At 49.9% G+C, this 71,470-nt stretch overlaps 1 protein-coding gene across 1 annotated transcript; it reads right to left on the bottom strand.

Annotated features, from left to right (window-relative positions):
- Positions 1 to 35,452: 35,452 nt before the first annotated feature.
- LOC100285657 (Putative rRNA large subunit pseudouridine synthase SVR1, chloroplastic) lies at positions 35,453 to 41,705 on the bottom strand. The gene is made up of 10 exons (NM_001158548.2): positions 41,156 to 41,705; positions 39,998 to 40,077; positions 39,671 to 39,771; positions 39,303 to 39,372; positions 39,127 to 39,220; positions 38,838 to 38,886; positions 38,367 to 38,517; positions 36,970 to 37,026; positions 36,510 to 36,565; positions 35,453 to 36,005 (listed from the first exon to the last, which is right to left on the bottom strand). The coding sequence occupies exons 1-10, from the start codon at positions 41,655 to 41,657 to the stop codon at positions 35,945 to 35,947; spliced, it is 1,221 nt and encodes a 406-aa protein (NP_001152020.2). The 5' UTR covers positions 41,658 to 41,705; the 3' UTR covers positions 35,453 to 35,944.
- Between the last annotated feature and the right edge of the window lie 29,765 nt (positions 41,706 to 71,470).

Below are 71,470 nucleotides of genomic sequence, written 5' to 3'. Positions count from 1 at the left end.
TAGCTCTTGCCTACCAACGCTTGCTTGGTTTTTTAGATTTTCTAAGCTTCGGCTTTAAGAGCACATTTTCATCATTTCCAAAGAGATGTCTCAAGATAATAAAGTTGTTGCTGAGACGAAGCTGAGCGAGGAGGAGAAGCTTTCTGAGGAGAAGACTGCTGGTTTTATTGAATCAATAGCAAAGACAAATACAGAAAAGATTACTAGGGAGATTTTAGAAGGCTTATCTGAAGACACCGGTGACAGCGACAGTTATGATGTGGAAAGTGGGGGCGAAGACTCCAAAGATCGACCCTGGCGACCGAGTCATGCAGTTTTTGGAAAATCAACTATTAAACAGAGTCATCTTGATAATATGAGGGGAAGATATTTTCAAGATATGTCTATTGTGAGGGTTGACAACGGAGACAGGATTGCCCTTGTTCCCGAAGAGAATGAAATCGTGATCTTCCGAAGCTTTTTCAAAGCTGGGCTTTGGTTCCCCTTAAGCAGATTTGTGGTTGAAGTTTTAAAGATATACCCGATTTTCCTTCACCAAATTACTCCCGAAGCAATCATAAGAATGGGAATCTTCGTCTGGGCTGTGAGGAGTCAGGGCTTGGAGCCAAGTGCAAAAAGTTTCTGCAGTATGCACGAACTTTTATATGAGACAAAGCCCTGGGGTAAAGAGAAGTATCATAACAATTTTGGTTGCTATAGCTTCGTTGCTCGTTCTGGCTCAAGCTGCCTAGTGCTAACTTTTCGGAAGAGATGGCCCGGGGACTGGATGAAAGAATGGTTCTATGTGAAAAATGATTTAAAGGCATGAGAAGACATTAAAGAGATCATCATGCGCCCCATCTGGCAGCGTTTCGGCCTCCGAAAACCGAAGGTAGAGATTGATGAGGCAGCCGAAGGATGCCGAAGGGCCTTCGACACGGTTTGCGCTTTCATCGGGACAAGGGATCTAATCTAGGAGCATATAGCCTTCAGAGTATGGCCACTTGTAGAGAAGTGGGAAATGCCGAAGGAGACTGTCACTAAGACTGGCGAAGGAGAGCTGGTTTGACTGAAATACACCTTCAGATATGGAGATAAATTTGATGAGCCAAATGATGACTGGCTGAAATGTATCGAAGCTACAAGTGATGAACTGCTTGGGCCGTACTCCAAAGCGGAAGATAATGCGTTATCTGCGGCCTTCGGGAGCCGGAAAAAGAAGTGGCTAAATAGAGTTTTTGATGCTATTGGATTTATGTATCCTGACTACCGCTACCCGCCAAGGGGGCAGAAGAGAAAGAGTGCAACTTCTAGGAAGGATGTTACTTCAGCTGCTCCGAGTGAGCCCGCGCCGAAGAGGAGAAAGGTGAAGGTTCTTACTCACCAGCCGCGCTATATTGAACCGGCCACAGTGCCCGAATTTGGCGGTGAGACCTCTTCGGCTACTGAAGCCAAAGAACCTGCGCTTACGCATAAGATTGAAGAGCCGGCTGCAATGCCGAAGGCATCATCGGCCAAATTAGCTGAGTCGAAGGCCGATAATATTGAAGAGACAGAGGTCGAAAGAACAAATATATTAGAAGTTATAAGCCCTTCGGCAGAAGTGACAGTGTTGAAGGCACAAAAAGATCTTACAGCGACCCCGAAGAGGAAAAGGATGGTCAACGTACTAGATGTGCTGGAGACGATAAAGACTTCAAGCTCTACTCCAGGAAAAACTGCCGAAGCTTCAAAAATGCAGACTGAGACAAAACTAACCAAAGCCGAAGCTGCAAAGAGCCAGGCCGAGACCGAAGCTGGGCCTTCAGAGCCCGCCAAGGAGAAATCCTTGGAAACCAGAGAAAAGGAAACGGAAAATGAAGCTACAAAACAAATTCTGCCTGAAAAAACTGTCACTTCTACTCCCGAAGCATCTTCCGAAGTACTTGATTATATTGTACGACACGCTTCGGGAAAAATATTATCCGAAGAAGAGATTTTTGAAGCTAAACACTATGCCCGAGAACTGAAGTATCCGAAAGGGGCCTTAGTGTTCAATGGCACAAACGAAGATGACTTCTTATACTGCCTCCCAGACAACAAAGAATTATCTGTCTGCCGGGAGATCGCTAGAAGTATGGGGTTCCCGAAGCTTGAAGCTGGCCTCTGCGCTATGACGAAGGACGATCTTGCAGATAGCCTCGCATACAACAGTGTGAAGGTACGGAAATTGTATATTTGGAAGTTTATAAATTTTGAATTATTCTTTTGCTCTTATACTAATTCTTTTCATATAGGATTTAATACTTAGCAACGCCTTGAGAGCGCAAAAGAACGCCGAAGACGAGAGCTACACTATTGCTTTCAACAACCTTCGAACAGAGGTTATTAAGCTGAGGAACGAAGCTTTGGAAAAAGATAAAATTTTGCTTACATTGGTGGATAAAGTAAAGAAGGATGAAGCTAACTTTAAAACCCAATCTGAAGCCCAAAAATTGAGATTAAAGACCTTTAGAAGCAACAGGCTGAAGCTAAAGAGAAGTGCGCAGTTGCAGAAGCTAAACGAGGAATTAGCGAACAATGGACAAATCATTTAGAGAAGAACGTTGAAGAACTTCGCACATCCAAGGAAAGATGCTTTGAAAAATCTATGGATTGCGTGAAGAAAATAAAAACTAGCTTCACCAACGTTGGCGCATATTCAAGCGAGAACAACTTCATAAGAGGCGATCCTGAGGGCCCAATTGAATGGATCAGCAGCGAAGCCGAAGCTTTTGAGGAAGTTCTGAGTGGCCATGGGGACGTCTGCGCCTTTTCTGGCGTGAGGGGAGTTGCAACTATTTTGGAGAAAGCAGGGTGCGAACATGTTAAAACTTTGGCCCAAGCCGAAGCTGCTTTCTCCATTGATGATACAAAGGATCCCTTGGCCGAGGCAAGCTTAATAGGCGGAAAAATTTTCACTGACATTTGGGAGAATGGCGGTCGAGGGATGGCTCACGAAATAATAAAAAAAAGTGAAAAAGATACTCACAACACTAGAGAAGCGACAAAAACAGCTCAAAAGGTTGCGGAGCTTGAGAGACGAATAGGTATTACTTAACGATTTTTACTTTTGATGTTTACATTTGCGACTTCGAAATAATTTACGTTTTCTACCGCAGCTGAACTATCTCCTCCCCCAGAGCCCTTCGAGCCACTGGCCGAAGCAGAGGCAAAAGAATCATCAGAAATTATTAGCATGGCTGAAACCATTATGGACGAAGTCGTTACTCAACTGCTGACCGAATCTGCAGACAAAGTTTTAAAAGAAGAAGAATAGATATTGTAAAAATATTGCCAGAATATTAATGTAACATTTGCTGGACTATGCTTGTAATATTTGGTACTCATGAGTTCTTAATGTAATGTGTAAATGGCTTTGTAATCCATTTCTTTGCGATGCATGAAATTTTTATTGTACATACCGTTTTTGAGCCTTCGGCGAAAAAACACCTTCCCTTCTTTTAATGCTTCGTAAAGAAGAGTTTTTATGCTTCGTGAAAAATCCTCCAATCGTCGCAGAAACATTAATGCTTCGTCAGTAATAGACTTTCTTCCTTGATATCAGAGTGCTTTATAAAAAATGCTCCAAGCGTCGCCATAACACTGATACTTCGTCAATAATAGATTTTTTCCTCCACTTTAGAGCTGATAAAGTTGTATCTCTTCAAAACTTATTTTGTGCCTTAGCACAATTTCACTTTTTCGAAGCATTCTCCGAAGATCAACATTATATCCCCTTCTTGTGCCATTGATGCAATATGATGTATGATGTTATGTTATGCGAAATGATGTGATGATGTTATGCTATGCGAAAATGATACTTTGTGTCGAAGACACACACCCACATCCCCATATTGGAATACACAATCTCTTTGCTGTATATTTTTCGGCTTCACCGTTTATTTTTCGGTGTATCAGCGCTGACTTTTCGCTGTAAGTTCTGCATTCCCTTAGAAACGTCTTTTGAACTTCTTCGCCTTCTATTTCGGCGGTATTCGCGTTGACTTTTTGCGCTTCGCCTTATATTTCGGTGGTATTTGGCTCTGCATTCCCTTTGGAACGACTTTTGAGCAGAAAACTTACATTGCGCTCCCTTAGGAACGACTTTTTGTAGCTTCGGCAAACTTACGCTGCGTTTCGTAGAATGACTTCGGCAAACTTACGCTGCATTCCGTAGGACGACTTTTTGTAGCTTCAGAGATACTTGTGACTCTTAAGAATGACTTTTTGTGCTTCGGCAACTTTTTGGACTCCGTAAGTCTGTGGAGAAGATATATTTTCACTATGGCAAAAACAAAATTATTACAAGGAATTGAAAACGACAAGAAAACTAGGTTTTCAACAATTGTTCCTTAGTAAGAAAGAAAATGACAATGAATGTAAAAACTGATTCAGGGGTAGGATATCTCTTAGTAGATATGCTTTGACTCTGGCACAGTACTGTTGACTGTGCGAGCTTCGGACTCCTCCTTGAAGTCTCTCTGCTGATGGGTCTGTTGACTCCCTTCTGGCTGTTGGCCGCGTGAATATGTAGGTTGTAGTGGTGGCGGAGGTGGAGGCTGTGGCCAGGATGCCTGTGGCTGACTAGCCGAAGCAACAGACGCTGCAGGATGGTTACCCACATACTCTGGTATGTAGGGTGAGTGATATGAAGCAGTATGCATGACCTGCTTCGGCTGGTTCTGCTGAGCTGCAGCTTCTGCTATTTCCTTCTGTTTCTGAATGGTGACATGGCACATCCTTGTAGTATGGCCCTTGTCCTCACCATAGAATAAGCAATAAATTTTCCTAGGTTGAGCCCCAAACCTTCCTCCAAAGCCCCTGGCGCCTCTGCCCCTTGGAGCCGGCAGCCGAAGATAGCTTTGTTGCTGCCCCGAAGCTTGCGAGGAATATTGTGGCCTCTGTCATCATTCTGGGTGGAGTGGATTGATCTGACGTGCCTTAGATGGATTCTCCCTCCGAAGCCCCTGGTCATCTCAGAGAACCTATAGGCTTCCTCCCTTCTTTGACGAAAGTCATTATCAGCGCGAATGTATTCATCCATCTTTTGAAGCAGCTTCTCCAAAGTCTGTGGAGGCTTTCTAGCAAAATACTGGGCAGTAGGTCCTGGACGAAGCCCCTTGATCATGGCCTCATTGACAATTTCATTGGGCACTGTAGGTGCTTGTGCTCTCAGACGCAAGAACCTTCGGACGTATGCCTGGAGATACTCCTCGTGATCTTGCGTGCATTGAAACAGAGCCTAAGCTGTGACTGGCTTTGTCTCGAAGCCCTGGAAGCTTGTCACCAGCATGTCTTTGAGCTTCTGCCATGAAGTGATAGTTCCTGGCCGAAGAGAAGAATACCATGTCTGGGCCACATTCTTAACTGCCATGACGAAAGATTTGGCCATGACAGCTGCATTGCCTCCATATGAAGATATGGTTGCTTCATAACTCATCAAAAACTGCTTTGGGTCTGAATGCCCATCATACATTGGAAGCTGAGGTGGCTTGTATGATGGGGGCCACGGGATGGCCTGTAGTTCTGCTACCAGGGGAGAAGCATCATCAAAAGTAAAGGTATCATGATTAAAATCATCATACCATCCATCGCCGTTGAACAAACCCTCTTGATGAAGCTCCATGTGCTGGAGCCTTCGGTCTTGCTCGTCTTGAGCAAGGTGACGTACTTCTTCAGTGGCTTCGTCAATCTGCCTTTGTAGGTCAGCTAGTCGAGCCATCTTCTCCTTCTTCTTTTGCACTTGCTGATGAAGCATCTCCATATTTCTGATTTCTTGGTCCAACTCATCCTCTTGGGGTGTTGGACTGGTGGCCTTCCTCTTCTGGCTTTGGGCCTCTCGAAGAGAAAGGGTCTCCTGATTTGGGTCCAGCGCCTGTAGAGCGGCAGCCCCTGTCGCTGAAGCTTTCTTCGGTGGCATGACGAAGGTCAATGCTTGCCGAAGGTGGTCGAAAAGGATTCAGCGAAGGTGGGTGCCAATGTTGAGGACTTGTTCTCAAATGCTATGAGTTAAGAACAAGGCAACAAAAAATATTAAACGTTAAAGTCCTTCGTCCTTCGAACCATTATTTCCCTTGGGATATTGTCGGCGTTTCGGACCCACGAGGTTCGTCAGCCAACCAATGAATTTGTTGCTGCGTGCCCCTGCCAAGATGGGTTGATGCAAGATGAAACACAAGAGGGAAACATGGCTTATGTTATCTCGCACCGGGGTGCTCGTAGTAGGGGTTACAAGCGTCGCGCGTGGGAGCGAGAGCGAGCGCGAGAGGGAGAGAGAGAGAGTCCCTGCGTGTCTCTATCTCAACGTGCCCCTACGCCCACCTTCATGTTTGTCTACGACATCTCCTGTGTGGCAACGTGTGTCAGCGACGTGCCTTAGGAAGGCCCTGGACATCCCCTTTTATAGATACAAGGAGATGCCCAGCTGTACAATGGGGTGTAGCTGCGAGCTAACGTGGCTGTTGGAGAAGTTCCTTGAGCCCTGTAGAAGCACAGCTGTCGGCGTGGCATGGATCCTGCTGACGTTGTCTTGCTTCTGTAGGAGCTTGAGAGCAATCCAATGTCATGGGCGCACGTGGGGAACCATCATTACCTGTTACCGCAGTAACCTTAGATGGGACACCGGTCTTGTTCCTTCATAGCCTGAGGCAGCTAGCTAGGAGTAGGGTAATGATGTATCCCCTGTAGCGTAGTCGGTCCGAGGCCTAGGTCGGGCGAGGCGGAGACTTCTCCTGAGGCCGAGGCTGGGCTCGGGCGAGGTTGTGTCTCTTCCCGAGGCCGAGGCCTGGGGTCGGGCGAGGCAGAGATCTTCTTCCGAGGCTGAGGCTGGGCTCGGGCGAGGATGTGACTCCTCCCGAGGCCGAGGCCTGAGGTCGGGCGAGGCGGAGCTCCCTGTTGCGCCTGTGGCTAGACTCGTGGGAGATCGTGACTCAGTTTTACCCTAGTGGTTGGCACAGTAGCTGGAGTGGGGCGAACAGAGCTGTTTTCCTGTCAGATCGGTCAGTAAAGGGGCGAAGTGACTGCGGTCACTTCGACCTTGCCGACTGAGGCACGCGTGTCAGGATAAGGTGTCAGGCGATCCCCGCATTAAATGCGCATGCGATACGGTCGGCTGATAAGGCGATTTGGACAAGGTCGCTGCATGACCAAGTCTGCCCAAGCTGGGCCTTGGGTGAGCCGAGGGTGCGTCTGCTGACTAAGGGGACCCTCGGGCAAGACGTGAATCCGTCCGGGACTACTGTTCCCACCCGAGGCTAGGCTCGGATGAGGTTGCGTCCCTCGGCAGACGAGGCCCTGACTTGAACCACGCTTTATCAGTCGTGTATGGTTTGTTCTGAAGATGTTTTTCGGTCGTGTTTAGGAGTATTGGGGGTACCCCTAATTACGGTACCCAACAGTAGCCCCCGAGCCTCAAAGGGAGTGCAGGCACTCGCTTAGAGGTTCTGCCGGATTTTTGCAAGGGGACCGGCCCTTCTCGGTTGTATTTTGTTCCGGTAGGTGCGCGCGAGCGCACCCGCCGGGTGTAGCCCCCGAGGCCTCGGAGGAGTGGTTTGACTCCTCTGAGGTCTTAATTTTTTGCGATGCCTCGGTCGGCCTTGTTGTTCCCTCATGCGGCCTGGCCGTAGCCCGGGTGCACGGTCAGTGAAAGTCGCCTAGAGGGGGGGGGGGTGAATAGGGCGAAACTGAAATTCTCAAAAATAATCACAACTACAAGCCGGGTTAGCGTTAGAAATATAATTGAGTCCGCGAGAGAGGGAGCAAAACAAATCGCAAGCAAATGAGTGTGACACGCGGATTTGTTTTACCGAGGTTCGGTTCTTGCAAACCTACTCCCCGTTGAGGAGGCCACAAAGGCCGGGTCTCTTTCAACCCTTCCCTCTCTCAAACGGTCCCTCGGACCGAGTGAGCTTCTCTTCTCAAATCACTTGGGAATCAAACTTCCCGCAAGGACCACCACACAATTGGTGTCTCTTGCCTCAATTACAAGTGAGTGTTTGATCACAAGAAAGAATGCGAAAGAAAAGAAGCGATCCAAGCGCAAGAGCTCAAATGAACACTACAAATCACTCTCTCTAGTCACTAGGGCTTTGAATGAAGTTGGGAGAGGATTTGATCTCTTTTGGTGTGCCTTGCAATAAAAGCTAGCTCTTGTAAGGTGGTTGGAAGGTGAAAACTTGGATGCAATGAATGGTGGGGTGGTTGGGGTATTTATAGCCCCAACCACCAAAAGTGGTCGTTGGGAGGCTGTCTGCTCGATGGCGCACCGGACAGTCCGGTGCACACCGGACAGTCCGGTGCCCCCTGCCACGTCATCACTGCCGTTGGATTCTGACCGTTGGAGCTTCTGACTTGTGGGCCCGCCTGGGTGTCCGGTGCACACCGGACAGGTACTGTTTGCTGTCCGGTGTGCCAGTATGGGCGCGCCTGACTTCTGCGCGCGCAGAGCACGCATTAAATGCGCGGCAGAGAGTCGTTGGCGCGGAGATAGCCGTTGCACTGGAGTCGCACCGGACAGTCCGGTGCACACCGGACAGTCCGGTGAATTATAGCGGACTATCCGTTGGAGTTTCCCGAAGCTGGTGAGTTCCTGAGGCCGCTTCTCCATGGCGCACCGGACACTGTCCGGTGTACACCGGACAGTCCGGTGAATTATAGCGCGAGTGCCTCTGGAAATTCCCGAAGGTGGCGAGTTTGAGTCTGAGTCCCCCTGGTGCACTGGACATGTCCGGTGGTGCACCGGACAGTCCGGTGCGCCAGACCAGGGGTGCCTTCGGTTGCCCCTTTGCTCCTTTGTTGAATCCAAAACTTGGTCTTTTTATCGGCTGAGTGTGAACCTTTTACACCTGTATAATCTATACACTTTGGCAAACTAGTCAGTCCAATTATTTGTGTTGGGCAATTCAACCACCAAAATTATTTAGGAACTAGGTGTAAGCCTAATTCCCTTTCAATCTCCCCCTTTTTGGTGATTGATGCCAACACAAACCAAAGCAAGTATAGAGATGCATAATTGAACTAGTTTGTACAATGTAAGTGCAATGGTCGCTTGGAATTGAGCCAATATAAATACTTACTAGATATGCATGGATTGTTTCTTTCTTATATAACATTTTGGACCACGCTTGCACCACATGTTTTGCAAATTCTTTTGTAAATCTTTTTCAAAGTTCTTTTGCAAATAGTCAAGGGTAAATGAGTAAGATTTTGCAAAGCATTTTCAAGATTTGAAATTTTCTCCCCCTGTTTCAAATGCTTTTCCTTTGACTTAACAAAACTCCCCCTAAAGGAGATCCACCTCTTAGTGTTCAAGAGGGTTTTGATATACATTTTTGAAAAACTAATTTTCTTCTCCTTTTGAACAAATAAGATACCAATTGATAAATACTCTTGGAAAGCACTAAGTTTTTTGAAATTGGTGGTGGTGCGGTCCTTTTGCTTTGGGCTCTTACTTTCTCCCCCTTTGGCATTAATCGCCAAAAACGGAATCATTAGAGCCCTCGAAGTGCTATCTTCCCCTTTGGTCATAAATAAATGAGTTAAGATTATACCAAAGGCGAAGTCCGGTCCTTTAGCTTTGGGCTCTTATTCTCTCCCAAAGACGAAGTCCTTTTCTTTGATGCTCATTTCTCCCCAAAGAATAGAGAGTTGCTTGGAGTGATGGCGAAGCATGAGTTACGGAGTGGAAGCCTTTGTCTTCGCCGAAGACTCCAATTCCCTTTCAATATACCTATGACTTGGTTTGAAATACTCTTGAAAACACATTAGTCATAGCATATACAAAAGAGATATGATCAAAGGTATACTTGTGTGCTATGTGTGCAAACTAGCAAAAGAAATTTCTAGAATCAAGAATATTGAGCTCATGCCTAAGTTTGGTAAAAGTTTGTTCATCAAGTGGCTTGGTAAAGATATCGGCTAATTGATCTTTAGTGTTAATGTATGAAATCTCGATATCCCCCTTTTGTTGGTGATCCCTAAGAAAATGATACCGAATGGCTATGTGTTTAGTGCGGCTATGCTCGACAGGATTGTCGGCCATTTTGATTGCACTCTCATTATCACATAGCAAAGGAACTTTGGTTAATTTGTAACCGTAGTCCCGCAGGGTTTGCCTCATCCAAAGTAATTGCGCGCAACAATGTCCTGCGGCAATGTACTCGGCTTCGGCGGTTGAAAGAGCGACCGAATTTTGCTTCTTTGAAGCCCAAGACACCAAGGATCTTCCCAAGAACTGGCAAGTCCCCGATGTGCTCTTTCTGTTGATTTTGCACCCTGCCCAATCGGCATCCGAATAACCAATCAAATCAAATGTGGATCCCCGAGGGTACCAAAGCCCAAACTTAGGTGTATAAGCCAAATATCTCAAGATTCGTTTTACGGCCGTAAGGTGTGATTCCTTAGGGTCGGATTGGAATCTTGCACACATGCAAACGGAAAGCATAATGTCCGGTCGAGATGCACATAAATAAAGCAATGAACCAATCATCGACCGGTATACCTTTTGATCCACGGACTTACCTCCCGTGTCGAGGTCGAGATGCCCATTGGTTCCCATGGGTGTCTTGATGGGCTTGGCATCCTTCATCCCAAACTTGTTTAGAATGTCTTGAGTGTACTTCGTTTGGCTAATGAAGGTGCCCTCTTGGAGTTGCTTTACTTGGAATCCTAAGAAATACTTCAACTCCCCCATCATAGACATCTCGAATTTCTGTGTCATGATCCTACTAAATTCCTCACAAGTAGATTCGTTAGTAGACCCAAATATGATATCATCAACATAAATTTGGCATACAAACAAATCATTGTCAAGAGTTTTAGTGAAGAGTGTAGGATCGGCCTTGCCGACTTTGAAGCCATTAGCAATAAGGAAATCTCTAAGGCATTCATACCATGCTCTTGGGGCTTGCTTGAGCCCATAAAGCGCCTTAGAGAGCTTATAGACATGGTTAGGATACTCACTGTCTTCAAAGCCGGGAGGTTGCTCAACATAGACCTCTTCCTTGATTGGTCCATTGAGGAAAGCACTTTTCACGTCCATTTGATAAAGCTTAAAGCCATGGTAAGTAGCATAGGCTAATAATATGCGAACTGACTCAAGCCTAGCTACGGGTGCATAGGTTTCACCGAAATCCAAACCTTCGACTTGGGAGTATCCTTTGGCCACAAGTCGAGCTTTGTTCCTTGTCACCACACCATGCTCATCTTGCTTGTTGCGGAAGACCCATTTGGTTCCTACAACATTTTGGTTAGGACGTGGAACTAAGTGCCATACCTCGTTCCTTGTGAAATTGTTGAGCTCCTCTTGCATCGCCACCACCCAATCCGAATCTTGTAGTGCTTCCTCCACCCTGTGTGGCTCAATAGAGGAAACAAACGAGTCATGTTCACAAAAATGTGCAACACGAGATCGAGTGGTTACCCCCTTATGAATGTCGCCGAGAATGGTGTCGACGGGGTGATCTCGTTGGATTGCTTGGTGGACTCTTGGGTGTGGCGGCCTTGGTTCTTCCTCATCCTCCTTTTCTTGATTATTTGCATCTCCCCCTTGATCATTGCCATCATCTTGAGGTGGCTCATCTTCTTGATTTTGCCCTTCATCAACTTGAGTCTCATCCTCATTTTGAGTTGGTGGAGATGCTTGCGTGGTGGAGGATGGTTGATCTTGTGCACTTGGAGGCTCTTCGGATTCCTTAGGACACACATCCCCAATGGACATGTTCCTTAGCGCTATGCATGGAGCCTCTTCATTACCTATCTCATCAAGATCAACTTGCTCTACTTGAGAGCCGTTAGTTTCATCAAACACAACGTCACATGAGACTTCAACTAGTCCAGTGGACTTGTTAAAGACCCTATATGCCCTTGTGTTTGAGTCATAACCAAGTAAAAAGCCTTCTACAGTTTTAGGAGCAAATTTAGATTTTCTACCTCTTTTAACAAGAATAAAGCATTTGCTACCAAAAACTCTAAAGTATGAAATGTTGGGCTTTTTACCGGTTAGGAGTTCATAGGATGTCTTCTTGAGGATTCGATGAAGATATAACCGGTTGATGGCGTAGCAGGCGATGTTGACCGCCTCGGCCCAAAACCGATCCAAAGTCTTGTACTCATCAAGCATGGTCCTTGCCATGTCCAAAAGAGTTCGATTCTTCCTCTCCACTACACCATTTTGTTGAGGGGTGTAGGGAGAAGAGAACTCATGCTTGATTCCCTCCTCCTCAAGGAAGCCTTCAATTTGAGAGTTCTTGAACTCCGTCCCATTGTCGCTTCTAATTTTCTTGATTCTTAAGCCGAACTCATTTTGAGCCCGTCTCAAGAATCCCTTTAAGGTTTCTTGGGTATGAGATTTTTCCTGCAAAAAGAACACCCAAGTGAAGCGAGAATAATCATCCACAATAACTAGACAGTACTTACTCCCGCCGATGCTTATGTAAGCAATCGGGCCGAATAGATCCATGTGGAGTAGCTCAAGCGGCCTGTCGGTCGTCATGATGTTCTTGTGTGGATGATGAGCTCCAACTTGCTTCCCTGCCTGGCACGCGCTACAAATCCTGTCTTTCTTAAAATGAACATTTGTTAATCCTAAAATGTGTTCTCCCTTTAGAAGCTTATGAAGATTCTTCATTCCAACATGGGCTAGTCGGCGGTGCCAGAGCCAACCCATGTTAGTCTTAGCAATTAAGCAAGTGTCGAGTTCAGCTCTATCAAAATCTACTAAGTATAGCTGACCCTCTAACAGTCCCTTAAAAGCTATTGAATCATCACTTCTTCTAAAGACAGTGATACCTACATCAGTAAAGAGACAGTTGTAGCCCATTTGACATAACTGGGAAACAGAAAGCAAGTTGTAGTCTAAAGAATCAACAAGAAAAACATTGGAAATAGAATGGTCAGGAGATATAGCAATTTTACCAAGTCCTTTGACCAAACCTTGATTTCCATCCCCGAATGTGATAGCTCGTTGGGGATCTTGGTTTTTCTCATATGACGAGAACATCCTTTTCTCCCCGGTCATGTGGTTTGTGCACCCGCTGTCGAGTATCCAACTTGAGCCCCCGGATGCATAAACCTACAAAACAAATTTAGTTCTCGACTTTAGGTACCCAAACTGTTTTGGGTCCTTTGGCATTAGAAACAAGAACTTTTGGTACCCAAACACAAGTCTTGGAGCCCTTGTGTTTGCCCCCAACAAACTTGGCAACTACCTTGCCGGATTTGTTAGTCAAAACATAAGATGCATCAAAGGTCTTAAATGAAATGCTATGTTCATTTGATGCATTAGGAGTTTTCTTTTTAGGCAACTTGGCACGGGTTGGTTGCCTAGAGCTAGATGTCTCACCCTTATACATAAAAGCATGATTAGGGCCAGAGTGAGATTTCCTAGAATGAATTCTCCTAATTTTGTTCTCGGGATAACCGGCAGGGTACAAAATGTAACCTTCGTTATCCTGAGGCATGGGAGCCTTGCCCTTAACAAAGTTAGACAAATTTTTAGGAGGGGCATTAAGTTTGACATTGTCTCCCCTTTGGAAGCCAATGCCATCCTTAATGCCTGGGCGTCTCCCATTATAAAGCATGCTACGAGCAAATTTAAATTTCTCATTTTCTAAGTTGTGCTCGGCAATTTTAGCATCTAGTTGAGCTATATGATCATTTTGTTGCTTAATTAGAATCATGTGATCATGAATAGCATCAACATCAATATCTCTACATCTAGTACAAATAGTAACATGCTCAATGGTAGATGTAGAGGGTTTGCAAGAATTAAGTTCAACGATCTTAGCATGTAATATATCAATTTTATCTCTAAGATCGGAAATAGTGATATTGCAAACATCAAAATCTTTAGCCTTAGCAATCAAATTATTATTTTCTACTCTAAGGCTAGCAAGAGAAATATTCAATTCTTCAATCCTAGCAAGCAAATCATCATTATTTTCTTTAGGATTGGAAGTTGAAACAATGCAAATATGAGAATCAACCTTAGCATTTAAACTAGCATTTTCATTCCTAAGGTTGTCAATCATCTCACGGCAAGTGCTTAGCTCACTAGATAATTTTTCACATTTTTCTACTTCTAGAGCATAAGCCTTTTTAACCTTAACATGTTTCTTGTTTTCTTTAATTAGACAATCCTCTTGGGAGTCCAAAAGGTCATCCTTTTCATGAATAGCACTAATCAATTCATTTAATTTTTCTTTTTGCTCCATGTTAAGATTTGCAAAGAGAACACGTAAATTATCCTCCTCATTACTAACATTATCATCACTAGAAGATTCATATTTAGTGGAGGAGTTAGATTTAACCTTCTTCCGTTTGCCGTCCTTTGCCATGAGGCACTTGTGGCCGACGTTGGGGAAGAGAAGTCCCTTGGTGACGGCGATGTTGGTGGCGTCCTCGTCGTCGGAGGAGTCGCTTGAGCTTTCGTCGGAATCCCACTCCCGACAAACATGGGCATCACCGCCCTTCTTCTTGTAGTACTTCTTTTTCTCCTTTCTTCTCCCCTTCTTGTCGTCGCCTCGGTCACTGTCACTTGATATAGGACATTTAGCAATAAAATGACCGGGCTTACCACATTTGTAGCAAACCTTTTTGGAGCGGGGCTTGTAGTCTTTCCCCCTCCTTTGTTTGAGGATTTGGCGGAAGCTCTTGATGACGAGCGCCATTTCCTCATTGTCGAGCTTGGAGGCGTCTATAGGTTGTCGACTCGGTGTAGCCTCCTCCTTCTTCTCCTCCGTCGCCTTGAATGCGACGGGTTGAGCTTCGAATGTGGATGGATCATCAAGCTCGTTGATCTTCCTCGAGCCTTCGATCATGCACTCAAAACTTACAAAATTCCCGATAACTTCCTCGGGGGTCATTTTAGTATATCTAGGATTACCACGGATCAATTGAACTTGAGTAGGGTTAAGGAAAATAAGAGATCTTAGAATAACCTTAACCATCTCGTGGTCATCCCACTTTACGCTCCCGAGGTTGCGCACTTGATTCACCAAGGTCTTGAGCCGGTTGTACATGTGTTGTGGCCCCTCCCCTTTGCGAAGCCGGAACCGACCGAGCTCCCCCTCGATCGTTTCCCGCTTGGTGATCTTAGTGAGCTCGTCTCCCTCGTGCGCGGTTTTGAGCACATCCCAAATCTCCTTGGCGCTCTTCAACCCTTGTACTTTGTTATACTCCTCTCTACTTAGAGTGGCGAGGAGTATTGTTGTTGCTTGAGAGTTGAAGTGCTCGATTTGGGCCACCTCATCCTCATCATAGTTCTCCTCCCCTACCGACGGTACCTGTGCACCAAACTCAACAACATCCCATATACCTTTGTGGAGCGAGGTTAGATGAAATCGCATTAAATCGCTCCACCTAGCGTAATCTTCACCATCAAAAGTTGGTGGTTTGCCTAATGGGACGGAAAGTAAAGGTGTATGTTTGGAAATGCGAGGGTAGCGTAGGGGGATCTTACTATACTTCTTGCGCTCTTGGCGCTTAGAAGTGACGGAGGGCGCATCGGAGTCGGAGGTCGATGTTGATGAAGTGTCGGTCTCGTAGTAGACCACTTTCCTCATCCTCTTGTGCTTGTCCCCACTCCGACGCGGCTTGTGGGAAGAAGATTTTTCCTTCTTCTCTTTGTGGTGAGAAGAAGATTTCTTCTCCTTCCCTTTGTTGGAGGAGATCTTCTTCTTCTCCTTCCTCTTGGTGCGGGACTCTTCCGATGAAGTGCTCCCGTGGCTTGTAGTGGGCTTTTCGCCGGTCTCCATCTCCTTCTTGGCGTGATCTCCCGACATCACTTCGAGCGGTTAGGCTCTAATGAAGCACCGGGCTTTGATACCAATTGAAAGTCGCCTAGAGGGGGGGGGGTGAATAGGGCGAAACTGAAATTCTCAAAAATAATCACAACTACAAGCCGGGTTAGCGTTAGAAATATAATTGAGTCCGCGAGAGAGGGAGCAAAACAAATCGCAAGCAAATGAGTGTGACACACAGATTTGTTTTACCGAGGTTCGGTTCTTGCAAACCTACTCCCCGTTGAGGAGGCCACAAAGGCCGGGTCTCTTTCAACCCTTCCCTCTCTCAAACGGTCCCTCGGACCGAGTGAGCTTCTCTTCTCAAATCACTTGGGAATCAAACTTCCCGCAAGGACCACCACACAATTGGTGTCTCTTGCCTCAATTACAAGTGAGTGTTTGATCACAAGAAAGAATGCGAAAGAAAAGAAGCGATCCAAGCGCAAGAGCTCAAATGAACACTACAAATCACTCTCTCTAGTCACTAGGGCTTTGAATGAAGTTGGGAGAGGATTTGATCTCTTTTGGTGTGCCTTGCAATAAAAGCTAGCTCTTGTAAGGTGGTTGGAAGGTGAAAACTTGGATGCAATGAATGGTGGGGTGGTTGGGGTATTTATAGCCCCAACCACCAAAAGTGGCCGTTGGGAGGCTGTCTGCTCGATGGCGCACCGGACAGTCCGGTGCCCCCTGCCACGTCATCACTGCCGTTGGATTCTGACCGTTGGAGCTTCTGACTTGTGGGCCCGCCTGGGTGTCCGGTGCACACCGGACAGGTACTGTTTGCTGTCCGGTGTGCCAGTATGGGCGCGCCTGACTTCTGCGCGCGCAGAGCACGCATTAAATGCGCGGCAGAGAGCCGTTGGCGTGGAGATAGCCGTTGCACTGGAGTCGCACCGGACAGTCCGGTGCACACCGGACAGTCCGGTGAATTATAGCGGACTATCCGTTGGAGTTTCCCGAAGCTGGCGAGTTCCTGAGGCCGCTTCTCCATGGCGCACCGGACACTATCCGGTGTACACCGGACAGTCCGGTGAATTATAGCGCGAGTGCCTCTGGAAATTCCCGAAGGTGGCGAGTTTGAGTCTGAGTCCCCCTGGTGCACCGGACATGTCCGGTGGTGCACCGGACAGTCCGGTGCGCCAGACCAGGGGTGCCTTTGGTTGCCCCTTTGCTCCTTTGTTGAATCCAAAACTTGGTCTTTTTATCGGCTGAGTGTGAACCTTTTACACCTGTATAATCTATACACTTGGGCAAACTAGTCAGTCCAATTATTTGTGTTGGGCAATTCAACCACCAAAATTATTTAGGAACTAGGTGTAAGCCTAATTCCCTTTCAGTCAGGCTTAGAGTTTTCACGCTGGTTTGTTGACGTGGTGAACAGTTCGGCCGTAGCCTGGTGCGAGAGCAACCCCCGAGCCTTTGCACGGAGCGAGAGGGCGATCAAAGACTGTCTCGACTTTTATTGTACGCCCCTTCGTCGCCTTTCCGCAACGAGGAAGGGGGGGGGGGGAAAGCGCCATGTTACCCTCGGAGGGCACCGAACATGGTGTTTCCGGTGAGTTGCTAGCGGGTGATCCGAGTGGACGCCCGAGCCTCGTTCGATAAGGGTCGGCTAGTGGCCCAGAGGCGCACTCCAAAAGTACCTACAGGTGATTTGCCGGACCCGGACCCATTTGATAGGGTCCGAGGGCTTGATGCCTCCCTCCGGTGGGATTCTGTTACAAAATCGCTCCTGCTGGTCTCGGAAATGTCCTAGGGTACCTCGGGAGCGCAGCTCGAGCCTCGGCCATGTAACAGACGTACCCAGGGTCATCCCTGACTCTGCGTGCTCTGGGCGGCTGTCGAACCCTTCCGAGGGGCCAGCCTTCGAACCCCTGATCAGTAAAGGGCACGAAGCCCGGGTACTCTGGGGGCGGTCGCCGAACCCCGGAGGGCGCAACCTTTGAACCCCTGATCAGTAGGAGGGCTCGGGGCCCATTTCATTCGCTGGAAAGGGTCCTTTTTTGAGATACTCCCTTTCCCGATCCCTGTGGCAAGAGAGAGAGAGAGAGGGAAAGAAAAAGGACATGAATTTAAATGAGGTGGCACCTCTTTTTTGACGCGGTCATTATGACGGAGACGAGACGACACCCGCTTCTCCTGCCGGAGATGTCGCTTGCCCTACCAAGGAGTTAATGCGACGGGACGGGCGATTCACGGGGCATCTGTTGCGCGTGCGCGAGCCATTCGAGGAACGGAACATGGGCGCGTCGTCTTTACTCCGTGGGAGGGGGCTCCCCTGCCGTTTCAGGAGAGGATGCGAGCCTGTAGGTGATTGGACCGCTGCTTCCGCCCGTCTACTGCTGCAATTACTGTCGGTCCGCCTCTGGTCATATCGACCGTCGCGCCTCTCCCCGTGGCTGACTGACCCGTGATCGTTGCACTCAATTGGCACTGTTGGGTCACGCGCAGGGCTGCCTCGAGTCGCGGCACTAGTTCCGCAGTCGAGAAGACGTAGCATTGGCACGAGTGGCGGTGCGGTTTCCTTGCACGCAGTAACCGTTGCGCCGGTTACATGACATGTGGGCCCGGGCCTCCATGCTGGTCCGCCGGATGCGACAGGGCCGAAAAGGTGCACAACCGCGGTGCGGTTACATGCTTCCTGTGCGGTGGTCCGCCCTTTCGACCGCTGGTTTCGGCATGGATGGGGGAATGCTTATAACCGCGGGGCGGTTACATGCTTCATGTGCGGCGATTTGGCTTCTTCCATTTTGGGTCAGCCCGCATGACGTGTGGGACCCAGCCCCCGTGTCGGAGGGTGAGAACCCTAGGACACATCGGTGGAGACTCTGCCCGTGACGCTTGGGAGTGCGAGTGAGGAGATCTGCCTTTAAAAAGGGGTCGATCCCCCGGGCAGTAGCCATGCCTTCACACTCCTCGCATTCGTCGTGCCCTTCCACCTTTCGAGCCCTCAGATGGGGTGCACCTACGTTGCCTTCTTTTTGCTGCTGTTTGAGGAGCGTGACCCCGTGGGGGTTGGCGCTCTTCAGTCACCGCTCGGCTTCAAGGATTTTCATCAGGCAGCCCAGCTGCAGTCCCCCGTCGGCGGTCACCCAGGATGATGACTGTAGGCCTCGTGGTGGGGAAAAGCGAGCCGGGCCGTGGCCTCCCCCTACCCTTAGCTTCAAGGATGTTCATCATCCGTGCTGGGGAGGAGGGTGCACCGAGCTGGGGTCAGCCTTGGCGTGGGCAGTGACCCGCTCCTTCCCTCAATGATCGGGGGAGAAGGGCGCTCGCCGTCCGCGACGCTGGCAGCTGCCGCGTGTCCGGCTCCCCGCCCTGAGCGGCTCTGGCGCTGTACCGCTGGGGCGGAGCACGGCTGCCCGTTCGCCACTCGGGTATCGGTCGCGCCGTGCGCGGGCCGGCCACGTCCAGGTCCTCCTTGCGCTGTCGGCTGCACCGGGGGGTCGCACAACACGTCGTACGCCGTGAGGGCGGTACTCGTGTTCTGGGACGGTCCCGTTCTTGTTCTTGTAGCGAGAACAGGAGTGAGGACCTACCGGTGTGCTTTGGGGCGTCCGTCGCTCGCTGGTGCGGTGTTGGTGAACAGGTGGCCGCTGTCGTAGGTGCTGAGGTGGTGGTCGCCATAGGTGAGCTACCTCTGCCGAAGCGGTTGCCTCCGCCGACGAGACCGTCTGTGCCACCTGCGCTCCAGGCCTCCGGCTCTTTGGCTTTAACGGCTGGTTCTCGTCCCCCATGAGGGGACGTGAACGAGGGCCTTCCAGCGGTAGCGTTTGCCCTGAGGCCATCGCTGCTGCTGTCTAGTCACCTGAGACGGAGGTCGTTGTCGCGCTGCTGGTGCAGTGGTCACCAGCGAGCCACCTGGAGTTTGTTGTCCCGCAGGCCCTCTGGTGTGGAGGTTATTCATTCCTGCGGGAATGGAACCAGAGTCCCGTTTGTAATGGTACCCTCTCGAGAGCAAGATGTAATAGCTTTAAGTACTAAGACATCTGCCGTAGGTCGGGACACCCGCCGAGGGCGCTGCCGACGTCTGAGTCTAGGTACCATTGTTATCCCAAGTACGTGTGTTTGTTCTTTGTGGCTGCTGAGGCCTGAACATTTGGGTATAAAGCTGTGTTTCTTTCCTCTTGTTTCAAGCATTATGACTTGTTCGGTAGCAGAATCCCTTGTCCGAGCGTGAGTCACTTTTCACGGAAGGTGACGAGTGAGGTATCCGTATCCCGGAGGCGTAGGAGTCCCTCGGCTCAGTCGGCCTTGCCGCTTACGTGGTCTCCCGTCATTTTTAGGATTCCGTTATCGACGCAGTCGAAAGGCTCGAAAGTCGTTTTGGTGGAAAACTTTTCCGAGGAAAGTTTTGACGCAGAGGGGGCTTCCCTCTTCTAGACCCGAGGCGACCGCTCGGGCCGGGACCCTTGCGGAGGGTCTAGCCGTGGTCGTCGGGTCTGCCCGGTCTGCCCGAGGCATGGCCTCATAGCAGTGTGCCCGTGCCGAGGGTATGTTTTGCCCGCTCTGTGACTTTCTTTTTGTCTCCATTCTTCTTCTTGCGTCTGAAGAATGTTGTCCTGCTGTCTGCAGGGTTTGAGACGGCTCTTGACAAGTCCGTTAAGAACTGCAAGGCGCTTGCCGAGGCAGCTGAGCAGAAGGAGGCCGAGCGTGTGGCCATGTCCGAGGCTATCTCGGCTTTCTGCCAGGCCTTTGGCCTCGACGGCGTCCCCTCGGGTAGCTCCCCCCAGAGTCATCTACGGGCCTTGGGCGGCCATGTGCGCAACAGACTCCGCGAGGTGCTGCACCATGGCGTCAGGCGGGCCTTCGCCGTGCTCGCTTCCCACTACGATGTGGATCTGGAGCGGGTTAGCGAGGGGTACTACTTACCCGACGATGAGGAGGCTGCCTTAGCCGAGGTCCAGAGGCTTGACGCGGCTGTCGAGGGTCCAAGTGCGGCGCTGGCTTCCTCCTTCGATGTGGAGGTCCTTCCGCCCGTGTCGCCGCCTAGGGCTGGGCCAGATTCTGACGAGGGTGGAAACGACGCCGAGGGTGCCGCTCCTTCCCCTGCCGCTGTCTGAGCCTGCAAGAACAGTTTGCTTTGAAGTATGCGTATGTTTTTTTGCGGCCGCTGAGGCCTAAACATTTTAACGCCGGATTATAAAGTCGCGTTTTCTTTCCTCTCGTTTCGTGTGTTAGGACTTGTTCGGTAGCAGAATCCCTCGTCCGAGCGTGAGTCACTTTTCGCGGAAGGTGATGAGTGAGGTATCCGTATTCCGGAGGCGTAGGAGTCCCTTGGCTCGGTCGGCCTTGCCGCTTACGTGGTCCCTCGTCGTTTTTAGGATTCTGTTATCAACACAGTCGAAACGGCACGAAAGTCATTCTGGCAGAAAAGTTTTCGAGCGTTAGGACTTGTTTGGTAGCAGAATCGCTTATCCGAGCGTGAGTTACTTTTCGCGGAAGGTGATGAGTGAGGTATCCGTATCCCGGAGGCGTAGGAGTCCCTCGGCTCGATCGGCCTTGCCGTTCAAGGTCTCTCTCGCTCGTTTTTAGGATTCTGTTATCGAAGCAATCGAAAAGCGCGAAAGACGTTCTGGCAAAAGACTTTTTCGAGGAAAATTTTGACGTAGAGTGGGTTCCCCCCTTCTAGCCCCCGAGGGAGGGTCGGGCTTTGCCGAGGCAAGGATGATCCTTCCTTGATGGTTAGACTTTTTTATGTAAAGAAAGCAAGGTACATAAACGACTTGAAACATTTTAAGGGTAAAAGCAACGTAGCTGTTGGATGTTCCAAGCGTTGTTGTAGACCTCGCCTTGATCGTTGGTCAGCTTGTATGTTCCGGGCTTCAAAATCTTGGCGATGATGAAGGGCCCTTCCCAGGGAGGAGTAAGCTTGTGGCGCCCTCGCGCGTCTTGTCGCAGCCGAAGTACCAAGTCTCCCACTTGGAAGCCTCGGGGCCGAACCCTTCGGGCGTGGTAGCGTCACAGGGACTGCTGATACCGCGTCGAGTGTAGTAAGGCCACGTCCCGAGCCTCTTCCAGCTGGTCCAACAAGTCTTCTCGGTTGGTCTGGTTGCTTTGGTCATCGTAAGCCTTTGTCCTCGGGGAACCGTATTCTAAGTCAGTGGGTAGGATGGCCTCGGCCCCATAGACTAGAAAGAACGGCGAGAAACCCGTGGCCCGGCTCGGCGTCGTCCTCAGGCTCCAAACCACCGAGGGTAGCTCTTTTATCCATCGCTTGCCGAACTTATTGAGGTCGTTGTAGATCCTCGACTTTAGTCCCTGCAAAATCATACCGTTGGCGCGCTCCACCTGCCCATTTGTCATTGGGTGAGCTACAGCGGCCCAGTCCACACGGATGTGGTGGTCTTCACAGAAGTCCAGGAACTTCTTCCCAGTGAACTGCGTGCCATTGTCAGTGATGATGGAGTTCGGGACCACAAAGCGATGGATAATGTTTGTGAAGAGCGCCACCACCTGCTTGGACCCGATGCTGGTTAGGGGTCGGACCTCGATCCACTTGGAGAATTTGTCGATGGCGACCAGCAGGTGCTTGAAGCCCCCCGGGTGCCTTCTGCAAGGGTCCGACGAGGTCTAGACCCCATACGACAAACGACCAAGTGATGGGTATTGTTTGCAGGGTCTGAGCGGACAGGTGCGTCTGTCTCGCGTAGAATTGACACCCTCGGCAGGAGCGTACAATCCTAGTGGCGTTGGCCACCACGGTCGGCCAGTAGAAACCTTGTCGGAAAGTGTTTCCGACGAGGGTCCGAGGTGCTGCATGGTGACCGCAAGCCCCCGAGTGTATTTCCAGTAACAACTCTTGTCCTTGGGCGACGGATATGCATCGTTGAATAATGCCTGAGGGGCTGCGGTGGTACAGCTCTTTTTCATCACCCAGTAAAACGAACGACTTGGCGCGTCGAGCCAGTCGCCAAGATTCGACCTTATCGAGGGGTAGCTCTCCACGGAGGAGATATTGCAGGTACGGGGTCTGCCAGTTTTGGTTTGGCGCAACCCCATTCCGCTCTCCCTCGATGCGCAAGGCCTCACCCTCGGCGGCCGAGGGTACCTTGGGCTGGGCCGAGGTCTCATCGGGCTCGGGCGCGTCGTCGAGTTTCACGGATGGTTGATATATGTCCCTAGAGAAGACGTCCGGGGGAACTGTTGTTTGCCCCGAGGCTATTTTAGCCAGCTCGTCCGTGGTTTCGTTGTACCGTCGAGCAATATGGTTGAGTTCTAGCCCGTGGAACTTATCCTCCAAGCGCCGAACTTCGTCGCAGTAGGCCTCTATTTTTTTTATCGTGACAGTGGGAGTTCTTCATGACTTGGTCAATGACAAGCTACGAGTCGCCTCGAGCGTCGAGGCGCCGAACCCCTAGCTCGACGGCGATGCGCAACCCGTTAACCAAAGCCTCGTACTCGGCCACGTTGTTTGACGCCGGAAAATGGAGGCGCAGCACGTAGCGCACATGTTTCCCGAGGGGTGAGATGAAGAGCAGGCCACCACCTGCTCCTGTTTTCATCAGCGACTCATCGAAGTACATGGTCCAAAGTTCGGCCTGGATTGGAGCTGTCGGCAATTGGGTGTCGACCCATTCAGCCATGAAGTCCGCCAAGACTTGGGATTTTATGGCCTTCCGAGAGGCAAATGAAATTGTTTCGCCCATGAGTTCCACTGCCCATTTTGCTATCCTACCTGAGGCCTCTCGACACTGGATGATCTCTCCCAGGGGGAAGGATGACACCACAGTCACCGGATGAGACTCGAAGTAGTGTCACAACTTTCACCGCGTCAGAATTACTGCATACAGTAGCTTCTGGATTTGTGGGTAGCGGATCTTGGTCTCGGATAGCACCTCACTGATGAAGTAGACCGGCCTCTGGACGAGAAGTGCATGCCCCTCTTCTCGTCTCTCGACTACGATCACGACGCTGACCACCTAAGTGGTTGCGGCTACGTAGATCAAGAGGGCTTCTCTCGTAGCGGGGGGCACCAAGATGGGCGCGTTTGTAAGGAGTGCCTTTAAGTTTCCGAGGGTTTCCTTAGCCTCGGGGGTCCAAGTGAAGCGCTCGGCTTTCCTTAAGAGGCGGTATAAGGGTAAACCTTTCTCGCCGAGGCGCGAGATGAAGCGGCTCAGAGCCGCAAAGCATCGCATGACCCTTTGTACTCCTTTCAAATCCTTGATGGGTCCCATGTTGGTGATGGCTGTGATTTTCTCCGGGTTGGCCTCGATGCCTCTTTCAGAGACGATGAACCCCAGGAGCATGCCTCGGGGGACTCCGAAGACACACTTCTTGGGATTGAGTTTTATGCCTTTTGCGCGCAGGCACCCGAAAGTCACTTCGAGGTCGGAGAGGAGGTCGGAGGCTTTCCTGGTCTTGACAACGATGTCATTGACGTAAGCCTCGACCGTTCTGCCGATGTGTTCTTCGAACACGTGGTTCATGCACCTTTGGTAGGTGGCACCTGCATTCCTCAAGCCAAATGGCATAGTAGTATAACAATACATGCCAAAAGGTCCGATGAAAGAAGTCGCGAGCTGGTCGGATTCTTTCATCTTGATTTGGTGATAACTTGAATAGGCGTCGAGGAATGACAGGGTTTCGCACCCAGCAATGGAGTCCACAATTTGATCGATGCGAGGCAGAGGGTAGGGAACCTTCGGACATGCTTTGTTCAGACTAGTGTAGTCTACGCACATCCTCCATTTCCCACCTTTTTTCTTCACAAGCACAGGGTTAGCTAACCATTCGGGATGAAATACCTCTTTGATGAACCCTGCAGCCATCAGCTTGTGGACCTCCTCGCATATGGCCCTGCGCTTCTCTTCATTAAAGCGGCGCAGGTGCTGCTTCACGGGTCAGGCACCGGCTCGGATATCCAGCGAGTGCTCGGCGACATCCCTCGGTATGCCTGGCATGTCCGAGGGACTCCACGCAAAAATTTCGGCATTTGCGCGGAGAAAGTCGACGAGCACTGCTTCCTATTTGGGGTCAAGCTCAGAGCCGATCCTGACTTGCTTGCAGGCGTCGTTGCTAGGGTCGAGGGCGATGGTCTTAACCGCCTCAGCTGGTTCGAAGTTGCCGGCGTGGCGCTTTGCGTCAGGTGCCTCTTTTGAGAGGCATTCCAGGTCGGAGATGAGGGCCTCGGACTCGGCGATGGCCTCAGCGTACTCCACGCATTCCACGTCGCACTCGTAAGCGTGGCGGTACGTGGATCCAACGGTGATGATTCCGTTGGGGCCCGGCATCTTGAGCTTGAGGTACATGTAGTTGGGGACGGCCATGAACTTGGCGTAGCACGGTCTCCCCAGCATCGTGTGATAGGTTCCTCGGAACCCGACCACCTCGAACGTGAGGGTTTCCCTGCGGAAGTTGGAGGGAGTTCCGAAGCAGATGGGAAAATCAAGTTGCCCTAGGGGCAGGACGCGCTTACCGGGGACGATCCCGTGAAAGGGTGCTGCACCGGCCCGGATCATGGACAGATCTATCCCCAAGAGCCCTAGGGTCTCGGCGTAGATGATGTTGAGGCTGCTGCCTCCGTCCATGAGGACCTTGGTGAGCCTAACGTTGCCGATGACGGGGTCGACGACGAGCGGGTACCTTCCTGGGCTCGGCACATAGTCGAGGTGGTCGGCTTGGTCGAAGGTGATGGGCTTGTCGGACCAGTCTAGGTAGACTGGCGCCGCTACCTTCACCGAGCAGACCTTCCGGCGCTCCTGCTTGCGGTGCCGAGCCGAGGCGTTCACCGCCTGTCCGCCGTAGATCATGAAGCAGTCGTGGATCTGTGGGAACTCGTCATCCGTGTCGCCCCCCTTCTTGTTGTTGCCTTGGTCCTTGCCACCTTCTGCCGAGGGTCCCACCTTGATGAAGTAACGCCAGAGCATGTCGCACTCCTCAAGGGTGTGCTTGACGGGACCCCTGTGATAGGGGCACGACTCCTTGAGCATCTTGTCAAACGTGCTGACTCCTCCGGGAGGCTTCCGAGGATTCATGTGCTCAGCAGCAGCGACGAGATCCGCGTCAACGACGTCGCGCTTTGCTTGCACCTTCTTCTTGGCCTTCTTTTTCGAGCCACGCTGGACGGATGCCTCGGGGGGCGTCTTCCTTCTGTCTTCCTTGAGGCTGCTTGTCCTTCCGAAAGATGGCTTCGACCGCCTCCTGACCAGAGGCGAACTTGGTGGTGATGTCCATCAATTCGCTCGCCTTGGTGGGAGTCTTGCGCCCTAGTTTGCTCACCAGGTCCCGGCACGTGGTACCGGCGAGGAATGCCCCGATGACGTCCGAGTCGGTGATGTTGGGCAGCTCGGTGCGCTGCTTCAAAAACCACCGGATGTACTCTCGCAGGGATTCCCCGGTTTGCTGGCGGCAGCTTCGGAGATCGCATGAGTTTCCAGGGCGCACGTACGTGCCTTGGATGTTTCCCGCGAAGGCCTTGACCAGGTCATCCCAGTCGGAGATCTGCGCAGGAGGTAGATGCTCCAGCCATGCTCGGGCAGCGTCGGAGAGGAAAAGGGGGAGGTTGCAGATGATGAGGTTGTCGTCATCCGTCCCTCCCAGCTGGCAGGCCAGCCGGTAATCCGCAAGCCACAACTCCGGCCTTGTCTCCCCTGAGTACTTGGTGATGGTAGTCGGGGCTCGGAACCGGGCCGGGAACGGCGCCCGTCGTATGGCCCGGCTGAAGACCATCGGACCCGGCGGTTCGGGCGAGGGGCTCTGGTCCTCCTCACTGTCGTAGCGTCCTCCGTGCCTGGGGTGGTAGCCTCGGCGCACCTTCTCGTCGAGGCGGTCTCGACGGTCGCGGCGGTGGTGTTCGTCGCCGAGGCAATCCGGGGCAGCAGGCGTCCCGTCCCGCGTGCGTCCGGTGCGGACCGAGGCCTCTCGCATGAGTCGGGAGGACGTTGCGCGATGCTCCGAGGGGCACCCCTGCCTTCATTCAGGAGGCAGAGCTCTCGGCTCGTCAGACCGCCGCGTCTTCCCGGAGACCCTTGAGTTCGCCCTGGATACGCCGCCCCTCGGTGGTTGATGGCTCCGGCATTGCTCGGAGTAGCATCGCCGCTGTAGCTAGATTCTGGCCGACACCACTGAAAGCCAGGGGCAGCCCTGCCCTGGCATTGTCAACGATATGGCACTGGACGTCTCGGGCCTGATGACGCGCTCCTCCGGCTAGTCCTCGGCCTGCCCACTCCTGCTCGATGTTTTGTCGGAGCTGCACAAGCTGCCCTGCTTCTTCATCGAGCTTGGCCTGCATCTTGCGGAATTGCTCGAGCTGTGTGTCTTGACCCCCCCCCCCCCCCCGCAGGGACTGGGACCACAACTAGTTCCCGCGGGATGTCAATGCGAGACGCAGGCACAGGGGCGTTGTCATCTTGCGGCATGCCGAGGTGGTTGTCCTCGCCGTGATCCCCCTGATCGATGTGGAAACACTCGTGACTCGGGTCGCAACCCTCGTCGCTGAGGCTGTGGCCATCGTCAGAGCAGCCGGAGAGGCAGTAGTCACATGCGGACATGAAGTCTCGCATGGCACTAGGATCACTGAGTCCGGAGAAATCCCAACCGAAGTCGGAGTCGTCGTCTTCCTCGGAACCCGCGAGTCCGGAGGTTGAGACGGCCGTCAATCGGTCCCAAGATGACCACATATGGTACCCCGAAAGGTTAGGATATGCCTTTACGAAGGCGCTCACCGAAGCGGGGTCGCTTGGTGGATCGAAGTTGAATCTATAAGGGATAGGGTGGAAAACGGACGGTACCTCTTGGTCGATGGACGGTGGGGAAGTCGCGTCGGGGACGGACTGCACCGTTATCTCAGGTACGAGGCTAACGCCTAGCAAGTCCTTTGCGAGGGTGCTGGCGTCATCAGTCCGCTCGAGGTTGGCACGTTGTGGGGAAGCGACACCCGTCGTTGTCTCAGGTGTGAGGACAACGCTCGACATGGCCCCCGCAAGGGTGCCGGCGTCGTCGACTCGCTCTGGCCTGTCAGCCGACGAGGTGCCGCCTCCTGCATGGCCACGGTTGCCCTGTGTCCTCCTCCTCCGGCGAGGAGGGTGGTGGGGCAAACCCGAGTGTTCCTCTTCTGCCACGGTGGGAAGCCGTCGTCGGGTTCGCCGCTGCCGGGCGAGTCGACGACCGTTGTTGCTGTCGCGCTGCGGGGGGAGGAGTACCATGTCGTAGCTGCCGTCAAGGGACATGAACTCGAGACTCCCAAAGCGGAGCAGCGTCCCCGGCTAAAGAGGCTGCTGGAGGCTACCCATCTAGAACTCAACGGGAAAGTGTTCGTTAACACGCAGCGAGCCCCTACCATGCGCGCCAACTGTCGACGTTTCGGACCCGCGAGGTCAGTCAGCCAACCAGTGAATTTGTTGTTGCGTGCCCCTGCCCAGATGGGTTGATGCAAGATGGAACACAAGAGGGAAATGTGGCTTATTTTATCTCGCACCGGGGTGCTCGTAGTGGGGGTTACAAGCGTCGCGCGAGGGAGCGAGGGCGAGGGCGAGAGGGAGAGAGAGTCCCTGCGTGTCTCTGTCTCAACGTGCCCCTGCATCCACCTTCACGTTTGTCTACGACGTCTCCTGTGTGGCAACGTGTGTCCGCGACGTGCCTTAGGAAGGCCCTGGACATCCCCTTTTATAGATACAAGGAGATGCCCAGCTGTACAATGGGGTGTAGCTGCGAGCTAACGTGGTCGTCGGAGAAGTGCCTTGAGCCCTGTAGAAGCACAGCTGTCGGCGTGGCATGGATCCTGCTGACGTTGTCTTGCTTCCGTAGGAGGTTGAGAGCAATCCGACGTCATGGGCGCACGCGGGGAACCATCATTACCTGTTACCGGAGTAACCTTAGATGGGACACCGGTCTTGTTCCTTCATAGCCTGAGGCAGCTAACTAGGAGTAGGGTAATGATGTATCCCCTATAGCGTAGTCGGTCCGAGGCCCAGGTCGAGCGAGGCGGAGACTTCTCATGAGGCTGGGCTCGGGCGAGGTTGTGTCTCTTCCCGAGGCCGAGGCCGAGGCCTAGGGTTGGGCGAGGCGGAGATCTTCTTCCGAGGCTGAGGCTGGGCTCGAGCGAGGATGTGACTCCTCCCGAGGCCGAGGCCTAAGGTCGGGCGAGGCGGAGCTCCCTATTGCGCCCGAAGCTGGACTCGTGGGAGATCGCGACTCAGTTTTACCCTGGTGGTTGGCACAGTAGCTGGAGCGGGGCGAACAACGCTGTTTTCCTGTTAGATCGGTCAGTAAAGGGGCGAAGTGACTGCGGTCACTTCGACCTTGCCGACTGAGGCACGCGTGTCAAGATAAGGTGTCAGGCGATCCCCGCATTAAATGCGCATGCGATACAGTCGGCTGGTAAGGCGATTTGGACAAGGTCCCTGCACGACCAAGTCTGCCCAAGCTGGGCCTTGGGCGAGCCGAGGGTGCGTATGCTGACTGAGGGGACCCTCGGGCGAGACATGGATCCGTCCGGGACTACTGTTCCCGCCCGAGGCTGGGCTCGGATGAGGTTGCGTCCCTCGGCAGACGAGGCCCTGACTTGAACCATGCTTTATCAGCCGTGTATGGTTTGTTCTGAAGATGTTTTTCGGTCGTGTTTAGGAGTATTTGGGGTACCCCTAATTACGGTACTCGACAGATATAATGATTTTCGGACGAAGGTTATGAAGGACATACCTTCATCAGCGTAACATTTAATAATGAAGAGAGAATCATATGAAATATAAAAGATAACATGGACAATTATGTATTATTATCAATTCATTTCTATTTTATTATTATGCAAAAATATAAATGATAACAAGTTACAAATGTACCTTCGGCTCGAAAGAAGGTAAGGGTACAAGCGTGACGCAAAAGCAAATGCCAAGTCAGCGTGAACAGTACAGGAGCACTGTTCATCTATTTATAGGCACGGGACGCAACCCATGTAAAATTACATCCATGCCCTTAACATTTGCTAATGACTCTATAGTAATCCATCGAGGTCTAAATAGCATTTTCCCTTTTAAGTCGGTTTCCTTTTCTGTTGTCATGCCGAAGCTCCCCTGCGCATAGCTTCGGCTCTGCGCCATCCTTCGTATTCTTTGTGCTTCTTCACACTGTGGTTCTGATCCAAGTCCGAAAGTATCTGTTCATGTATTATACTCCAGAAACATTGTTAAATCATGTTTTTGAGGACCTTCGGAAGACGAAGGCCCCCAACAGACACATAATAATTTCCTTAATATCTTCTCTTGCCTTCAAGTCATTCTTCACGTAAAACCATTCCTCCATCCGGGCCCCATACCACCTTTTTCAGTATGTTGGCACCGGGTAGCTTGCGTTGGGGCGGGCAGTAAATCCATAGCAGCCAAAGTTGTTCCTTGCCCATAGCCTTCGTCTCATATGCAAGTTCATGCATACTGCAGAAACATTTCGCGCTTGGCTCTAGTCCCTGGCTTCTCATAGCCCAGACAAAAATTCCCATTCTAACAATAGCTTCGGGGGTTATCTGATGAAGGAAGATCTGATAAATTTTCAACACTTCGACCACAAACCTGCTCAATGGAAACCGAAGCCCAGCTTTGAAGAAGCTTCGGTAAATCACAACTTCATTTTCTTCAGGGGCAGGGACGTTATTGTCTCCGCCAGCCGTCACAATAGACATATCCCGAAAGTATCTTCCTCTCATGTTCTCAAGGTGACTTTGCTTGATGGTTGATTTTCCGAAATAGCATGACTTGGTTTCCAGGGTCGATCCTCAAAATCTTCGCCTCCACTTTCTGCATCATAACTATCACTGTCACCAGTATCTTCAGACATGCTTTCCAGAATCTCCTTAGTAATCTTTTCTGTATTCGTTTTCGCCATTGATTCTAAAAACCCAGCTATATAAGGATCCACGTCCTTCTTCTGCTCAAAAAGCTTCTCCTCTTCGGTTAACTTCGTCTCAACAACAACCTTCTTGTCTTGAGACATCTTTTCTTCGGAAATGACGAAAACGTGTCTTTCAAACCGAAGCTTAGAAAGCTTGAGAAACTAAGCAAGAGTTGGTGAGCGAGAGCTATAAAATTGAACAAATAAAGCAAGTGGCACAAGCAGCGTATCAAATGTGGTCAGGGTGAGTTCTTATTTATACGCTTGGCACGTCACGAATTGGAGAGTCCCGTCTGTCATTGACTGTTGCTATTCTAGCAAATGGAAGGTGTTTTTTCGGACCTTCGGCTTCGCAGTCTGAATTCGTTATCTTAAACAAATTAATCCTGCGAGGGCTATTGTTGGGGGCCTTCGTCCTCCGAAGGTCCTCAAAAACCTAATTAACAATGTCTTCCAAGCATGACTTATGGACAGGTACCTTCGGATTCATGATAAAAGCGTACACGATGAGAAGGGCATGATCGTGACGAAGGTTGCCGTTGCTCCGAAGCTACGCGCAAGGGAGCTTCGGCTCATTCACGGGAAAAGGAACCGACTTAAAGGAGAAAAGACTATTTAGTCCTTATAGATTTGTATATAAGTCAATAATAAATGTAAGGGGCATTAATGTAATTTTTCACAGGTTGCGTCCTGTGCCTATAAATAGATGAACAGTACCCCCGTACTGTTCACGCTGACTTGTAATTGCTCGTGCGTCACACTTGTACTTTTACCTTCTATCAAGCCGAAGGTACATTTGTAATTCAATATTGTTTATATTTCTCCACGATGGTATAATAAATTTATGTTAATGATGTTATGTGATTATTCATGTTATCTTTCATGTTTCATATGCTTCATCTTTCATTAATATAAACTGTGATAATGAAGGTATGTCCTTCATGACCTTCGTCTGAAGATCGTTATATCCTAAGGCAAATAATGCTTCGAAGGACGAAGGATATTAACATTTAACATTTTGTGTTGCCTTGTTCTTAAACTCATAGCATTTGAGAACAAGTCCCCAACAAACACGATATATCAGAATACATGTACATGTATATACAAAATATAAAAAAAACATTAAATTCAAAGATAAATAGAAAAATAACTACATGCTTGGATCAATTTTCCTGGTCGTTTCAGGTATTCCCTCGACCGTGCACTCAGCAACACCATCCATATATTTAGCGAGTGCCAAAAGTTCAGCTCAATAATGTTGTGAAAAAAATCCCTTTTAAAATCTCACCAACCTAACAGTTGCTCACAACATCCCAAAAAAGCAATTTTTATATATTAACCATGAGCGTAAAACTTGAATCTCGTGCGTCCACGTCAGCCTAAATCGCCTCAACCCTTAAATTCTGCTTCGATGCCCACGAACGTCTCTCATCGATCAGCTGCTTCGGAATTGGGACATTCCAGACTTCACTCGAAAAAATGTTGTTATCCCTTCTTCGAGTTCTTTCGCCTCCTTGTCCCTCCTTTTCTTCCTCCGCCCATCGGCAAAGCCCGGTCTCAACGCGACTCGCCAGTCTCTCTAGTTGTGCGCTCGATTCGTGCACACCGGAGGCGGCCTTGACCGCACTAGGGCTTAACGCCGCCGATGAGATTGCGTCGCCCCGCGCCATGTAGACCCCATCGCCCACAATGCCCTGTACCCCACTTTATGATCTCGCCAGCTACCTAGGGTTAGGGTTGTCGATTTCCGCCTCTCCGGGGGTCTGATGCTTCTTGTTGTATCTTTGTGCAACATCGCCTATAGAGTACGTGAGCTCATGCAGTGATGCAGTTCCGACTCGTGCAAGGGGGTGGAAGGCCCTGCACATGGAATGTGTCGCATGCGCTCACGGGTGTGGTCGCCAGCACGGCACAGTGCTCCACGTGCGGCCACGCCGAGGCCGGAAGCAGATGGAGGAGGCGGGGGCGATCAAGTCGGAGTAACAACTCGGCACGTTGCCACTACTTGTTGATGTTATTCAAGACATAATATCGATATAGTTTCCATGTGACAGCTAAATACCTCGAAGTAAGAGCCAAACAAAACATTATTTTTCTAGTGCTTTATCTCAAAGATCTGAAACAGAAATACTCATTCTTTTATCAATGAGAAAACTTCCCTAAGAAATTGCATTGATATATCTACTCTAAGTTATTGTTACCAAATTCTTATCCCTCAAGAAAGAAGCATGCTCCCATTGTGTCACTGCGGTGTCCGAAGGGCACAAAGGACCGTGACATTGTGATTTGAAAGTCACTTCACCAACCTTGCCACCATGCTTCTATTTAATTATCAACTGCATATGATTTAAGAAAACACTAGTATCTATTATTTGGTTTATTCGGTGGTTCGAATAGATCAAACCAAAATTGTCGGTCTATTCGAGTTCGGTTCCTAAAATTATCCAGGTTCAGTTCGGTTCTTATCAGAACCCAAAATTTAAAAACCTTGACTAGACCGAATGCCACTCATAAATCTGCTGCCGACATCAGGGAGATAAAAACCAGCACAAAACAGTCGGTTTTCCGAAAACGTAGTCCGAGGAACGATTTCTGCCGTTTTTTTGGTATAGACTAAATCTTTTATTGGTATGTCTCATATTTATTTATATTTATATTTTTTTAGCTAATCAATATTTTTGGTTAAAAACAATGAAACCGGTAAAAACAACAAAAATTGACAAGAAATACCGGTTAACCGTCGAGAAATCTCTGAAAACCGTTTTATTTAAATTTTAAAATACAAACCGGTCAAAAAATGAAAACCCCACGAAAACCAGTTTTCTGTCGTTTTTACACTTTTTGAATTTTGAAATGTCAAACTGGTCAGTATTTGCGATTTTTGAGTGAAAACCGTTACTGGCAGTGTGCGGTTCTTTAATAGAAACCAATAGGTTGAACCCTTGCCCACATACAGTATCAAACACCTTTGCTATGAACCAAAAGCATTTTTATCACCTATCCTCAAATTCGCAGGTTACCATTGACGAAGGATTTTTCAAAATAAAAGAACAGTAGTTCTTTTTCGAAATTCATTTTGAAAATGGTTACAAGATAAACACGTTATTCTTTCTAAGTCTACCTCTGGACGACGGAGTGATACACACTCAGAAACGGGCCCAAACATTTGAGATTGAGTATTCCAAATTTCAAAAGATTAAAGAAATTAGTATTCTAACGCTATTTTGTGTAATACATTATTAACAAATTACTATATATCACCAAAAACTTGGGTATTCAATAAATACTCATGAAACACCCCTGGACCCGCCACTGTACACACTCGCATAAACGGATAAACCAAATAAACACGTTATGTTCCATATGTGGGAAGAAATACTTCTAAGACCTTGTTTGATTATTTACATTCCATGTGTATTAGAGAGGATTAGGAATTTAGGATATATTGAGGTCTTGTTCGATTCATCGTTAATCCATGAGGATTGGGTGATATTAAGTCTGTTTAAATTTATAACAAGTCAAAATCTATCTCAATCCAATGCAATACACTTCAATCCACATAGAATTGAAATAACCGAACAAGGTCTGAGATATATTTTAATTTACTATAAATTTAAACTAACTCAATACAACTCAATCCATATGGATTAGCATCAAACCGAATGAACCCTAAATGTGCCTGAAAGAAGAAAAACTATTTGGTATAGGCACCCGAGGCTATCTATACTCGAAATCACAATGAAATTCATGGTCTATGATAAATTTGGACGATGTCCTGTAAACAGATTTGCTGCGAAAAAAATTTACCTCGCTCAACTTCCCTAAAGCTAGTTTGGTAACACCGTTTTTTCAAGAGATTTCAATTTTTCCGAGAGAAAATAAACTAATTTCCCTTACATCCCGTTTGGATCATTGAAATTGAATTCCATTCTAATAAGGGCTCGTTTGTTTCCCTTCATTTTGAGAAATTCGAATCTAACTAATATAGTAGGCTATTTTTTTAGAATTTGACATTCCATAACTTTCCAAAGTGCATATATAAGACTATCTCAAATTCATGAAGTAAGAATAGAATTTGATTCTATAAATTTACATGCTACTTTTCTAATGTACAATTTATAACACACTCTTATACTTGCTTCTCTATAACATAAATGTAGTGTATAACTATCTCTTTCATATGATTTAGAATAATATACAAATATATTACATAGACAAATATATTAGCTTAATTAATTTTGTCTAAATTATAATTATTAGAATGAAATTCAATTCCAATGAAACAAACGAGACCTAATAGTAATTTAGACATATATCAATTAAGCTAATTCAGTCTTATACAAAATATATTTGTATACTATTATTAGCAAGATGTCGATGATATTTATGTGCTACATTTTTACTATAGAGGAGTAAGACGAAAAGTGTCATGTAAGTTACATAGTACAAACAAATTCTACTAATGCATAAAATCATTCCTATCCTCCACCCCATGAATTTGAGATAAACTTATATCTAAACTTTGGAAAGTGGTGGAATGTTAAATTCCAAACTAAATAAGTTACTTTATTGAGTGGATTCCAAATCCTCTAAAATGAAGGGATCCAAACGCTCCATTAGGGTTAGTTTGGAAACTCAAATCCCCTTCGGGATTGAAGGAGATTGAACAGGAAATTAGTTCATTTCTACCCCAATCCCTTCCAATCCCGAAGGAGATTTGATGTTACTAAAGTAGCCCTTAGAAAAATAAAAATCCCTCGGTAAAATAGGGTTCCCAAACTAGCCCTAAAAATGAAGGGATTCTCATGACTATAGAAATAACAGTGCCACAATTACAAGAAAAAAATTCCTGGTCAATAAAGGATTCTTAAAAAAACAGTTCTCGGTACACGGAGTACAATGTAATTTGGCCAAATATAACTCGTCTGCCATTATTGACTACCTGTTGGACAAGATGCATTCTAAACTATAAGATATTTTAATTTAGTAAAAACAATGCATCTAAAAAAATTATAATTTAGAATAGAGAGTAAAATGTATATGCCAACAGAAGATCGCTATTTGACAATGTTCCATCCTCACCAAACGACTGCTGCATCGCGGACTTGGTTCTGCCGTTTGATATGATGTGGAGATTCGCAGCGCAGGCGAAGTATGGAGTAGTTCACAAGTTCTTCAAGGCAAAACATGTTTGCCACACTTGATCATCAGCCACCACCACCAATGGACATCCAGAACATTCACAAGCTTTCTGAGTTGAGTAGCAGCTCATGTATTGTGACTTTGAGGATTACTACCATCTTTGGACAAGATGCGCTTATTAGCCACATCAGATGTCATCTCTAGTTGTTGCCATCTAGTGCCTTGATATCAGCCTGTTTGAGCTCAACAAACTTCCCAATTCTGAAAAGTACAACATAAATTAATGCTCACTTTTTTTTTCATTCGCAACCTTATATCTTCCAAAACGTGAAGTTGATTACAACCCCCCCCCCCCCCCCCCCCCCCCCCAAAAAAAAAGGAGTGTTGAACATGTACTGATCATCTAACTTTGCCTACAATAATGATATGCATTCTGCCTGACAGAAAATTCACCCCCATGACTGGTATTTACATATCAACTGCTGAAGGCATATATGAACAGCGCATCATATTTGTGCCAGGCTCCTGATTTACACAAATGATACTTCTGTGAAATGTATATAAAAGATTGATCTTTCTGAAACAGATCGCTTAATTTTTCCATAATACAGTATGGAAGATAGAAAAGGTTAGCCTAAAAGAACATTCTGTAAAGCAGCAAAATTGAGAGTAGAATTGTATCATGCAAAGAAGTTATAGTCAGTCAAACGCACTAGTACAGTCACCATTTGAGAGAAAAAAAAACTGTTACATAAAGTACATTACCCCAGATCTGCTGGAAGCCTGAACCTGCCTATCCGAACACGTTTCAATGCATAAACCTATCATCAAGGAAAATTAAGCATCAAATGCTTACCATGGAGGAAAATAGAATAAAATGTTATTTGGATCACATATTTGCATTCTATTGTGTTCAAGCATCCAGTGCTAGACAAACTATGTGAAGAATAGATAAAGAACATTGGCTTATTTGTATAGATCAGTGAATAGCAGTGTGTGCCCCCATCATGTGTTGCAAATAAGTGTGATGGAGGAAATGTGGTCATCAGGTATCTCCGGTTCCCATTCCAACAGCAAAATGAAACACAAAGGCAAAAGCAACATTATGCTGCCATCTCAAACCGACATCTAAATAAATATAATAACCAACTTATTTTGCAAAATAAAATGTTATCTTGAATGGGCAATAAACTACAAAAGAACATGTGGACAAAAACAAACCAACCTGTAGCCCTGCATTCTGTACAAGTTCACGAACTTCATGATTCCGTCCTTCATGAACCTAAGAAATCAAGAATATCAATGGAGAATAGAAAATAACACGCAATGCTTAGCATGTTTAGAACATTTCTTCAGTCAAGTTTATTTGCAGCAACTAGAGAAAAACTTCGCATGTTAGAATGCTACTGGCAGCCCAACAAAAATGGGACTATAACAAGCCATCAGAGTAGGGACCAAGGGTATAGCAGGAATTGCTATAACTACATGCTTGATTCCTCGACCAACAAGCATGTGAAATTAATTGCACTTCCTCATAATATGGAAATAGAAGGGCAGACATAGTGCAGTCACCAAGTCACCGGTTCAAAGCAGCCTCTCCGCATTTGCAGAGGAAGGCTTGCCTTAGTTTATCCTTTCCACAGACCATACTCATGTGGAAGCCTCTGACACTGGGTCTAGCCCTCATAATACGGAAATACTATATGATAGTGAGGAAGTGAAATATAATAAATTCAGTAATATAACAAAATGTAGTCATTGCACCGATATGACAATATGTCCATTCCACCAGGCTTTGAAATATAACAATACAATAAAAAGGTTCCAGCATTAGTCCATCAGGTGATAGTGCCTTTTCCAATCGCAAACAAATAAAAAAAACTCAACCGCTGGGGGAAAGATCGCCCCCACAATATTTCACTAAGAGCTCAACCGGAGCCTGGCCGAGAAAAGCCATGAAAGTTGCCCCCCTCATACATGAGGATGGCACCCCCTATGGTTCGGGCCTTGACCCGTGCTTTGAGGCCCAACCCACACAACCAACCCATTACATGAGGGCCCAACCACCATAGGTCGGTTCACCCATGCCGACCAAGGGAACCATCGAGTGAGTTTTATTAACCTCAGCCTGAAAGTATGAAACTCGCTCCCACGGGGAGTCGAACCCGAGATCTGGTTAGTGCTATTCAGACTACCTAACCAACTCAGCTAAATGCACTTTCACATTTTGTGAACAAATTGAAACATATGTTATTTTACAACAGCATCAATAGTTTCAAATATTGCAAAAAGTAACCGAAACATATTGGAATTTATGTAAAAGCCAAACAAATTATCCACGGAATTACTTGCTTGCCACACATTGTGACGAACTATAAATATCTGCCAAGCACTTTGCAAGCCTATAAAGTACCAACTAATACACAATCATTCCCACAGGATACTATTCGAAGAAACTTCCGTTTGACTATAGTGGATATACAGCAACAGATAAAGAGTAAGTGGACAAGCAAAATTACCTATTGTTTAATAGTCCTGAGGATAGACAGCAGCAGCATTGCTTAAGTGAATCCAAAAGCAAAGAGGAACAGAACAGAATAAATGAAGCTAGAAAAAAATTACCACTATCCTTAGGCGGGTCTTTCTTGTATCTGATTGGGCAGCCAATGGTTCTACTAAATCAGGAATGCACATGACCCCATCAATTTTTGTGCCTTCACTGATAGCTATGAGATGTTTTTTGTGCACGGCACCATCAATAGTCACCACATATCTGCAGCATTGAAAAAACACAAACCTGTCAGATCAAATTTATGTTCACTTTTCCTATTCATTGCCCAGCAACCATTTAAAAACTGATCTATAATTGTAAATCCATCCACAGAGAAGAGTTGTAATATTGATCCTATACACCTATTCTAATGGTCTTCTTTCATAGTTCTCATATTATATGGTAGAAGACTTTATTTACTAATTTGTGCTACCGGATTTTGCATAATGAATAGCATTCGCAGTAGTTCCAGTACACGTTACTTTTGCATTACATCACAGTATTCAAATGGCATATAAACACGCAAAAGACGTTAAACTTACTCTTTTGTTACATTTGAAGAAGGATGTGCAAGCTTTTGAGCAAACTCACCTAAAAGAGAGGAGAAAATCAAGCTTAGGTCTTGGATGACAAAAACTGTTCTTTTTCCAAAGTACTCCCTCTGTTCGAAATTGTAAGTCGCTCTGGCTTTTCTAGTTGCATAATTTTTAGCCTTTTACTGTGTTCTAGACATAATGTATATCTGAGTAAAAAGTTACGTATCTAGAAAAGCCAAAATGACTTACAATCTATAACTGAGAGAGTACATATTACTACATATGATCAACTTACCATCATTTGTGACTATTATCAGACCAGCCGTGGCAACATCAAGACGACCCACAGTAAACAAGCGTGGTTTTGGCAACCCTGGTTGAATCTTGTTCTGTAAATATGCATAGGTATAATAGAGATTTACCCAATATATGTACAAAATGAATGTTATGCCAGCCCTGTATGGAACATACCCAGCCCTTCAAATAATCATTAAATAAGGAGACAACAGATTTTGACTCTTCACCACATGAGCAAATGTACCTGTAGCACAGAAACAAAATTCATAAGGTTGATGGTTCTTTTTCTCTGATTCAAAAATAATTCACTGGAATACAAGATAATCATGGTTAATGCACAGGGATGATGCCAGAAATGACCTGAGACCCAGGCCGAGCCTGTTCAAATATGCCTAAAATCCCTTATGACCATGATGTTTCTACATATAGTTAAGTGGCCTTCCATGGACTTGTAGACCAAGAGACAGGGCTGGAACACATGGAGCCCAGGCCTTGGCTACAGATGCAGCACACAAATCAAATATGAAAAAGAAGAGACCAACCCCTTTGGCTTGTTAACAGCAAAATACAGCTTTGGAGGCAACTTCTTGGAAATGCGGTTCCCGTTAACGTAGATAGAATCCTTTGAGATGTCAACTTTGGTCTGCACAAAATGAGTTATTTTATCCTTTGATTTAACCGCAGAAAAAGAAATTTTGTTCATAGCATAATGCGCGTAAAAAATCAAGTCACATAAAACAGTTCAAGTGTTCTTGGACCAAGCGATTGTGGTAAGATTAACAGTGAACATTACTATGAAAGCAAAACATTATGGTAGCAAAACTAGTATCTCCTCATTCATAGAAGACAAAAACTCTGAGAATTAATACCTGAGGAGAAGTACAGACTGAACCATTGACAGTCACCTTCCCTTGGAAGATGAGCTCCTCACTGGTCCTTCTTGATGCCACTGGAAAGAGTCATTTAGTAAGCATCTTAACAGACAACGGTGAGCAAAACCAAAAGTTTTGAAGAGTGGAGTGTTATGTTTCTAGAGTTACTCGAAAGGAACTAAAGAAAATCCAAACTCCACAATATCACAAATGACAAGTGGAAATAGCAACCCAAACTGCTAAAGATATCAGGAGCAAACAAGACAAGTATGTAATAGAAGCCACCAATTTTGGGAGAGCTATCTGACTCTAAAGGAGAACAATCTGGATTTTCTAATGTACTCTCTCCGTTCCAAATTATCAGTCATTCCAACTTTCTTAGAAAACATCTCATGTTTGAGCAAATATATAGAGAGAGAGAGTTATAGAGATTTATAACATCAAAAAGATATACTATAAAAATATAATTAATAAAGAATCTAATGATACTTAGCTGGTGTCATAAATGATATTATTTTTAATAAATTTGATCAAACTTTAGATGCTTTTCACTCTACAAAAAAGTTGGAATGACTTATTATTTGGAGTCTCCTTTAGAGTCAAATGGCCACTAGCTGAGTTAGCTAGATGGTCTGAGTAGCACTTATCATGTCATGAGAGCAAATTTCAGATTAGGGTTAAAAAATCTCTTCGTCTGCCCCACGACAAAGCACAGGTCTAAGAACCGGCCCTTGTTGCGGTCATTCTCATATGGGCTATGGCGCCTCTATGTATGGGTGGGGCAGGGGTTTGAGAGGTTTTCTCGACCTGCGTGATAAGGTCTCCATCTTAATACAATGTCTAGGTCTGTCTTATTCCTGCAGGTCAAGTTATTTATATATATAATTTGGGATGGAGCGAGTATGCCATTTGGTAAAAAATGGCTAAGTCCTAGTAGAACCCCAGATATCACCATGGTATCATACAAGCATTGCTATCTCCACAGTCCAGTGCTCCACAAACTAACAAAAGCTGACATATTACTAAATCAATACCTATTCTGATCTAAGATGAGGAACGTTAACGCATGGAAAAAAACTCATCTAGAATACTCCTCCAGCTATTACTACTTGATTGAATGCCTGAGGTCCAGAAAAACAGTAGGACAAGGACTACCTCCTGCGGCGGCAAGGACCTTGGCGAGCCGTTGCGGCTCCCGCTCCTTGATATTCTCATTGTAAAACCTCCTGGCTGCCTTGGAGAACTTGGGCGGCACGGTCGGGGCGGGCTTCCTTTCCTTGCCCTTGACGCTGGCATTGGAAGCAGCCGCGGCGGCGGCGGCAACTGCGCCATTCTGGCCCTTGAGGGTTTCCTTCTTGGCGGCCTTCTTGGCCTCCGCCTCCGCGAGCGCGATGGCCTGGATTACGTCCGGCGGCGGGGAGGTGCTGAGGCGGGGCTTGCCGTCCTCCCCGCGGACGATCCACGGGACCAGCGGCTGCGCGGACGGGGCCTTTTTGGACGGCGCGGGCTCCGCGAAGGTGATGTTGAAGTCCGGGGAGGCGGAGGTGGACGAAGTGGCTCGGAGGAGGAGGCATGGGAGGCCGCGGCCTACGCGGAGCACGGAGGCGGGCCGGGTGAGGAAAAGGTGGAGGGAGACGGCTGTGGTGGCGAGGGCCATGGGTGCTTCGCTGTTCAGAGTTGCAGTCAGGATGTGCGGGGTTTATCGGATATCGGCATATCGCCACGGAGAAGCTGGGGCCTGGGAGCCGACGCAAACGCACCCAGACGAAAATTCCTTCGGCAGTACAAAACTGGCACGTAGGTTGCGGAGAAGAAGCCCGGTTCCACTCGGTTGGGAACTTCCGGCGAGGCCCGAACGAGCCCAAAGCTTGTAGTGGGCCGCTCAGTCCAGTCCCAGTACTAAATTCTTTTATTTTATAGGAGTAATAACAACTTCTAAATTCCTTCTCTTTTTTCTTTCTTTAAAGAAGTACATAATCTAAACGCCAACGTATCATATGCAAACCAAATTATTGTGCAAATTTCGTACAAACCAACTAACAAATGTCACAAAAAATTCTAAAGAAAATTATATATGTACTTCTTTGCCTACTATAGCACTGTATAAAATTTCAAGTTAAAATTCATCATATGTTAAGAGATACAAAGAAGAAGAAATTTTAAACTTGAAATTTTATACAATGGTATAGTAGACAATGAAGTATATCTTTTTATTTTCTTTTGACATATGTTAGTTGGTTTGCACGGAGTTTATATGAAAACTTGGTTTGCACCTCATAAGTTGCCAATCTAGACAGGTATGATTCAGTATATTTTCTTGGCTTTAGTTAGTCTATGGTTCCATCATAGATTTCCTAGAATGTTTTTATTTTGGATGTATGTTAATAAAATAACTAAGTTTTAGTTCTATATACAATCACCACGTGAGTTAATCTTTGTTGGTGATTTTATTTTTGCTTTAATAGGTCTTTTGTACTTGTCCATGTAAACTTCATCCACCACAAACCCATCATGGTATGTTTTACTTTCATCGAAGTACATTATTTAATGCAAGAAACAACCATTTCAACTGATATATTCTTAGTGTTGTGTGCCTTTTTGCTTCTAAACTTTACTGCTTTGCTTGATCAATGTGGAAGCAAATGTTTCAATTATTTCCCTCTACCGTATCAAAGGATTAGATTCTCAATATTTTAGATTCCAGGAAATGGTGCGACCCCTTTGAACATGGTGATTAGCTGATTTCCAATTTAAATTGTTCATATAATGGCTTCCATTTTCTAAACTTTACGCAGGTGATCGTATTGACTGACCTAGTTTCAACGTTTAATCGGTTCAATCGACTAGTTCATAGTTCCGCTGACCGATCAACATGATCGATACTAATCAATATGGATTTATATGACATTTTAACTTTAAAACCTTCACCAACCTACTCAACGAGCAATCTCCCCAATATTCCAAGACCCCTTCCAATGTAGGGCAGGTCTTATTCGATTGTTTTTCTTTCATACTCGTAATCGAGAGGATGTTCAACTTCCATGAGTCTGCAACCTATGTTTTCATATAATATCATCCGCTTCTGTATCCCTACCAATCATCTACGAATGTTTCTTCTTCCCATAAAAATTCTACCACAGTCCAAGTGGTGTGTGATGCATAGTGACAACACCTCTAGTGATAAGTGAAAGCTCTTTTGTGGATTTTGGTGGTTTGGATGACAACCCAATTAAAGGACTAACATGTGTGCTAAGTGTTGAACAGGTGCTTAGTGCAAAGCTTACAGGGTTCAACATAAGTGTTCAAGATTGATGGTCCAAAGGCTGAATTGATTATGGTTGTGGACATCACAAGTAAAGAAGAACATTGCTTAAGTGAGACTTGGTGTGCGTAACTCGGAGACAACTGATCAAGCCAAGGATGGAGGCAAGAAGAGCTTCGAGGTACTGAGTGCATGAGAGAAGGTCATGGAGGCCGAGGAACCCAAAGCTAGGGGTAAAGAATAAGACTTGCAAAGTCAAGGTTGATCAAGTCGAGAAGAGATATGGGGCATCGAGGATCACGACTTAAGAACATGACTTATAGCCAATGAGGTAATACTATGGTTATGTGGTGTAAGTCACAAGAATCAAGATGAAGCTCAAGAAGTGAACAAGGTCACTATAACGAGGAGTAGTGTTAAAGCTAGAACCTAGAAGCAGCCAAAAGAGCTAAGTTCACTTTGACCTTTAGTTTGGATTGTTCCTATGTTTGGATATGTTCTATGTGACCTTTGCATGGTGTTGGAGCTCATATATGTCAATCTAGATCAAGTCAAGTTGTCTTGATGGTTTAGAGTCCAACATCGACCTCAAACAGGCCAAAATGGGTAAAACGATGAAAAGGTTAATTATGTAAGGTTTGAGTGTTCAACTATGTTGCATACACTTTTTACTACATGTTTGGTACTTTGGTTTGCTCTCTGACTCTTTTTGTAGAGATTGTGCCATTCTAAGTTTTGTTTGAGGAGAGATAGAAAAACTGGGAGAAGAATGGGAAAGAGGTAACTTTCTGGAACTAAGTCATTTGGATTATACTCTAATTGTGTTTGTCTAAGTCTCAGGAAAATCCTCCCAAAAGTTGAAGTCAAATGGAGAAAGAATGAAGGAAAAACACTTAGTGTGTTGTTGGCTAGCGCACATGACAGGGAATAGTAATCTATCTGGTGCACAGGACAGTGAATAGTAGCATGTCCGGTGCACAGGGCAACGAATAGTAACATGACTGGTGCGCACATGCCAGTGGATAGTAACATGTCCGGTGCACACATGATAATGAATAGTAACATGTCCGGTGCACACAGGACAGTGAATAGAAACCTGATCGATGCAACAATAGATAGCCCTTTCAGAGAAGGAAACTGCCAATCATATCTTCATGCAACTGTTATTGTGTGTTGTCCGGTGCACCCGCAGACTAGGAAGGCTAGGAGCTTTCCAAATGAAGCTCCAACGTCTTTTAGTCCCCATGGGACTATAAAAGGGACCCCTAGGCGCCTCCAACAATTGTACAAGTGCAGCCAACAAGTCCATACATCATTGTGATCAATTCTTTCTCTCCCTCTCTTATATATCTCTTTGAGTTGGTACTTGCCCTTAATTCATATTTTTGCTTATACCAAGGTCCAATGTGTAGAACTTGCATCCTCGGACCTCACAAGTCCTAAATGCATTGATTTACAAGTATTCATCACCTGTATGCACGAGTTTAGTGAGAGCACCTAGAGGGGGGGTGAATAGGTGACCCTATAAAAATTCAACACTAAATATCCCAACTTGGTTATGAAGTGTTAGAAAGATTGAAACCAAGTTGTTAAAGTGAGAAATCTTCACTTGATTGTTCCTTTAGAGTGAGTATTGAACTTTGGAACAATAGCACAAGTGATTACGCGAGAACTCAAGGAGAGAAACCAATCACAATGAAAAGCGACACAAGAGACACAGTGATTTTATCCCGTGGTTCGGCCAAGTATAACACTTGCCTACTTCCATGTTGTGGCGTCCCAATGGACAAGGGTTGCACTCAACCCCTTTCAAGTGATCCAATTATCCACTTGAATACCACAGTTTTCTTCTTTAGAGATGTTTCCCGTTTATGAGGAATCTCCACAAGTTGAAGCCTCTCACCCTTACAAAGTTGATCACAACACAAAGCACAAGAGTAAGGGAGGGAAAGAAACACACGCAAGAATCGCAGCAATCACACGCACACAAGTCAAGACGTGAGCACACAAACACGGCGCAGGGAGTTTACAACTCAAGAAGTGCTCAAATCTCAAACACGATGATCTGATTGCGTGGCTGCGGAGTTTAGGCGTCTTAGGATGTTCAATGGAGGCTTGGTGTTGTGCTCCATGCGCCTAGGGGTCCCTTTTATAGCCCCAAGGCAACTAGGAGCCATTGGAACTCCATTTGGTAGGCAATTCTTGCCTTCTGTCGGGTGGCGCACCGGACTATCCGGTGCACCACCGGACATGAGCAGTGTCCGATTTCTTTCCTCTTCTGGCAAAGCCGACCGTTGGACCTTTGGGCCACTTGGCACACCGGACAGTCCGGTGCGACCAAGTAACCGTTGGCACGGGCCACGTGTCGCCCGTTGATCGTGCTGCCGACCGTTGGTCACGGGCGCCGTTGGCACACTGGACAGTCCGATGAATTTTAGTCGCGGTGCCCTTGGTGAATTCCCGAGAGCGACGAGTTCGCCAGCCGAGCATTGAGCGCGGGCACTGATGGCTCATCAGACAGTCCCGTGCACCACCAGACAGTTCGGTGATTTTTAGCCATGTCGCCCTCGCCGATTCCCGAGAGCAGCGACTTCGCTCCTATACCAGCCTGTGCACCGGACAGTCCAGTGCATCAAAGGCTGGTGTAGGTTTGGCTGGATTCAGCCAAACTTCTCCACTCCATTCTCATTTGCTTTGATATGTTCCTAGCACTTAGGAAAATATGTTAGTATCAAAAACGATTCACCAGGGCTAGAGACATATCTTGATTCTTGATTTGCACTTCTTTAGCACTTGGCACATATTAACCAAAACGATATGTGTTGGGCATCTAATCACCAAAACATTTATAGAAATGGCCCAAGGGCACATTTCCCTTTCATTTAGGGGGAGCAATCCTCTACAAATTAAATCTTTGAGACTAACCATTCTTCAAGTATAGGTTGTGCTTAGTCTCAATTTAAAGGGAAATGGAGTTTTGAGCAAAGGGAGCACTTCCATTTCATATCTGTTTGGTATCTGTCGGGGTTTGGATCCATAGACCTAACCAACTAGTGAAATAATGCCATGTGCCCCTGACCTAGATGGTGATGCAAGTTGACACAAGTCTTTTATCCTGGTTTGGGACAAGAGAGGCCCTATTTCCAGCAGAGGGGAATGGTACTTATATTACTCGCACCTAAGTGCTTGCAGTAGGGTGTACAAGTGAAGAAGGAGAGGGAAGGACCCCAAGTCCCTAGGGATGATTGAGGCAAGTGCCAATACCGTGAGGAGGAGAAAACTTGTGAAGTGTTCCCTTGCCTCTTGAAGCTGTAGGCTATCCTATTTATAGGCCCCAGAGGAGTAACCTGGAGGACGGGAGTTGGTCGCTGTAGCACCCCAAAAATTCAAATCTTGAAAATTTCTCAAACTCACTCTAAATTCAAAATGGATTTTAAATTTCATTTCAAAATGTTTGTTTGCGAGTTGATATCAACAAATAAAATATAGTGGTCTATATTATCTCCAAAATCCTCCTCAAAATATCCTACAAATATTTCCCCAGTGATCCCCCTCAAATTCTTTCTAGAAATACTGCCTAGATATTCCACCGATAATTCTCCAAATATTTTTTCGACGTTTCGGACCCGGGGGGTCCCTGGACCGACGAGTGAAATCGCTGCGTGCCCCTACCCAGATGGGTTGGCGCGGGATGGAACATAAGATGTGGGGCAAGCCTTGTATTATCCTGCACCAGGGTGCCGCTCGTAGTAGGGGTTACAAGCGCGTCGCGACAGGGAGAGAGAGAGCCCGTTCGTCCGCTCCTTCCCTCACGCGAACCCCCCCTCTAGGATGGCCCTGGACCTCCCTTTTATAGATGCAAGGAGAGAGTCCAGACGTACAACGGGGGGCGTAGCTATGCGCTAACGTGTCCGGCAGAGAAGTGCCTAAGCCTTGTGTACATGCCAACGTGGCCGTCGGGGGAGAGCTTGAGCCATGTACACGTGATAGCGTGGCCGTCGGAGGAGCGGCTACGTCCTGTAGGAGCACAGCTGGCAGTGCGGCAAGGGTCCTGCTGACGTCTCCTTGCTGCCGTAAGGGGCTGAGAGCCACCGGCGTCATGGTGCACGCGGGGCACCATCATTACCCGTCGCCGGGGTAAGCCAGATGGGACACCGGTCTTGTTCCTTGTAGCCTGAGCAGGCTAGGAATAGGGTAATGATGTATCCCCTGTTGGCACGGTCGGTCCGAGCCCAAGGTCGGGCGAGGCGGAGACTTCTCTTGAGGCCGAGGCCGGGGTCGGGCGAGGACGCGATTCCTCCCGAGACCGAGGTCGAGGCCGAGTCCAGGGGTCGGGCGAGACGGAGACCTCCTCCGAGGCCGGAGCCTGAAGTCGAGGCTGAGTCTGGGGGTCAGGCGAGGCGGAGACCTCCTCCCGAGGCCAGAGCCTAAGGTCGGGCGAGGTGGAGCTTCCTGTTGCGCCCGAGGCCGAACTCGGTGGTTGATCGTGACTTGTTGTCAGTCTTTGCCTGGGTGGTTGGCACGGCAGTTGGAGCGGGGCGAGCGGCGCTGTTTCCTGTCATATCGGACAGTAAAAGAGAGGGACGAAGTGACTGCGGTCACTCTGGTCTGGCCGACTGAGGCGCGTGTGTCAGGATATAGCGTTAGGCATCCCTTGCATTGAATGCGCCTGCGAAGCGGTCGGTTGGTGAGGCGGTCTGGCCAAGGTTGCTTCACAACGAAGCCTGCCCGAGCCGGGCTTTGGGAGAGTCGAGGGGGTGCCTGCTGCCTGAGGAGGCCCTCGGGCGAGGCGTGAACTTGTCTGGGACTACTGCTCCAGCCCGAGGCTGGGCTCGGGTGAGGTGGCGTCCCTTGGGTGGATGAAGCCTTGACTTGAACCGCGCCCGTCAATTGGTCTGAGGGTGTTTACCAGCCGTGATTAGGAGTGTTGGGGGTACCTGAAAGGGAAATGTGCCCTTGGGCCATTTCTAAGTATTTTGGTGATTGAGTGCCAACACAAGTGCTTAAATGTGAATCTATGCCCATGGATGAACAAAGTGCAAATCAATAGTAAAGGTATGTTTCTAAGCCTTAGTACATTGGTTTTGTGTACTAATATACTTGTCTAAGTGTTAGAAACAGAAAGAAGAAGAAAAGAAAAGAGGTGAAAAAGGCTTGGCTGTGTACAACCAAGACTCAGCTCTGTCTGGCACACCGGACTGTCCGGTGGTGCACCGGACAGTGTCCGGTGCGCCAGGCTGGCTCGAGCGAACTGGCCGCTCTCGGGAATTCACCGGCGACGTACGACTAAAATTCACCGGACTGTCCGGTGTGCACCGGACTGTCCGGTGAGCCAACAGTCGGCCGGGCCAACGGTCGGCCGCGGAATCTGCGCGCGACACGTGGCCAAGCCAACGGCTAGAAGGGGGCACCGGACTGTCCGGTGTGCACCGGACATGTCCGGTGCGCCAACGGCTCCCAGATCTGCAACGGTCGGCTGTGCCATTTTAGGAAGGAGATCGGGCACCGGACAGAGTCCGGTGTGCACCGGACTGTCCGGTGCGCCCGATGACAGAAGGCAAGATCAGCCTTCCAGAATTGCTCTCAACGGCTCCTAGCTGCCTTGGGGCTATAAAAGGGACCCCTAGGTGCATGGAGGAGCACACCAAGCAACCTTAGAGCATTCTTGATCATCCACACTCAGTCTTTGCGCATTCGTTTGTCATTCTCAGTGATTCGAGCTCCGTTCTAGTGAGAACTTTGAGATAGTCTTTTGAGCTCGATTCTTGGCCGTGTGTGTGCTCATTTTGCTGTGGATTTGTGTGTGTTGCTTCCCTTCCTTACTCCGTGATTCTTTGTGAACATCAAAAGTGTAAGGGCGAGAGGCTCCAAGTTGTGGAGATTCCTCGCGAACGGGATAAGAAAAGAAAAGTATAACACTGTGGTATTCAAGTTGATCATTGTATCACTTGAGAGGAGTTGAGTGCAACTCTCGTCCGTTGGGACGCCACAACGTGGAGTAGGCAAGTTTTGTACTTGGCCGAACCACGGGATAAATCACTGTGTCTTCTCCGTGTTGAATTCTTTGTGATTATCGTATTGTGCAAGACCTTCTCTCTAGCCACTTGGCATCAACTGTGCTAACGTTTAACCAAGTTTTGTGGCTTAAGTTTTTAAGTTTCACAGGATCACCTATTCACCCCCCCTCTAGGTGCTCTCAATTGGTATCGGAGCCGTTCTCTTCACAAAGGGACTAACCGCCCGAAGAGATGGATCCTAAAGGGAAGGGAATCGTGATCAACGACAAGGAGAAGGAGTCCTTCGTCAACGAGCCAAGGGATGACAAGTCCAACGACTCGGGCTCGGGCCACAGACGCAAAGATGGGAAGAAGAAGAAGACAAGACGCATCAAGGAGATCGTCTACTACGACAGCGATGAGTCTACTTCCTCCCAAAAGGACGACGACCACAACGAATACGAGAGAAAGAAACCGGTCAATTCGAACTTTTCTTTTGATTACTCTCGTATTCCTCAAAGTACTAATGCTCATTTATTATCTATTCCACTTGGTAAACCTCCTCATTTTGATGGAGAGGACTACGGATTTTGGAGTCACAAAATGCGTAGTCACTTGTTCTCTCTCCATCCTAGCATATGGGAGATTGTAGAAAGTGGAATGCACTTTGATAGTACGGATAGTCCCATGTTTATTAATGAACAGATTCATAAAAATGCACAAGCTACTACTGTGTTGCTAGCCTCTTTGTGCAGGGACGAGTATCATAAGGTGAGCGGCTTGGACAATGCCAAGCAGATCTGGGACACCCTCAAGATCTCTCATGAGGGGAATGATGTCACCTTGCTCACCAAGATGGAGTTGGTGGAGGGCGAGCTTGGACGGTTCGCGATGATAAGGGGCGAGGAGCCAACACAAACATACAATCGGCTCAAGACCCTCATCAACAAAATAAGGAGCTACGGGAGCACGCGATGGACGGACCACGACGTCGTCCGCCTAATGCTAAGGTCATTTACCATTCTTGATCCTCATTTGGTAAACAATATACGTGAAAATCCCAGGTACACCAAGATGTCGCCCGAAGAAGTTCTTGGGAAATTCGTTAGCTGGCGAATGATGATCAAGGAGGCGAGGTACGTGGACGACGCCTTGAATGGTTCGATCAACGAGCCGCAACCCCTTGCTCTCAAGGCAACATGAAGCAAGGAGGCGCTACCTAGCAAGGTGGCACAGATTGAGGCGGCCGGACTTAATGATGAAGAGATGGCTCTCATCATCAAAAGATTCAAGACGGTGCTTAAAGGTCGCAAGGGACAACCAAGCAAGACCAAAGCCAAGGGGAAGCGCTCATGCTTCAAATGCGGTAAGCTTGGTCATTTTATTGCTAACTGTCTCGACAATGATAGTGATCAGGATCAAGGGAACAAGAGGGAGAAAAAGAAGAACTATAAGAAGGCAAAGGGCGAGGCTCATCTTGGCAAGGAGTGGGATTCGGACTGCTCTTCGTCCGACTCCGACAATGAAGGACTCGCCGCCACCGCCTTCAACAAGTCATCCCTCTTCCCCAACGAGCGACACACTTGCCTCATGGCAAGGGAGAAGAAAGTAAGCACTCATAATACTAGTACTTATGCTTCTTCAAGTGAGGATGAGTCTAGTGATGATGATGAGATAGATTACTCATGCCTATTCAAGGGATTAGATAGAACCAAGGTAGACAAAATTAATGAATTGATTGATGCCTTGAATGATAGGAATATACTTTTAGAAAAGCAAGAGGATTTGTTGTATGAAGAACATGATAAATTTGTAGAAGCTCAGAAATCTCTTGCTCTAGAAATTAAGAGAAATGAAATGCTCTCTAGTGAACTATCTTCTTGTCATGAAACTATTGCTAAGTTAAAGAGTTTTAATGATGATTTAAATGCTAAGTTAGAAATAGCTAGTAAATCAACATCTTGTGTAGAAATTGTTGAAACTTGTAATAGGTGTAAAGATTTTGACATTGATGCTTGTAGTGAACACCTAGTTTCAATTTCCAAACTTAATGATGAATTGGCTAGTCTTAATGCTCAACTTAAGACTAGCAAGAGTAATTTTGATAAGCTAAAATTTGCAAGGGATGCCTACACAATTGGTAGACACCCCTCAATTAAGGATGGACTTGGCTACAAGAGGGAAGCCAAGGACTTGACAAGCCATAAGGCTCCTATCTCCGCCAAGGAAAAAGGGAAGGCTCCTATGGCTAGTAGTGCTAAAAAGAACCATGCCTTTATGTACCATGATAGGAGACAATCTAGAAATGCTTATAGGAGATGTAACGCATATGATGCTTTTGATTCTCATGACATGTTTGCTTCTAGTTCTTCCTATATGCATAATAGAAATGTTGGTAGGAGAAATGTTGTTCATAATATGCCTAGGAGAAATGTTGTTAATGTTCCTAGGAAAGTAATGAATGAACCCTCTACAATTTATCATGCTGTAAATGCTTCCTTTGCTATTTGTAGAAAGGATAGGAAAATAGTTGCTAGGAAGTTAGGGGCAAAATGCAAGGGAGACAAAACTTGCATTTGGGTCCCTAAAGATATTTGCACTAACCTTGTAGGACCCAACATGAGTTGGGTACCTAAGACCCAAGCCTAAATTTGCCTTGCAGGTTTATGCATCCGGGGGTTCAAGCTGGATTATTGACAGCGGATGCACAAACCATATGACGGGGGAGAAGAAGATGTTCACCTCCTACGTCAAGAATAAGGATTCCCAAGATTCAATAATATTCGGTGATGGGAATCAAGGCAAGGTAAAAGGGTTAGGTAAAATTGCAATCTCAAATGAGCACTCTATCTCTAATGTGTTTTTAGTAGAGTCTCTTGGATATAATTTGCTATCTGTTAGTTAATTATGCAATATGGGATATAACTGTTTGTTTACAAATGTAGATGTGTCTGTCTTTAGAAGATGTGATGGTTCACTAGCTTTTAAGGGTATTCTAGACGGCAAGCTTTACTTAGTTGATTTTGCAAAAGAAGAGGCCGGTCTAGATGCATGCTTAATGGCTAAGACTTGCATGGGCTGGCTGTGGCATCGCCGCTTAGCACATGTGGGGATGAAGAACCTCCACAAGCTTCTAAAGGGAGAACACGTGATAGGTCTAACCAATGTTCATTTTGAAAAAGATAGACCTTGTGCAGCTTGTCAAGCAGGGAAACAGGTGGGAGGCTCTCATCACACCAAAAATGTGATGACAACATCAAGACCCCTGGAGCTGCTACATATGGACCTCTTCGGACTCGTCGCCTATCTGAGCATAGGAGGAAGTAAGTATGGTCTAGTTATCGTTGATGACTTTTCCCGCTTCACTTGGGTGTTCTTTTTGCAGGATAAGTCTGAAACCCAAGGGACCCTCAAGCGCTTCCTCAGGAGAGCTCAAAATGAGTTTGAGCTCAAGGTGAAGAAGATAAGGAGCGACAACGGGTCCGAGTTCAAGAACCTTCAGGTGGAGGAGTTCCTTGAGGAGGAAGGGATCAAGCACGAGTTCTCCGCTCCCTACACACCACAGCAAAATGGTGTGGTAGAGAGGAAGAACAGGACGCTAATTGATATGGCGAGGACGATGCTTGGAGAATTCAAGACCCCCGAGTGTTTCTGGTCGGAAGCCGTGAACACGGCTTGCCACGCCATCAATAGAGTCTACCTTCATCGCCTCCTCAAGAAGACTTCGTATGAGCTACTAACCGGTAACAAACCCAATGTATCTTACTTTCGTGTATTTGGGAGCAAGTGCTACATTCTAGTAAAGAAGGGTAGAAATTCTAAGTTTGCTCCCAAAGCTGTAGAAGGGTTTTTGTTAGGTTATGACTCAAATACAAAGGCGTATAGAGTCTTCAACAAATCATCGGGTTTGGTTGAAGTCTCTAGCGACGTTGTATTTGATGAGACTAATGGCTCTCCAAGAGAGCAAGTCATTGATCTTGATGATGTAGATGAAGAAGACGTTCCAACGGCCGCTATGCGCACCATGGCGATTGGTAATGTGCGACCACAGGAACAATTGGAGCAAGATCAACCTTCTTCCTCAACAATGATGCATCCCCCAACTCAAAACGATGAACAGGTTCATCAAGAGGAGTGTGATCAAGGGGGAGCACAAGATGATCATGTGATGGAGGAAGAAGCACAACCGGCACCTCCAACCCAAGTTCAAGCGATGATTCAAAGGGATCATCCCGTCGACCAAATTCTGGTGATATTAGCAAGGGAGTAACTACTCGATCTCGATTAGTTAATTTTTGTGAGCATTACTCCTTTGTCTCCTCTATTGAGCCTTTTAGGGTAGAAGAGGCCTTGCTAGATCCGGACTGGGTGTTAGCCATGCAGGAAGAACTCAACAACTTCAAGCGCAATGAAGTTTGGACACTGGTGCCTCGTCCCAAGCAAAACGTTGTGGGAACCAAGTGGGTATTCCGCAACAAACAGGACGAGCACGGGGTGGTGACGAGGAACAAGGCTCGACTTGTGGCAAAAGGTTATGCCCAAGTCGCAGGTTTGGACTTTGAGGAGACGTTTGCTCCTGTGGCTAGGCTAGAATCAATTCGTATCTTGCTAGCATATGCCGCTCATCATTCTTTCAGGTTGTTCCAAATGGATGTGAAGAGCGCTTTCCTCAATGGGCCAATCAAGGAGGAGGTGTACGTGGAGCAACCCCCTGGCTTCGAGGATGAACGGTACCCCGACCACGTGTGTAAGCTCTCTAAGGCGCTCTATGGACTTAAGCAAGCCCAAAGAGCATGGTATGAATGCCTTAGAGACTTTCTAATTGTTAATGCTTTCAAGGTTGGGAAAGCCGATCCAACTCTTTTTACTAAGACATGTGATGGTGATTTGTTTGTGTGCCAAATTTATGTCGATGACATAATATTTGGTTCTACTAACCAAAAGTCTTGTGAAGAGTTTAGCAGGGTGATGACGCAGAAATTCGAGATGTCGATGATGGGCGAGTTGAACTACTTCCTTGGGTTACAAGTGAAGCAACTCAAAGACGGCACCTTCATCTCCCAAACGAAGTACACGCAAGATCTGCTAAAGCGGTTTGGGATGAAGGACGCCAAGCCCGCAAAGACTCCGATGGGGACCGACGGACACACCGACCTCAACAAAGGAGTCTCAAAGAAGGTTTGAAAGGGAAAGGTGGACTTGGACCGTGAAAGACTTCCACTGCACTCCGATGAGAGGGTAACTTATTCCAAGTTCATCTTTAAACTCTTATTGCCTATTTGCTCTTAATTGAAGATTTTGGTGAGGCAATGGGGTTAAAGGGCCAAGATTGATCCCGTTTTGGTGCTTGATGCCAAAGGGGGAGAAAATAAAGGCCAAAGCAATAAATGGATCAGCTACCACTTGAGAAACTTTGAAAATAGTAGGATAGAGCTTTTGGTTTGTCAAAACTCTTGCATTGTCTCTTTTGTCAAAAGTTGGCCTCTTGTGGGGAGAAGTGTTGATTATGGGAAAAAAGGGGAGTTTTTGGAATCTTGAATCAATTTTCTTTGGAAAACCTCTCTTTATGTCTCTACAAGTGGATTTGACTTAGAGATAGGATTTTGAGTTTGATTTGCAAAAACAAACCAAGTGGTGGCAAAGGATGATCCATATATGCCAAATTGAATCAAAATAAATTTGAGTTTTTTATTTGAAGTGATATTGCACTTGTTCTAGTCGCTTTATGTTGTGTTGGCATAAATCACCAAAAAGGGGGAGATTGAAAGGGAAATGTGCCCTTGGGCCATTTCTAAGTATTTTGGTGATTGAGTGCCAACACAAGTGCTTAAATGTGAATCTATGCCCATGGATGAACAAAGTGCAAATCAAGAGTAAAGGTATGTTTCTAAGCCTTAGTACATTGGTTTTGTGTACTAATATACTTGTCTAAGTGTTAGAAACAGAAAGAAGAAGAAAAGAAAAGAGGTGAAAAAGGCTTGGCTGTGTACAGCCAAGACTCAGCTCTGTCTGGCACACCGGACAGTGTCCGGTGGTGCACCGGACAGTGTCCGGTGCGCCAGGCTGGCTCGAGCGAACTGGCCGCTCTCGGGAATTTACCGGCGACGTACGGCTAAAATTCACCGGACTGTCTGGTGTGCACCGGACTATCCGGTGTGCACCGGACTATCCGGTGAGCCAACGGTCGGCCGGGCCAACGGTCGGCCGCGGAATCTGCGCGCGACACGTGGCCAAGCCAACGGCTAGAAGGGGGCACCGGACTGTCCGGTGTGCACCGGACATGTCCGGTGCGCCAACGGCTCCCAGATCTGCAACGGTCGGCTGTGCCATTTTAGGAAGGAGATCGGGCACCGGACAGTGTCCGGTGTGCACCGGACTGTCCGGTGCGCCCGATGACAGAAGGCAAGATCAGCCTTCCAGAATTGCTCTCAACGGCTCCTAGCTGCCTTGGGGCTATAAAAGGGACCCCTAGGCGCATGGAGGAGCACACCAAGCAACCTTAGAGCATTCTTGATCATCCACACTCAGTCTTTGCGCATTCGTTTGTCATTCTCAGTGATTCGAGCTCCGTTCTAGTGAGAACTTTGAGATAGTCTTTTGAGCTCGATTCTTGGCCGTGTGTGTGCGCATTTTGCTGTGGATTTGTGTGTGTTGCTTCCCTTCCTTACTCCGTGATTCTTTGTGAACATCAAAAGTGTAAGGGCGAGAGGCTCCAAGTTGTGGAGATTCCTCGCGAACGGGATAAGAAAAGAAAAGTATAACACTGTGGTATTCAAGTTGATCATTGGATCACTTGAGAGGAGTTGAGTGCAACTCTCGTCCGTTGGGACGCCACAACGTGGAGTAGGCAAGTTTTGTACTTGGCCGAACCACGGGATAAATCACTGTGTCTTCTCTGTGTTGAATTCTTTGTGATTATCGTATTGTGCAAGACCTTCTCTCTAGCCACTTGGCATCAACTGTGCTAACGTTTAACCAAGTTTTGTGGCTTAAGTTTTTAAGTTTCACAGGATCACCTATTCACCCCCCCTCTAGGTGCTCTCAGTACCCCTAATTATGGTACCCGACAGTAGCCCCCGAGCCTCGAAGGGAGTGTTAGTACTCGCTTGGAGGCTTTTTGCCGCATTTTCGGTGAGGGGACCGGCCTTTCTCGGTTTTGCTTTGTTCTGGTGGGTGCGCGCGAGCGCACCCGCCGGGTGTAGCCCCCAAGGCCTCGAAGGAGTGGTTTGACTCCTCTGAGGTCTAAATGCTTTTCGTGGTGCTTTGGCCGGTCTGATCATTCCCTCATGCGGCCTGGCCGTATCCCGGGTGCGTGGTCAGGTTCCAAGTCATCAAGCTGGTTTGTTGACGCTGTCAACAGTTTTGGCCGTAGCCGGATGCGAGAGCAGCCCCCGAGCCTCTGCACGGAGCGAGAGGACGATCAAGGACTTTCCCGACTTTTATCATACGCCCCTGCGTCGCCTTTCTGCAAGGAGGAGGAGGGGGAGTGCCATGTTGCCCTCGGAGGGCGCCGAACATGGTGTTTCCAGTGAGCTGCTAATGGGTGATCCGAGTGGACGCCCGTGCCCCGTTCGTTAGGGGTCGGCTGGTGGCCCAGAGGCGCGCTCCAAAAGTACCTACGAGTGATTCGCCGGACCTAGACCCCTTCTACAGGGTCCGAGGGATCGATGCCTCCCTCCGGTGGGATCTGTTACAAATCGTTCCCGCCGGTCTCGGAAATGTCCTAGGGTACCTCGGGAGCGTAGCCCGAGCCTCGGCCATGTATCGGACGTACCCAGAGTCATCCCTCACTCTGCGTGCTCTGGGACGACTGTCGAACCCTTCCGAGGGGCCAACCTACGAACCCCTGATCAGTAATGGGCACGGAGCTCGAGCGCTCTGGGGCGGCTGTCGAACCCTTCCGAGGGGCCAGCCTTCGAACCCCTGATCAGTAATGGGCTTGAAGTCCGAGTGCTCTGGGGCGGCTGTCGAAACCCTTCCGAGGGGCTAGCCTTCGAACCCCTGATCAGTAGAAGGGCTCAGGGCCTGCTTCCTTCGCCGAGAAGGACCCTTTCCACAACATCCCCTTTCTCGGTCCCTATAGCAAGAGAGAGAGGAGGAGGAGGGGAAGGATATGAATTTAAATAAGGTGGCACACCTTTTTTGACGCGGTCATTATGGAGAAGGCGAAGCGACGCCCGCCTCGCCTGCCAGAGGTGTCGCCTTTGAGTTTTGAATTTTGCGGCGAGTTCGGGCGAAGTTTTGAACGGTTCTCGCCCGGGCCTTTATATACTCGGAAGGGGGGCTGGCAGTGGTTCGTCACTCTGCCATTTGCGCCTGCCTTTTGCTCTGGTTTTCGCAACCTAAGAGAATAGCCAGGGAAAAGGAAACCGCACACCTCATCTCCTCCGCCTCCACCACCTCCGTTTGGTGATGGCTGACAGGGTGACCGTTGTCCCGCCGCGCGACCCGTGGCCCTCCTCCACCGTCGTCGTGAAGGATCTGGAGGCCCTCGTCGCGGATGGTCTGCTCCGTCCCCTCTCTGGTGGGGCACAGCCGGAGTGGATGGCCCCGAGCGAGGCCGTCCCTTCCCCGCCGCCGGGGTACGTGGTTAGCTTCATCGCTTTCCATGAGCGGGGGTTTGGAGTGCCGGCGAGCCGCTTTATGCGGGCGCTTCTGCACCACTACGGGGTGGAGCTGCACAACCTCAACCCCAACTCCATTGCGCAAGCGGCCATCTTCGCGGCGGTTTGTGAGGGTTTTCTAGGGATCGAGGTTCACTAGGATCTGTGGACCCACCTCTTCTCCACGAAGCTCTTTGCCTTAACGACGGATGCGAAGAAGGTCCGTATGGCGGTGCGAGCCGGTGGCTGCACCCTCCAGCTGAGGCAAGGGCGCGCGCAGCAGTACATCCCTGCCATCCTTGTGTCTTCGAACAAGGGGTGGCAACACCGATGGTTTTTTCTCCGGAACGACGACGGGAGGCTTCCGTCGTTTTCTCAATGAGTGGTGATCGCCGCCGGCAGCAACTGGCGCTGGGGCGCCACGCGCGAGAAACAGGAGAAGCTCCAGCCTATTCTGCAGGCTTTGCTGAAGTTACGAGATGGGGGCCTTACCGTTGCAGGGGTTGTTGCCGCTATCCATCGCTGGAGGGTACTCCCTTTGGCAGAGCGGCGGCTGCAGCTCTCGGAGATGAGACCGGGGGTCGATCTGGAGGGCTCGCGGATGTCCTCGGCCCCCCTCCCCGACGACGACCTCCGGGTCGCAGGCACGGTAGGGAGGCTGGATGCCGGCGCCCTTACTCAGCCTGCGATGCTTCCCGACCATGGGTATGTTTCGCTGGTAAGTATCCGATCCTTCTCCTATACTGTGCCGTGTTGCCTTCGATTCCCACTGTTGGGATCTTTGCTCTTCCAGGGGTTAAGTTTTTATAAACCCTCCCTGTCGCGGGTCCCGGAGGACGCGGTGGACCGAGCCGCACGGAGGGTCGCCGCGGAGGAGAAGAAGAAGGACGCGGAGAAGGCTCGGGCTCGCGAGCGGATGCGAGCTCGGGACGCCTTAGAGAAGCGTCGTCGGAGACAAGAGAGGGACGGGCTCCCGAGGGAGCCATCACCGGAGACGCCCGACGACGATGATGACGATGATGATGACGAGGATGATGACATGGTGGCCCATCTTGGCCTCAGCCCGGACCCGGGGCCGGGCCAGGGGTTGCCGTGCTAGCCTCCAAGTGGTTTGGTACCATCAGTGCCCGAAGCCGGGGCATTGGGGTCCCAGTCTGAGGAGCGGAGGCAGGCTGAGGCGGCACCTGACCCCTCGGCCGGGGTGGCTGCGTTGGCTCCAGGGAGTCAGGCCGACCCCTCTGTCCCTCAGGGGCAAGCGCCCGTGTCGGCTGTGTAGGAGGTCGATCCTCTGGCCGCTGCGCTGACGCCTGGACAGGCCGCTCCTTCGGCGCCTCGGACGCCCGAGGTGGGAGCGGCGCTGGAGTCGGTAGCGGGGCAACCCTTGGCGGCGCCTGTGGAGACCGAGGCCCGAGGGGCCTCCCCACAGGCATGATTGGCCTTGGTCCGGAGCGGGTAAGTGTCTGAGAATGCCTCTGTTTTGGCTTCTTTCGTCGCGTGACTTGAACTTGCTTTCTTTCCCCCTTTCAGCAAGCGGAGGCAGGGCCCAACCGGCCTGGCCCCCACGAAGGCCCTTAAGACGGTGCCGGCTTCTACCGCCGGTGCCGCGGCGCGCCATGCCGGTTGGCTGGTCTCCGCACAGGATGCTCTCGAGCGGGGGGTCCAGGCGGCACGAGCTGCCATGGGGCAAGCCTCCCAGGCCGACCCCTCCGTCGGGGCGGTCGTCGTGCCGGGGGAGGCTGCTGACGCGGCCGTGGCCCTGAGCCCACCTGACGTGTCGTCGGTGCTGGCGTCGACTTCTGCCGCGGTCGTTGCTGATTCACCCGCGGAGCCGTCCACCGCCCCCGACGTCGAGATGGTTGGGGCGTCGCCGCTCGCAGTCGTCCCCGACCCCCCCCGTTCCTAGCCTTGAGGAGGGGGCGGACGCTGTTGCCGAGGTCGACGACCGAAAGCCTGCCACCTTAGCCGAGGGGGAGCCCAGCGCGTCGATGGCGATGGTGCCCGACGTGTTGACTACAGGGGAACCTGACGCCTTGGCGAAGGAGCGCGTAACACCGCGACCCGTCTCGGGTGGCGGCGTCCTCATCCCCGCACAACGCAACCCCATTGAGTGGTGCAGGCAGGCGTTCCGGTTCTAGAGCCGCGGTGCCTCGAAACCCCTTCTCGTCCTCAACGATGAGCGGGAGGAGCAGTCTCGGGATGAGCTCCGCGAGTATGCCGAGGCGGCGATGGGGTCGCTTCGGTCGACCATGGAGATCCTTTCCAGGGATGTTCCCAGGGTCCTCCAGGTAAGGTTTTCAGGCACATGCCCTGGGTGGCCAGGGCATTCTTTGTAATACCTTGTCTTCCTTGCTCAGGAACTAGCGGATGTAAGCACCACCAAGTCGCTGTTCATCCGCCGCGAGAGCAGCGTCTGGGGTTCGCTGCGGTCCCAGAGAGCCGCGCTTGCCAAGGCCAATGAGCGCCTCACCCAACAGAGCACCGAGCTAGCAGACCTTCGGCTGCTCTGTGATGATCTGAAGGCGGAGGCAGCGGTGGCGCGGGCAGAGGCGGCGTTGGCACGGACGAAGGCACAGCGGCGGCAGCTGGAGCTTGGTCGGGCCATCGACGAGCGGGACTAGTCTCAGAGCCAGGCTGCCGAGGCCGTGGGCCGGGTTGAGGCCCTTAAGGGTCAGCTGGCTGAGGTGTCCGCTCGGGCCGGAGCCCTTGCGGTGGACCTGGCTGTGGCCATCGGATCTGCCCAGTCTACCCAAGTCGTGGCCTCGCAGGAGCGTGCCCGGGCTGAAGGTATGTTTCACCTGCCTTGCAACTTCAATTCCGCTTCATTCTTCAACTCGTGTCTGAAGAATTTTGATCGGCTATCTGCAGAGCTTGAGAGGGCTCTAAATGAGTCCGCCAAGGCGCACGCCCGGGCGGCTGAGCAGAATGAGGTCGACCGTGTGGCTATGTCCGAGGCTATCTTGGGCTTTTGCCGAGCCTTTGACCTCGACAATGTCCCCTTGGGTAGCTCCCCCCAGAGTCATCTGCGGGCCTTGGGCGGCCATGTGCGCAGCAGACTTCGCGGGGCGCTGCATCACGACGTTAGGCGGGCCTTCGCCGTGCTCGCTTCCCACTACGATGTGGACTTGGAGCGGGTCAGCGAGGGGTACTGTCTACCCAACGAAGACGAGGCTGCCTTGGCCGAGGTCCAGAGGCTTGACGCGGCCGTCGAGGGCCTGAGCGTGGTGCTGGCCTCCTCCTTCGAGGTGGAGATCCTTCCTCCTGCGTCGTCGTGTGAGGCTGGGCCAGACTTCGCCGAAGGCAGAAATGGCGCCGAGGGCGCGACTGCTTCCCCTGCTGATGCCTGATCCTGCTGGAGCAGTTTATTTGTAGCATGCGTGTGTTCATTGCGGCCGCCGAGGCCTAAACACTTTCATCGTCGTATCATAAAGCTGTGTTTTCTTTCCTCTTGTTTCGTGCGCCATGACTTGTTCGTTGGTAGTAGAACCACTTGTCTGAGCGAAAGTTACTTTTCGCGGAAGGTGACGAGTGGGGTATCCGTATTTCGGAGGCGTAGGAGTCCCTCGGCTCGGTCGGCCTTGCCGCTTACGTGTACTCTCGTCGTTTTTAGGATCCCACTATCGATACAGAAGTCAAAAGCACGAAAGGTTGTTTTGGTAGAAAAATTTTTCCGAGGAAAATTTTGACGCAGAGGGGGTTACCCCCTTCTAGCCCCCGAGGGAGGGTCGGGCTTTGCTGAGGCAAGGTCAACCCTTCCTTGACGGTTAGACTTTGTGTATGTAAACGAGGTACATGAACGACTTAAAACATCTTAAGGGTTGAAGCGACGTAGCTGTTGGATGTTCCAAGCATTGTTGTAGACCTCGCCTTGGTCGTTGGCCAGCTTGTATGTTCCGGGCTTCAAGATCTTGGCGATGATGAAGGGCCCTTCCCAGGGAGGAGTGAGCTTGTGGCGCCCTCGGGCGTCCTGTCGCAGATGAAGCACCAAGTCTCCCACTTGGAAGCCTCGGGGCCGAACGCTTCGGGCGTGGTAGCGTCGCAGCGATTGCTGGTACCGTGCCGAATGTAGTAAGGCGACGTCCCGAGCCTCTTCGAGCTGGTCCAGCGAGTCCTCTCGGCTGGTCTGGTTGCTTCGGTCGTTGTACGCCCTGGTCCTCGGGGAGCCATATTCTAAGTCCGTGGGGAGGACGGCCTCAGCCCCATAGACTAGAAAAAACAGCGAGAAACCCGTGGACCGGCTCGGCGTCGTCCTTAGACTCCAGTCTACCGAGGGTAGCTCTTTCATCCACCGCTTGCCGAACTTGTTGAGGTCGTTGTAGATCCTCGGTTTGAGTCCCTGCAAAATCATACCGTTGGCACGCTCCACCTGCCCATTCGTCATGGGATGAGCTACAGCGGCCCAGTCCACATGGATGTGGTGGTCGTCGCAGAAGTCCAGGAACTTTTTTTGGTGAACTGCGTGCCATTGTCGATGATGATGGAGTTAGGGACCCCGAATCGATGGATGATGTTGGTGAAGAACGCCACCGCCTGCTCGGACCTGATACTGGTCAAGGGACGGACCTCGATCCACTTGGAGAATTTGTCGATGGCGACCAGCAGGTGTGAGAAGCCCCCAGGTGCCTTCTGCAAGGGACCGATGAGGTCCAGACCCCACACAGCAAACGACCATGTGATGGGTATCGTCTGCAAGGCCTGAGTGGGCAGGCGTGTCTGCTTTGCGTAGAATTGACACCCCCGGCAGGAGAGAACAATCCTAGTGGCGTCGGCCACCGCGGTTGGCCAATAGAAACCTTGTCGGAAGGCATTCCCCACGAGGGCTCGAGGTGCTGCATGGTGGCCGCAAGCCCCCGAGTGTATTTCTCGCAACAGCTCTTGTCCCTGAGCGATGAATATGCATCGTTGGAGGATGCCCGAGGGGCTGCGGTGATAGAGCTCTTTTTCATCACCTAGCAAGACAAATGACTTGGCGCGCCGAGCCAGCCGTCGAGCTTTGGTCTTGTCGAGGGGAAGCTCTCCTCGGAGGAGATATTCTAGGTACGGGGTCTGTCAGTTCGGATCTGGTGTGACCCCATTCTGTTCCCCCTCAATGGGGAAGGCCTCCTCCTTGACGGTTGAGGGTACCTCAGGCTCGACCGAGGCCTCCTCGGGCTCGGGCAAGGGTACCTCGGGCTAGGCCGAGGCTTCCTCGGGCTCGGGCGCGTTGTCGATCTTGACGGATGGTTGATGTAGGTCTCTGGAGAAGACGTCCGGGGGAACCGTCGTCCGCCCTGAGGCTATCTTCGCCAGCTCATCCACAGTCTCGTTGTACCGTCGAGCGATGTGGTTGAGCTCCAGCCCGTAGAACTTGTCTTCCAGGCGCCGAACTTCGTCGCAGTAGGTTTCCATCCTCCGGTCGTGGTAGTGGGAGTTCTTCATGACTTGGTCGATGATAAGCTGTGAGTCGCCACGAGCATCGAGGCGTCAGACCCCTAACTCGATGGCGATGTGCAGCCCGTTAACCAGAGCCTCGTACTCGGCCACGTTGTTTAATGCCGGAAAATGGAGGCGTATGACATAGCGGAGATGCTTTCCGAGGGGTGAAACGAAGAGCAAGCCAGCGCCTGCCCCTGTTTTCATGAGTGACCCATCGAAATACATGGTCCAAAGCTCGGGTTGGATTGGAGTTGTTGGCAACTGGGTGTCAGTCCACTCAGCCAAGAAGTCTGCCAAGACCTGGCATTTTATGGCCTTCCGAGGAACGAATGATAGTGTCTCACCCATGAGTTCCACCGCCCACTTTGCTATCCTACCCGAGGCCTCACGGCACTGGATGATCTCCCCCAGGGGGAAGGATGACACCACAGTCACCGGATGAGACTCGAAGTAGTGTCGCAACTTTCGCCGTGTCAGAATCACTGCGTAGAGCAGCTTCTGGATTTGTGGGTAGCGGACTTTGGTCTCGGAAAGAACTTCGCTGATGAAGTAGACTGGCCTCTGGACGAGCAGTGCATGCCCTTCTTCTCGTCTCTCAACCACGATCGCGACGCTGACCACCTGAGTGGTTGCGGCTACGTAGATCAAGAGGGCTTCTCCCGTAGCGGGGGGCACCAGGATGGATGTGTTTGTAAGGAGCGCCTTAAGGTTTCTGAGGGCTTCCTCGGCCTCGGGGGTCCAAGTGAAGCGCTCGGCCTTCCTTAGGAGGTGGTACAGAGGCAAGCCATTCTCGCCAAGGCGTGAGTTGAAGCGGCTCAGAGCCGCAAGGCATCCCATGACCCTCTGTACTCCTTTCAAATCCTTGATCGGTCCCATGTTGGTGATGGCCGCGATTTTCTCCGGATTGGCCTCGATGCCCCGCTCGGAGACAATGAATCCAAGGAGCATGCCTCGGGGGACTCCAAAGACACACTTCTTGGGATTGAGTTTTACGCCTTTCGCTCTCAGACACTTGAATGTCGTTTCAAGGTCAGAGAGGAGGTCGGAGGCTTTCTTCATCTTAACAACGATGTCATCGACGTAAGCCTCGACCCATCTGCCGATGTGTTCTCCGAACATATGGTTCATGCACCTCTGGTAGGTGGCGCCTGCATTCCTCAAACCAAATGGCATTGTAGTGTAATAGTACATGCCAAAAGGTGTGATAAAAGAAGTCGCGAGCTGGTCGGACTCTTTCATCTTGATTTGGTGATAGCCTGAGTAGGCATCGAGGAATGACAGGGTTTCGCACCCAGCAGTGGAGTCCACGATTTGATCGATGCGAGGTAGAGGGTATGGAACTTTCGGACATGCTTTGTTTAGACCAGTGTAGTCTACACACATCCTCCATATCCCATCCTTCTTCCTTACAAGAACAGGGTTAGCTAACCATTCGGGATGGAATACCTCTTTGATAAACCCTGCCGCGAGTAGCTTGTGGATCTCCTCGTCTATGGCCCTGCGCTTTTCTTCGTCAAAACGGCGCAGGGTTTGCTTCACGGGTCGGGCTCCAGCTCTGATATCCAGTGAGTGCTCGACGACATCCCTCGGTATGCCGGGCATGTCCGAGGGACTCCACGCAAAGACTTCGGCGTTCGTGCGGAGAAAGTCGACGAGCACTGCTTCCTATTTGGGGTCGAGCTCGGAGCCGACCCGAACTTTCTTGCTGGCGTCGTTGCTGGGGTCGAGAGTGACAGACTTGACCGCCTCAACTGGTTCGAAGTTGCCGGCGTGCCGCTTCGCGTCGGGCGGCTCCTTGGAGAGACGTTCCAGGTCAGCGGTGAGGGCCTCGGACTCGGCGAGGGCCTCAGCGTACTCCACTCACTCCACGTCGCATTCGTACGCGTGGCGGTACGTGGATCCGACAGTGATGATCCCATTTGGGCCCGGCATCTTGAGCTTGAGGTAGGTATAGTTGGGGACGTCCATGAACTTGGTGTAGCATGGCCTTCCCAACACCGCATGGTAGGTTCCTCGGAACCTGACGACCTCGAAGGTGAGAGCTTCCTTTCGAAAGTTAGAGGGAGTCCCTGTTGGGGCGAAGGCGAAGACGCCACCCTTCGCTCGAGGCCTTCGCCGTAGTCGTTGGCCCAACAGAGACAAGACAACGGGCAGGGACACCCTTCGCCCCATACGACATCGGACGAAGACTCGTGACGAGGTCATCCCACCGTGCGGCCTCGTCCAGCATGGAGGCCCACGTGTGATCCGGCCCATTGTAACGGGCCCTGCGTGGCCGTTGCGTGTTACGGGCCTAATTTGTAAAGGCGTCCCTGTAATTACAGTCTGTAACCCCGCTTTTTGGGAATATTCTGGGGATAACCTAGGTGTATGAGGGCACATGCGTCCTTAACACAGGACGCTGGGTGCTCAGATACCTATAAATACCCCCGCATAGTGCCCTTGAGAGGCTAGATGAACAGAGCTTTTGCCATCATGTGCTGAAACCCTGTTTGCGCTATTACTCCCCCCCGTTGGATCAACTTGCGCCAGTGAGCAAGTTCCAACATTTGGTGCCCACCGTTCGTGCTACGAAGAAACCACCCACGATGGCACCCAAGAAAGCTAGCTTGAAGGCTAACGAGGCTGCGAAGGCAGCACTGCTGGCCGCAAAAAAGGGCAAGGCCCTCGCACTCACCCACTCCACCCACCAAGAGGCTGCTGAAGACGATGCTCCCCGCACCTGCGAAGACGACGCTCTCCGCACCTGCGGCCTTGAAGGAGAACCTCAACCTCCCCCAGGCTTCGCTCCACCGGAGGGCGCGGACCTCACCGAGGACGGTGAAGTCCTCGGCGTTTCAGCGGAAGAACAGCTACAGTTGCGCGCCCTGCGCCTCAAGAACCGCAATCTCCAGAGGCAAAAAGAGATACTGGAGGCCAAGCGCCAGCGCGTGTCTGCACTAGCCAAGGTGCGGCAAATGATACACGACAAAGAGCAGAAGGCCCAGGACCTCGAGCGGGAGATCGCGCTGATGCAGCGCGAAGGCCACCTCGGCTTGCAGCACGGGCCACCCCTGCAACAGCGCGCGCAAGTGGAAGACATTCGCGAAGGCCACCTCGGCCTGCAGCACGGGCCACCCCTGCAACAGCGCGCGCAAGTGGAAGACCCGCACCTCCCCCAGCGCGACTACGCCTTCCCACACGCCGCGCCATTTCAAGGGGTCAACTACCTCGACGAACGAAGTCCCCTGGCGCCACATCTGCAAGTGACACCCTGGCCTACCAACTTCCAGGCAGGGACCTACCCCAAGTACAACGGCAGCGCGGACCCAGCACAGTACATCATGAGTTATCAGGTCGCCGTTGCATCTTCCGGAGGGGACGACGCCACAATGGCCAAGTCTTTCATCATCGCCCTCGAAGGCCCAGCTCTCACCTGGTTCACCAGGTTGCCCCCGCTGTCCATTGACTCCTGGAGAAGCCTAAGGGACAAATTCCTGCTCAACTTCCAAGGGTACCGCCCAAACACCGACGCCTTGGCCGAACTCTCACTCTGTAAGCAGCTGGAAAAAGAGACTCTGCGGGAGTATTACCGCAAGTTTCTAACACTCAAGTCACAGCTGCCCTCAGTTGATGACCAGATTGCCATTCACTACGCCATCAGTGGCCTTCGCGCCGGCGTCCTTTACAGCCACTGCATCAGGGACCCGCCCAAGAACCTCCAGGAATTATATCAACTATTTGAAAAATTTGCCAAATCCGAAGAGCTCCACCAGCGCAAGGTTGAGTCTCAGAGGAAACCCAAAGATGCTCCACAGTCCAGCCGCACGTGGACGAGAACTCCGCAGCCAGACTCCGGTCGAGACGGCCGTAATCAGCAGCAGGTGCACAACATTGCCAACCAGCACCCCGCTGGTGATACCCCTCGCCGCCAGGAATATCCACCCCAGGGCCGCGGAAGCGGAACTCGCGGTAGGGGCCGGGGACGCGCGCAGCCGCCGCGCCGATTCTACTGTCTCTTCCACGGCGAAGACTGCACCCACCAAAGAAGGCCACCAGAGACAGGATAGCACGGACGCAACCGGCCGACAACCCAAGAGTCGTCGCGCACACTTATCAGCAACACCCTCCACCATACATCCACGCCCCCGCCCCACATCCACCGCACCATGCTTACCAACACCATCAGGAAGTACAAATCGTACCTCCCCCACCCCCGCCTCCACACCAGCAACAACAAAACATCCCCCACCCCCATGCCCCCAAGCAAGAAGACTTCGCCGATCAGCCGTATCGCGGAGTCATTCATATGATCACTGGGGGGTCCAGTGTCGACTTCGACACCAAGCGACAGAAGAGGGACCACTACCGCAACATCAACCACGTCGCCATCACCGGTCCAGTCGTACAGACGAAGTGGTCCCATGTACCGCTAACTTTCGACGCCCGAGACGTCGACCTGCGCAGCGCCCCCCATATCGACGCCATGGTCATCAACTGCAGCGTGGCAGGCTGGGACCTGCACAAAGTCCTCGTTGATAATGGCAGTCAGGCAGACATCATTTTCCTCCATGCCTTCGACCGCATGGGTATAAGCCACAGCTTGCTCAAGCCTTCGAACAATCTGTTGTACGGCTTCGGCGGCAAGGGCTCTTTTCCTATCGGCAAAATAGAGTTGCCTCTCTCCTTCGGTGTAGCGCCCAATGCCCGAAGTGAGCAAATAACCTTTGACATCGTCGACATGGTGTATCCGTACAACGCCATCATGGGCCGGGGCTCCATCAACAAGTTTGAGGCAGCCATTCACGGATTGTACCTGTGCATGAAGATACCAGGTCCGTTAGGCGCCATCTCGATCTACGGCAATCAGCAGACTGCGCGCAATATAGAGCGGGACTTCGTCCCCGGGCAAAGAAATGTCCACTGCCTCACGGCCCAGCGCGAGGTCCCAGCGCCCGCCAGCCCAACTGAAAAACAACCCAAGGCGCAGCTGCAAAGCAACAACGGGACCAAGACCGTTCCCCTCGACCAGGCCACGCCCAAGCAAACAGTCACGATTAGTGAAGACCTCACTTCGCATGACGAGGAAAAACTCCTGTGCTGCTTGTCCAAGAACAAGGACGTCTTCGCTTGGTTAGCCCTCGACCTGGTCGGGGTCAGCCGGTCCATAATTGAGCACAGCTTGGGAATCGACCCCTCGGTGAGACCGAAAAAACAACGGCTTCGCAAAATGTCCGACGAGAAGACAGAGGCCGCCAAGGCAGAGGTACACCGCCTCCTGGAAGCCAAATTTATCGAGCCAGTGGCCTACCCCACGTGGCTCTCCAATGTGGTAATGGTGCAGAAAAAGAGCGGCAAGTGGCAAATGTGCATAGACTTCACCAGCCTCAACAAGGCCTGCCCGAAGGACAACTTCCCGTTGCCCCGGATCGACAAAATAGTCGATAGCGCGGCCGGGTGCGAGGTCATGTTGCTCCTCGACTACTTCTCTAGTTATCATCAAATATACATGAAGGAGGAGGACAAGGCCAGCACCAGCTTCATAACACCCTTCGGCACATATTGCTATATCAGAATGCCGGAGGGACTCAAGAACGCCGGGTCCACCTTCTCCCGGCTCACTAAAACAGTGCTCGAAGGGCAAGTCGGCAGAAACGTATTCACATACGTGGATGACATCGTCGTCGCCAGCAGGAATAAAGAGGACCATCTCGCAGACCTCGCCGAGACATTCGCGAACATGCGGGACGCTCGACTTCGCCTGAACCCCGATAAGTGCGTCTTCGGTGTTCGCTAGGGGAAAATATTGGGTTATCTGGTATCACACCGCGGCATCGAGGCCAACCCAACCAAAATCCAGGCCATTATCAACATGACGCCCCCGCAGTCAGCCAGAGAGGTCCAGCGTCTGACGGGCAGATTGGCCGCCCTCAACAGGTTCATTTCCAAATCTGCTGAGCGAAGTCTTCCCTTCCTCAAAACACTCCGCGGCGCAAAAGACTTCACTTGGGGACCAGAGCAGGCGGCGGCCTTCGCCTCACTAAAACAGTACCTGATGGAGTTGGCCGTTCTTACGAGCCCCGACACTTCGCTACCACTGTTGCTTTACGTTGTGGCTTCACCGCACGCGGTCAGTGCGGCACTGGTTCAGGAGCAGACAGTAGAGGGCGTGATCAGGCAGTGCCCAGTATATTATTTCTCCGAAGTGCTCACTCCGTCAAAATGTAACATGACGGAGCTCGAAAAGATTGCATATGCAGTTGTTATGTCTTCGCGCAAATTGCGCCACTACTTTGAACCATTCAAGGTCCGCGTCACCTCAGATAGGGGACTCGGCGAATTATTCAGAAACCCGGAGGCATCAGTACGGATCGCCAAATGGGCGGCCGAACTCTCCGGCTACCACATTACTTTCGAGCCCAGGACAGCGATCAAGTCACAAGTTCTAGCAGACTTCGTCGTCGACTGGACCAGGCCAATAACACAACCGGATCCGTCCACAGAGAAGGTTTGGACAATCCACTACGACGGCGCTTGGTGCCATGCGGGGGCAGGCGCTGCTGCAGTCATCACCTCACCCGCCGGGGTCAGGCACAGAAACGCGGCACGCTTAAGCTTCGCTCTGGAATCTGACAGATGCACAAACAACATAGCAGAATACGAAGCTGTCATCCTCGGCCTCTGCAAATTAAGAGCCCTCGGCGTCACCACCTGTATAGTCCGAACAGACTCCAAGGTAGTCGCCGGCCAAGTCGAGAAAGACTATGCAGCAAAGGACCCCGCACTTATGCAGTACCTCGCGGCCATCTGAAGCCTCGAGAAACAATTCAAGGGATTCACATTGCAGCATGTGGACCGGGCCAAGAATGAAGAAGCTGACGCATTGTCCAAGGCAGCCGCCAGGGGAGAAGCCCTACCCTCCGACGTGTTCTATCACGTCATCGGCACGCCAGCCGTCCGCAGCCCTGAAGGGCTCCAAATAACCAACGACAGCGAGGGCCACCACATGATCAATCTTATCATGACCGAGGACTGGCGGGCGCCAATAACCCTGTACCTGCAGGGGTACTATCACCCAGTCGACAGCAACGAGGCCAAGCGCCTCCATCACCGAAGCCGGGACTTCGCATTGATCGAGGGCCAACTTCACAAAAAGGGGGTCAGTCAGCCGATGCTTAAGTGCGTCACCGAGACCGAAGGCGTTCAAATCCTACGCGAAGTCCACAGGGGGACCTGCGGCTCCCACGCAGGCCCCAGGGCCCTAGCGGCAAAGGTGATACGCCAAGGTTTCTACTGGCCCGCCATTATCTGCGCCGCAAATCGGGTTGTCAGATCCTACGAGGCCTATCAGAAATTTTCCCCACGCTCGGGATGCCCCTCGCAGTTCACGAAGCTGATCGCCCACACGTGGCCCCTTCAGCGCTGGGGCCTAGACATTGTCGGGCCCCTGCCCACGGCTCAGGGGAACCTCAAGTTCACCTTTGTAGCCGTTGAATACTTCACCAAATGGATTGAAGCGAGGGCGGTATCCACCATCACATCAAAGACGGCCCAGAAATTCTTCTGGCAAAATATTGTTTGCCGCTTCGGAGTTCCATCCGAACTCACGGTCGACAACGGCAAGCAGTTCGACAACCAAGATTTCAAAGACTTCTGCTTCTCCATCGGCACCAAGCTTGCCTTCGCCTCCGTGTACCACCCCCAGTCCAACGGAGTCATGGAGCGCGCCAACGGCAAAATTTTCACAGCTGTCAAGAAAATGCTCCTCGACGACAAAAAAGGCAAGTGGCCCGACCTGTTACCCTAAGTGGTCTGGGCACTGAATACAACTGAGTGCAGGGCGACTGGATTTACCCTCTTCCGCCTATAATACAGATCGGAGGCCATGACTCCGCAAGAAATAAAGCATGGGTCGCCTCGGACAGCCGCGTCAGCCGTCCCAGACGTAGACGAGCCGACTTCGAAGGATCTCATCGACGGAGATCGCGTCTTCGCCCTACAGGCTCTGGACAAATACCAAGCCCAGACAAAAGCATGGCGCGACCAGGCAGTCATCCCAAGGGAATTCAGCGAAGGGGACCTCGTACTCGTCCGGACAGCGCGAACAGAGTCCAGAGGCAAGCTGGAGCCCATGTGGGAAGGCCCTTACATTGTCAAGTCGAAGGCCTCCCCCAGCGCATACAGGCTTGCAACGCCAAACGTCGAAGACTTAGAGCAT

This window comes from Zea mays, chromosome 1 (assembly GCF_902167145.1).
Source record: "Zea mays cultivar B73 chromosome 1, Zm-B73-REFERENCE-NAM-5.0, whole genome shotgun sequence".
Classification (NCBI taxonomy): domain Eukaryota; kingdom Viridiplantae; phylum Streptophyta; class Magnoliopsida; order Poales; family Poaceae; genus Zea; species Zea mays.
This window is presented reverse-complemented; position numbering and strand designations above follow the sequence as displayed.

What these genes read in the sequence shown, in the direction of transcription:
- LOC100285657 (NM_001158548.2), bottom strand. Translation starts at nt 41,657, where the DNA reads ATGGCCCTCGCCACCACAGCCGTCTCCCTCCACCTTTTCCTCACCCGG. An exon ending in GGTCCTTGCCGCCGCAGGAG is followed by an intron (nt 40,078 to 41,155) that starts GTAGTCCTTGTC and finishes GACTCTTTCCAG; the next exon opens with TGGCATCAAGAAGGACCAGT. An exon ending in GCTGTTAACAAGCCAAAGGG is followed by an intron (nt 39,373 to 39,670) that starts GTTGGTCTCTTC and finishes TCTGTGCTACAG; the next exon opens with GTACATTTGCTCATGTGGTG.